The sequence below is a fragment of the Mya arenaria genome, chromosome 2 (genome assembly GCF_026914265.1).
Source record: "Mya arenaria isolate MELC-2E11 chromosome 2, ASM2691426v1".
Lineage (NCBI taxonomy): Eukaryota > Metazoa > Mollusca > Bivalvia > Myida > Myidae > Mya > Mya arenaria.
In genome coordinates, this window is record NC_069123.1 from 37,921,995 (window position 1) to 37,988,830 (window position 66,836).

At 37.0% G+C, this 66,836-nt stretch overlaps 3 protein-coding genes and 2 non-coding genes across 5 annotated transcripts in view; 3 read left to right on the forward strand and 2 right to left on the reverse strand.

The window, feature by feature from the left end:
- Positions 1–4,815: 4,815 nt before the first annotated feature.
- Positions 4,816–5,604, reverse strand: LOC128214709 (L-xylulose reductase-like). Its single transcript, XM_052921332.1, has one exon. It carries the CDS (start codon positions 5,602–5,604, stop codon positions 4,816–4,818), a length of 789 nt encoding a protein of 262 aa, XP_052777292.1.
- Positions 5,605–11,272: 5,668 nt separating this feature from the next.
- Positions 11,273–32,127, forward strand: LOC128243500 (chromosome transmission fidelity protein 18 homolog). The gene is made up of 24 exons (XM_052961301.1): positions 11,273–11,362; positions 11,991–12,197; positions 13,750–14,046; positions 14,573–14,697; positions 15,279–15,362; positions 17,450–17,502; positions 18,237–18,405; positions 18,822–18,992; positions 19,394–19,491; positions 20,145–20,268; positions 20,673–20,803; positions 21,015–21,108; positions 21,444–21,542; positions 21,941–22,068; positions 22,764–22,832; positions 23,063–23,174; positions 24,554–24,724; positions 24,983–25,132; positions 26,977–27,107; positions 27,576–27,660; positions 28,290–28,342; positions 29,520–29,670; positions 30,245–30,311; positions 30,848–32,127. Exons 1-24 carry the CDS (start codon positions 11,308–11,310, stop codon positions 30,952–30,954), a joined length of 2,931 nt encoding a protein of 976 aa, XP_052817261.1. The 5' UTR covers positions 11,273–11,307; the 3' UTR covers positions 30,955–32,127.
- A 19,353-nt stretch (positions 32,128–51,480) lies between these two features.
- LOC128242061 (homeobox protein ceh-37-like) overlaps positions 51,481–66,836 on the reverse strand; it is a 21,015-nt gene continuing 5,659 nt past the window's right edge. The window contains exons 3-7 of the mRNA XM_052959099.1: positions 59,196–59,287; positions 58,625–58,726; positions 55,611–56,287; positions 52,214–52,299; positions 51,481–51,907 (exon numbers count right to left, since the gene is read on the reverse strand). Coding sequence (XP_052815059.1) covers positions 51,762–51,907; positions 52,214–52,299; positions 55,611–56,287; positions 58,625–58,726; positions 59,196–59,287 — 1,103 coding nt within the window. The 3' untranslated portion in view covers positions 51,481–51,761. The remainder of the gene's footprint in view (positions 51,908–52,213; positions 52,300–55,610; positions 56,288–58,624; positions 58,727–59,195; positions 59,288–66,836) is intronic.
- Trnac-gca (transfer RNA cysteine (anticodon GCA)) lies at positions 54,614–54,685 on the forward strand. The gene has a single exon. It is a non-coding gene; the product is annotated as a tRNA-Cys (tRNA).
- Positions 55,122–55,193, forward strand: Trnac-gca (transfer RNA cysteine (anticodon GCA)). Its single transcript has one exon. It is a non-coding gene; the product is annotated as a tRNA-Cys (tRNA).

Below are 66,836 nucleotides of genomic sequence, written 5' to 3' on the forward strand. Positions count from 1 at the left end.
TTGAGTATATATAACCTATACCATGAGGGGTCCTAGTTGTGTGTAACCCGATCCATGCTAAGTCCGGATATTTTCGGACCGGGATATTTACCATGGGATGTTCACCAAATCCATTTCAAATTCAAATCTTGCAGCAAATTACCACATCAGTACATAAAAAACACATAGCAAAATATTAAATCTTGCATGTGACTTAACTTTATGTACCAATGATAGTAACAGAGAAATCCATAATTATGTATAGGACATTTTCATCTTCTCCCAACTCCGCCATTTTGTGTAAACATGCGTTCACAGTGCATCTATCTATACTTCATGCTTGTTTATTTTTCATTTTAAAGAGTATTCCTTGGTTACAACAACAAATCTCATTTATAGTGAAATATCAAGTTCATTACAAATTGAAATGGACTTATTCAAAATAGTTCTCCGTGTTGTTTTATCTAAATGTTTTCCACAAAACTCCTGGCATTGACACATGTGTTCAACTCTTTCATTGTGTTTACTCTACTATTAACCTAAACATGAATAAAAATGTAATCTAAAATAAACACAAGCTTTACATTGACTCAATGACCAGTATTTCCAAACCATTTTGTGATTTAAAATCCATAAACACCACCGACCTAACTTGTGAATCTAGGTCACCGGTGTCAACTTAGAAAATTAACTTTCGATTTCACCATTCCCACTTAGTGCACTGTTATTTGATATTTAACCATAAAATGTTATAAAATGTTTTTCTCACACATAATTTACAGATATTTGTGTCTAATAATTCGATGGCAGCCGCTGACACTTTTATTTTTTATCTATAAACAAAAATATTTTCATGACCTAAATTTGCGGGGAAAAACAACAATCACGTGACAGCTATTGTTTGTGTCGGCTGTTAAATTTGCCAATGTTTATTGCTATTGTTATTTTAACAGCTCCTGCATATTTTAATTAATTATTTCATACAAAGAATGACTGCTATCGTCAATTTCGCCATTGCCAACGGCGCTGCCATAACAGTTGACTGGCTCACATAATATCACTATAAATTGGCGAATACGGCTACGGAACAACAAACCAGTCAAAATCGACCTCATTCGTACTCTTACCGTTCGTTTTTCTTTCGTTTCGCACCAAAATCAATACGGTCGGGAAAATAATTTGGAAAAAAAAAGTGAAATTATTTTTTTATTTTTTTTGTACTTTTCGGAAAATTAGACCCGCCGGTTTTGTAAACCAATTTATATAAAAGTAGTGGCCTTACAGTAAAAATAAGTTTGAACTTGCCCATTTACGTTTAAAGCATTTAAAAATATGCAATTAAAACAAGAGCGCCGCAGAGTGAATTTTTGTAATCGTCTATTTTTATAGTTGGAAAGGTCGGGACAATACAAACAAACAAACAAACAAAACAAATTAAACAGTAATCATTGTTTAATGAGTGTTAAACCCAAACACCAAACGACTCTTACTAATGGGTACTGCACCAACATAGTAAAACATGACTCACTTTGTTTCACTGAAAGCGAACAGAAATATCAATATCGATTCTTTATTTACTGATAAATAGCTCGAATTAAACGGCTGTCATAGTCAAGTAATAACGTAGCAAATTCAGTGCACCACAATGTTCTTTTTAGTACAAAACCCATGTTTGTATGTGAAGGTCAAGGCCACGCTTGATGATCATTGGTCAAAATGGCATGTATCTTGGCTTGTCAAGGCAGTAACTTGGTGGAAGTTTTTAAAATAATTCGACACTCGTGTTCACGGTGAGAAGCTTGTGTTCGGTTGAAACATAATCCTTTAAGACCGATATAAGTTGATTAAAAGTCAAGGTCACATTTGAAGGGTCATTGATCTGATTTTTGCTGTTTAACATCCGTATTGTTGCTTTCACAGTAAGAGAACAATGTCAATAAAACAATTATAATATAAATTAAACATTTACAAAAAGACACTTCGTTATTTAATTGAACAACCTTTTTGCTTTTGTTTCATGAGTTATACTTAGCGACAGTCTCGTCTTTGTATGCGTTTTGCTGACAAAGCATAGGAAAGCATACATAGCTGCCTTTTTCTATTTCATCATTCTTTTAGCTTACCCTAACCCTCTGTAAGCGCACATTTAACGCCTGTTTTCGTCGCATTGCGGCGTGTCTAGTTGCAGGTTCCTCCTCAAGAAAAATAAAGTACGACACCACGATCCTTTCGAGATGTCACACGCAAAGATACATATGGGGTATTGATTTCCTGTGAACTCATATCAAATGTGCTGGCAAGGGTGTCCGTTTGATGGACTGTCATATAATAGTGTTGTATCAGTCTTAACAAAGCAAGGGAATATTTATATCACTTTTCAAATGTAATTCAAACAATCACTTTTTATGTTTTTCTTTCTTTCATGTTATTAAAGATGACTATCAACAACTATTTATATTTTTTGATATTTTTAACCTGTTTATAGATTTTATTAATAACAGTTGCATCATAAACACTTATCATTTTCTGTTAATGAAATTAAATAGTCATATTAGAATGCTTTGTATTTTATGAAAATAAATCAATTATTGCGTTAGCCATGTTTTCTACTTTTCATACAATTATTATCCTTTGTGTGTACAAAGTTACTGTAACAGTTATAGTATTGTCAAAATATATGTGTAAATTGGTACGAGTGCATGCATCGAGGTCAAATGGCATGGAGTGCTCTTTTCTTTATATATGCATGTTATTCGATGGCAAAAATCATTTATCTTATCTCTTCACTTCGTGGTTGGATATATTATTTTACATCATCATACATTACATAAATCTTAGGCTTATTCGATGGCATTGTTATGATTATAATATTATTATTTGAAATAAAGAACAACTAAAGACAAGATGTATTGTCCATTTCTATAATAAATCCTCCAAAACTGCACAGCAGTATAATCAGATCAGATATCTGAAGAGACAGCACAAGGCAATTTAACAGAAGGCTTAAACTAGGCCTTTAAGATCAGAAAGTCAAAGGTCAAGGTCAAGGTGACCTTGATGTGAAAAAAACCGTTTCCGCTCAACACCTGAAGAACCTTTAGGTCCAGGAATTTCATACTTTGTATATGGTCATGAATAGCAGATGACACCTGTTGAGACCATTAGGTCAAAGGTCAAGGTCGGGATGACCTTGAGGTGAAAAACGGTTTCCGCTCAATAACTTGAGAACGCTTGCACCAAGGAACTTCATACTTTGTATGCCAGTTGGTATTGACTGACAGCTGACCCCTATTTATTTTGCGATCAGTAGTTGAAAGGTCAATGTTGCGGTGACCATGAGCTGAAAAATGTTGTCAGACTTTCATGTCCATCATTGATTATGTCTCAGGCACGACCATACAATAGGGGAGACAAGCGCTTTATCAAGTAGAATTTATGACTTAAAATGTGTTTTCTGTAGACTGTGTCCTATTCATACCAGACGCCATTTCTATCCCTGTGTTTTTCCCCAACGGACTTTCGGATAATGATAGTATTAAAATATCATTATAATTGTATACGATTGTACACAGTTAAACCTATTTTTATGTTCTGCAGTTTGAAAACTATTTCGATAATTGACAGAATAAAATTATCATCTAAATTTTGATATATAAAACCACTTTAAATCTATTTTTATTTTTACTATCAAGTCATTGTTAGTGGCATAGCCATAACACGAGACAGAACATGCTTCTGTGCTGCGTTGCTTGCCATCGCTATGTCCTCTGCGCCATTTTATGCATCGTATTGTTACGACCTAGCCCTTTTGGTTGGGCGACGATATCAATTGGGTAGTTCGACATTATAACGTGATACCTTACGCCGGACCCATGTAAAAGATCAAACATAAAACTTTCACTGACCGTTCCAGCCATTTTATTTGTTTTACATACACTCTGATGATGGCAAAATGGCCGAAACGTTGTTTTATTAATGAATAATTTGTTTTGAAGTTGGACTTCTTTAATTATCACCATAACTGACCGTTCCAAGCATTTATCGGTAAGACTGTTTTGATGAATGTGGGATCAGTTTGTGGTGTTCATATGTTTTGTCTATAGTGCATAGTCGTTTTGGCCCTTACCAAATAACAACAACAAACAAAAAAACTATTGGTGTCTACACATGGGATCTGGCATTACGTTTGAATTTCATATAACCTCTTCCTGAATGTAGGCATTTTAATAATTGCATAATTCATTGAATTAGATGGCACTTCGGGAGCGTTTCCACTTAAAATGACAATTCTTGTTACTAATGTTCAATTGATTTAATTTGTGCATTCACTTTTATTATTTGCTACATAAACGCGGTAATCAAAGTGTATTTATAAATGTGTTTAATCTGAATAACGTGTAAATGATAACCTTGAAAAAGTATTAAAGATATATTTCTCCACAGGCCGTAGGAAAAGGGTATACAAAGCAAGCAAGAAAAAAAGAAAATAATGTTAATATATATATCCAAGAATAAGCATAAAACATACGGCAAATTCATTGATTTAAGCGAAAGATCGTATTTTATTTCACTCGATTGAAGATATACTCGGTTTTTCTATGAATACGAATGAAATATAAATCGATCTAACATTAAAATCTACAAATATCATGTATTTCTTCTCTGTTCACCACATATCCAGATAATGGAAGCAATACAAAGAATTGATACAAACTTCATATAACAGAATGGAAAAATGCATGTACATGTATATACATATCGATTGTTTTCTTATCACGGCTGGAAAACGCAAATAGTTCCATTAACAAATACGAATAATTCTTACAAACTAAATAATTATGCCGTCCACGTTATATTGTCCATCGGCTTAACATGATTTGCAAACGCGAATAACGCACCGCCATCCACTATTTGGTTTGTTCCTGTCACCATAGAGGATAGATCGCTGAGGAGGTACAGAATAGGTCCGACCACCTCCTCCACGTCAGCCGGTCGGCCCAGCGGCGTCTTCTCGCTTATCATATCTCCGAACCAAGCGTTCGTCTTGAGGAATTCTTTTATGCCATCGTGGATCATCAAAGTCGGGTTAATGGTGTTTACTCGAATCTTTTGTGGCCCTAGTTCCAAAGCAAACTGTTTTGTTATCATGTCAACGGCTGCCTTTGTGACGTTGTTCGCCATTACTCCAGGATACGCTTGCAATGAAAGGACATCCGACACATTCACTATCGAGCCGGGTCTGTTGGCTTCGATCATTTTCTTGGCCGCAATCTGAATGACATTAATCGTGCCCTTGATGTTAAGGTCGATAGTCGAATCCAACTCTTCTACGGGAAACTCCAATGCTGGATAAGTTTTGGGCGGTATCCTCGCCACATTATTAACAACACCGTCAAGGGTATCGACATCTTTCAATATTTCTCGCACTTTTTCTAGGGCGGTAAGGTCCAAACTTATTATTTCGATGTCTGGGCACTCTTGCTTTAATGAAGTCAGGGGCTCCATCGAACGGCTGACGGCCAACACATGACAGCCATGTGCATACAATGCCCTGCATAGCTGCCTCCCGAGCCCCCGTCCCGCGCCCGTCACCAAGATTCTCTTTCCTTTCAGCTTTAGATCCATTGCCGAGAAAGTCTTATATCAACTGCCTGACCGCGCGGTATTATTCAGTTTTAAGAAGGCTTAAACTAGGCCTTTTTGATAACGGATCAAGAATGAGAATACAGTACTGATGTGACGCTCTAATGCTGCTGACAGTCTGCTCTCTTTGCACTAGCGCGTGTTTGAATTCACCTTTATAAAATGTAGGGCAACTTATTATAACCGTTTACATACGGTAAAATACTAATACACAAAAACAAAACATAATCCCCCCCCCCAAAAAAAAAGCAAATGCTTTTTATCCAAAATCTGATAACATGATATCTTTTCGAGAAAATTTGCCCAACTCCTTATAATTACTACTTATAAACCTATACATGTATTGCAAAAAAATATGTTTTGCTCCTGAAAAAGAGTATTTCTCAAAAAATTTAACTTTCCCAATTCACTAATGCACTGTTGAAGGCCCTTAAAATTAGTTCCTTTATAACTCTGAATACACAATTTATACAAGACAAACATAACTATTTAGCCTTTTATAAGGAACGCAAATGTGTTCACGAAACTGGTGTCTGTAGTGTTAACTAGCTTGCTGTTATTTCTTGTCGTGAATTCTAGTTCGATTGATGGCCACATTTTCGCGCATACTAGTATCTAGTTCCATTAGCTCTGTTCCATAGAACTCGCGTTAGGAAGAGCATTCATCCCGAAGAGGGATTCGAGTTAGAAAGAGTGACCTGATCTGCTTGGCAAGTATTGCTGCCATTCCGGGTGGAGCGTTGTACATATAGTAACTATAATGTTCACTGAAATTCGGTTTATTTCGATATCATCCTGTTGCTAAGACCTGTGTCTCAAAAATGTGGCATCTAGCTCTTGTTCAACAACTGAACAGAGTGCTCCATCGATAGCAAATACAGGGGAGTATCCAGGGTTTGACGTTAGAGGTGCGTCCTTTAGGGGCGTAACCTTTTTACTTGCAACCCTCCCTCGGTTGCCAGTTTTTTTTTGGTGTACTCCCTCAAGAAATTTTTAATAATTACTAGTCCTAAATGATGCATTTTTGGCGTATTTTACCACTTTTTCTCCTATATTGTAATAAAAAATAAACTTTGATGATCTTAGGTGGGCATCCGCTTGTAAAACATCCCCATTGATCCGTGGCAAGATAGAACATGTTTGCATGTTGTTAAGTTCACACAGGTATTGTTCCGACTATCATTGACATGCCGGATCAGGATCAATGTCAAATTATATAAACCAAGCGTGGCGCTTATCGCAAACTAACTCCGAAGATGGCGACATGCACTGGTCATGTGCGTTCTCTTGGGCTGCAAAAAGGCAATGTGATTATTGGACCGTCAAGTAGGATAATGAATCAGGTGTCATATCACTTCTGTGTGAATACTTTAGTTTTGAAAGTGGGTTTAACTCAGTGGAAAGCAAACAATTCTTGACGGTGCGACATATATAGTTGATGATAGATGTTTTCTACAGTCCGCGTTATTTACATGATCACCCGATGATCTCCCCCTATTGCCCTGCGAACTATGCCTATTTTCCTGACTGTGTTTTCTAGTAGTGCAAAGTTGTCGCCTCACTTTAAATTTTCCTATCTGCGCTTTTGCAAAATGCGAGATAAAAGCACCATTCGATTCGCCTTACTTTGCTATTTAGTTTGTTTGGAGGGACGGTCATGTACATGGATGTGGCGTGAATAAATTGGCCCGATCTTGGTCCACATATTTTATCATTGATGTGTGGGTGTAGTTGCGACATGTCTACGATACAGGATTAGAAAAGTTAAAAAGACATTTGGACAGCCCAATGGACCATCTTGGATTAAACCTCCCAGAATCAATGAATATAATTTCAACGGGTAACATATAACTAAGAAACCATTTATTTCGAAATAGTTTGCTTAAAACTTCAGGTATATGTTGTTTCAAACATGTTGTTGCAAATAAAACACGATTGAACCGATTTGCAACCAGGTATAGCAACAAAATTCAGTGTTAGTACAACCCAAGAGATGCATGGCAACGCAAACTTTTGGCACTTTATTCTGTATGCCCTGTATCAAAATAGTTTGATTTTATATTATTTCCGCATGAATAGTAGGATAAACAGTGGAAGAAAAAAGCAACCATTTTCTCATTTCTCCGGCTGGTTTTCTTTGAGCATCAATTTATGTCGGGAATATCATATTAGTTGTGTTTGACCTAAAGCTGGGATATCCCAGTAGGCGTGAGACCACAGTTATTTTTACTATATGTTTCATATAGACACTAACCTGGCTTTTGACTTTATACACACCCCAATTGAAAAACAAGGACATGGCATCTCTAGAACAATTCAAGACACAAAATATAATCACAAGAAAACACCATGTTGACCATTGACCCGACTGTCAAAATTGAGTTCAAATACATAACCCTTCCGCCAGGGAGTCAATCGGCTACAAACAACTAATTTTCAGACTTCCACAAGCTATGATTTTTCCAATATTTACATTGAAAACTATCAATTTCTGCAATAGAGTGTCAAATTCAGTCAAGTTCTCTGCAAAAAGAACATTTTTTGCTTCTTTTTCATTCAATTTTAATAAAATATTGATACTTGAACACAAGCACTCTTTGTTTCTGTATTCACATCCGGATCTTGGTCAACGGGGGGCAGATAACTGTGGTCTTGAGCCTATTTAAGCAACATTTTTTCAGAAACAGACTTCAAAACTCCTATAGTTCAGCTTCAGGCTATATGCAACACATACTGAAAGTTTGGCAATGATATATCAAACTACTAAATGAATGAGACAAGTATTAGCACCTGTGGTATTTTCATAAAAAGCAGAAACAGCCATTTCCCTCAAATGTTAAGCCGCAAACCTTTGAAGAGCCATTATTTCCTTATGCATTGGAATAATTTGACCAAGTAAAGTTTTCCTTGTAGCTTTTAATGGTGTCTATAGAACAGCACCACAAAACTGGCCTGCCTACTCTTTTAAGATTTTTTCTAAGCAAAATAAGGTTTTTCCACTTCATCGGCTTAGTGTTTTATATAAAAAATGACATAGAGCCCAACTGAAATGCCTCAACTTGTCAAAATTTTGCTTTTCTGGTCCACTTATATACAAAGGTAACAGAACTGTTCAGTTTAACACAAGAAATTTAGTGATAATGTGTTAATAGACAGTCTAAACAACACTATATGCCAAATTGTTGGCTTCCGGGACAAATGGCGCAACAAAGGAAATGGCAAAAAACACACCAAAACTTAAAGATTCATGACAACTGCTAGTGTTTTCATGTATGAGGTGGCTACATGATGTAGAAAATGCAGAGATAGCATTATTATGCCCATTTTTAAAAAAAATTTACTTTAAGAATCTGTTTTGAAGGCTAGATTTGGCATTAAATTCAGAGTACAGCACTTCACTATTGTCTATAAGATGCTTATTTACACCTGATTTGCTATAAATCTCACTCATTGGAATCATTTACACACAAACAAGCACTACAGAGTTGACTAACATCTTCATTCTTCTGAAATATTGGATTCAGAGCTGCATCTCCTGGATTCAGATTGCAGGACTACCGCCTGGGGAAAAGGCCGCAGCTAACTGGAGCTTATTGGCACATCATGATCTGCAAGCAAGACACAAAAGCAATGTTTTACACAAATAAAACTATCTGCCACTACTGTTAAAGTTTGAAAAAGGCCTGTAAACACTCATTTGAGGCATACACAACCTTTAATATAGTCATAAATGTGATAAATATGCAGAAAAGTTCATGAATTCAAAGATTTTCAGGACAAATTTAATAGAATATATAGTCTTTTGGACATTTTGCAATCAGTTTTTAACAACTCAAAGGTAAACCTCATCTTATTGAGTACCCAGATGCATTTTGCAAGCATTCAAACCAGACATGCTTAGAATTTCTTCTTACTTGGAGATGGTATTCCTTTCTTGAAAATCCTTGCCGAGAGCCGGTATGGAAAACCACACGAGACCACAGTTTTACCAGCACTGGTTCTTGTCCTTGAAAATTCCTCTGTGGCTACAGCAACCAGGCTGGCTATTAAAATAAGCAATAAATTAGGGTTTTTAAAACATTTATACTGTATTAAGGTTGTGTTTTTTAATGCATTAAGGGAAAAGGCTCTATTCTTTATGAAAGCTGCTCACTTTTTATTTATTTTGCCTTGAGAAATGTCAAGTTTTTCAATGAATAAATTGAATAAATGAATGAATTAATGAATATATATGAATGATTGATAGAATGAATTAATGAATTAATGAAAGGTGGCATTATTTCTTTAAAATTGGGATCTCATTGTGTTGCTGTGATTGTTAAAGTATATGTTTTCTTGTCCATAAGCTGAAAATCATATGCACACTAAATAAAACATCATTCTGCATCCTATGTGCAGTAAGTTTTGTTTAATTGCTTATAGAATTTGCAATTATTGTAATGTTTGCTTAAAAGAGCAAACAAAATGTGTGAATAGATGCACAATACAGACCAAAGACTGATACAAGTCAGCAGTTTCATTAGAAAATAATATTATTATCAAAGCCACATCAGAAATGATTGACAACATGAAAGAAATTCATTTAGGAATGGAACAAACAGTCTCAATGGGCTTTTATGACCAAACTGTCTCACTTTGTACTTCAGTTTGGATACCATTTTCTAATATATTATCTTGAAGTACTTACAAATTACAGCATGTTGGCAAACACCAAGTACAGCTTGGCCTCTGGTGGGCAGCTTGGTGGTGGGGGGGGGGGGGGGGGTTCTTCAACAGACAGTTCCTCCTGGGTCTGCTTCCTATGTTAAAAAAATCCCTCCATTTATACTTTGGAATTGAAAGTGAGGCTTTCATTCATTAGTTACCATCATTTGGAACTATTTCCAAACATTAAATTGAAAGTGAAAGTAGTTTTTTTTTAAAAATGTCAAAAATATATAAGAAAATTATATATTATTAATTTATATTATGTAATATAAGATTTTCACATTTCATACTCAAACACCAATATTCTATGGCTAAGCACTGTCAACTGGCCAAATTTCAACCAGATAGCTGTATAAATTAAGAATTTATAACAATTTAAAATAGGCCACCCCTCCATAAGCTTCCTCTATATCAGGCGTGAGACCACAGTTATTTTTACTATATGTTTCATATAGACACTAACCTGGCTTTTGACTTTATACACACCCCAATTGAAAAACAAGGACATGGCATCTCTAGAACAATTCAAGACACAAAATATAATCACAAGAAAACACCATGTTGACCATTGACCCGACTGTCAAAATTGAGTTCAAATACATAACCCTTCCGCCAGGGAGTCAATCGGCTACAAACAACTAATTTTCAGACTTCCACAAGCTATGATTTTTCCAATATTTACATTGAAAACTATCAATTTCTGCAATAGAGTGTCAAATTCAGTCAAGTTCTCTGCAAAAAGAACATTTTTTGCTTCTTTTTCATTCAATTTTAATAAAATATTGATACTTGAACACAAGCACTCTTTGTTTCTGTATTCACATCCGGATCTTGGATCAACGGGGGGCAGATAACTGTGGTCTTGAGCCAGTACAAGGGCTTTCCCATTATTTCTATTTATAAAAAGTTATGGATTTCTAATGCGCATGCGCATATATATCGCGGGAAATCTAATCGGAAGTGCGGAAGCAAAAAATTATGGATGAATACGAAGATGATTTCGCAGATGAATGGGAAGCTTTGCAAGACATAGGTAAATATTTATTATAAGTTAATTGCAAATAAACTAGTGTATACCAAAAATTCTGCTATGATTTTGTCGTTAGTTAATTTCGTCCACAGCTCGTTTCGCGACCGGTTGGTTCGTACCAAATGTGACAGAACCTAGTACATGTAGTATAGATTTTACATTTGATTAATTTAAAACATAGCTTATGGGGCTATGTAGTATAGATTTTACATTTGATTAATTTAAAACATAGCTTATGGGGCTTTATTGAGCTACAGTAGTCCATAAACTGATACCATATAATGGAGTTTCACGTGTCATTGACATGTCATGATGATTTAATTGATTCAGACATTTTTAGCATTCAATTGATTAGGATATTTTTTGGTGTTACCCATACAAAGCCAGCCAAGAACAAAACTTGTCAACAAATCTGAAGGCCACTTATATGGACCAAATAAACTCTTAAACAGAAACAATAAATTATATTTCAACTTGTCAAGCCCAACTGTCTAACTCTTAATTCTGTCTCTGTCGGCTTTTTATAACACAGAGTTTCTTACTGTTATTTATAACCAGATTTTTCATCGAAAAAGTGGGTGGGCACTCGATTGTTGTTGACAAGCATGCATTTCACCTATTTTGTTTACAGAACCAACCTCAACCAAGCCACGGAGATCTCTGAATTTTGCAACTCCTCGCAACAAAGTTCTCCAGAACAGTATAGATGATGAGATTGGCAGTCCGGTGCAGCCAGTGACAGCTCTCTTGAACTCCGGCCAAAAGAAGAGACAGAGGGAGAAGGGCAGTCAGTCTGACAGTGATTTGGAATATGATGATGAAGACTTTAAGTCATCAGGTATTCTATCTTATTTAGTCATAAAAATGGTAATTAGGATTGTTGAGCTTGAACAAAATAATAAATTCTTATAGTTGGACTTCTATTTTGTATGTTTTAACTTTTCTAAACCGGAATTTTATATTTTGCAAAAGATTAAGTTTTAACTTATTTAAGATTTAAGCCTTATCCTGTACAAAAACAAGAAGTATTTGGCTTGACCCAAAGATATAATTAATTTAAAAGTATATCTACTAATTTACCTATTGATTTTTTTTGAGCCATTTTGGGTTGAAATAAAGCCTCATTCCCAATGCTAAAGCATACGTTATACCCACATTTTTTTCGCCTACTCAGGTAAAAGTTTTCTTAAAAAAAGGAAGGAGCATTTTATGATTTACCTCTGCCCATTGAGCAAGTGTAGTGCCAGTCAGGCCATCATTTAAAAAATGTTTGTTTGCGAAGCTCCTACCCACAATTTTTGGGGTGGGTAGGTAGGTAGTGATTTTTTTTTTTTACAGACGACAAAGGCAAATCTATATGACCCTCAGTCTGATGTAAGGGGTATGCATATTTTAGATAACAGCACTGAGAATTCAACGACAGAACCATTTTATTATTTTTCAGATACATGGATACACTTTAATATTTCTAGGAAGTCTTTTAATAATGGGTCTCCCAGAGTCCTTGCAGGGTTTGCAGATTGGCAGTACAACACCGTTGGTCTGTAGAGCATCAAAGGACCAAACACGAAATTGTCCCAAAGAAACATTTGGGACCAAAAAAAAAAAAATAATAATAGTAATTAAAAAAAAAAAACGGCAGCGGTAGCGATAAAAAAAATTGGGTCGGGTCTAATTTCGGTGAGTGGGTCGGAGCACCGCAAACTAACATTTTTTTAATGATGGCCCCATGAAATTTTTGATAGGTTTGGTAAATAAAAGGTTTGAAAACAAGTTGAACCTTTTATGAATCATGTTTGTATTTTCCCCCTTTTTGCCAAAATGACGCTACTTTTCCCTTATCCAAAGGCCCAGCCACCATTTACTTAAAGGAGGAAAAAAAACATTCCCAATTAACAAGTACAATTTATAAAAGAATTGGACCCCCAAAAAGTTTTTTGTGTATGGAAGAGTTTGTTTTCATAATAGCACTTTACTTGATCACATTGATTATGTTTTATCTATTCTGTTGTTTTTTAAATCCGTGTTCATTTCTAAAAAAAAAATGGAATTTCCAATTTTACTCAAAATGTAATTTTTTCCAATGAGAAAGGCCCTAGCCAAATTCCAAAAATGGTGGAAAAACACATACAAACTACAAATATTGTCTTCATAAAATGGTGGGAAAACACTTGAAAACTACAAATATTGTCTTTATGAAAATGGTGGGAAAACACTCATTTTTCCCCAATCATGCAATGAGAAAGGCTCTAGTCTCATTCCGAATATGGTGGAAAAACACTTACAAACTACAAATATTGTCTTCATTGTTGTTACTAAACATTATCAAGTTTACTGGCTTAATTTTTCACTAAGGTGAGTCAAACTGCACAGAAACATTATTGTTCCAGCTCCAGTTACAAAACGTAGCAAGCCAGACCCTGTGTATGAAGACGACGAACTTTGGGGTGATGACCCCCTTCAAGAAAAACTCCTTTCTCCCAAAATCAAACCTCGCAGTCTCTATGACAACAAGGGGTCAAAAAAAGGATCAACAGGGTCAAAATTTATTAGCTCAGAACCACTTGAGCAGGATTCAGATTCTCCAGACAAAAAGTTGATTGAACTTATTCTGGAACATCGCTCAAAGTCAGGAAGAGAACTGCGACTGGATACAGAGGGAAACAGAAATGAAAGCTTGATAGATAGTAAGTCACTGGTCATGTCTTGTTAATATTATTTTTTGTTTTATTAATCATAAGAACTACAAGAAAGTGTTTGTACAAAAACATTCTGTAAAATGACAATTACAAAGTAAATGACTTCTATGCGATCTTTTTGCGCTCTGAAGGCTGAATGCGAATTTAGTATTTTCAGGTGATTGTTGGCGCCAATAATATTCACTATACTGTATATTATGTTTATCCAATGAAATGTTGAATTAACCTCATGGAAACAGATCTAAATATATGGCCTCCAAATAAGAAGCGTCAAGCCTATATGTTAATCTCTCGTTTGGAAGACATTTCTGTGATAATTTTTTTGAAACTGTATTTGAAATATTTTTCAGTAATGAATAACCCTATGGGTATAAATAATTTTAATGCAGGTATACTTAAAATATTGCTAAAAACTGAATTTATTGTTCTATATTCAGTTTTCAACCTAGTTTATGTGTTAACATAACATGCTTTTTGCCCACATGATTTTTCCTTTTTGCGTATGAACTAACAGGTTATGACTATGATCGTGTGAGGGTCCTACGGAGAATTCCCGGCTCTGCCTACCTTGCTACGACCGGAACAGACGGGTCTCGTGTGTATATGACTGTCAAGGACGATCTTCAGTATGAACAGCAGGTAAACAGTTTGAGCTCATCTGTTTTTCTTCGCAATGATCTATTATGCTATGATCAAAATGAAAAAATTCAAGCAAAAAATTGAAAGTAAAGTTAAAAAGCAACAGGAATTATTAAGACTTTGATATCCATGTAAGAAATGTCAGTCATTGATCTATTTTACATTGCACATTCAAATTGTTAAATAATAATGGTGTGGACTCGCTTTTTTATCACCTTATTGAAAGTGGAACCAGGTCCCTTTGAATCGTAAAAAAATATGTGATATAACTGTAAATTGTGAAAAAAAATCAAATGAATATTTTTGAAACATGGCTTACATCTGTTCAAATACACCTCTTTGAAGGAATTTACCAAAAACTGATGGAGGGGGGAAAAGGATATAAAATGTGAAGCAGGAAAATGAAACAAAATATGATGATGTGATACAGAATTGAGAATATTTCTACACCTTATGTGAACTTGTACTCTAGTGGAGGTGTAAATGGGGCCCAATTTTGGCCCCATTTTAGGTAGAAAAAAACACTGCCATGATGTGAAATAGATAATGTAAAGTAATTATTGTATTTTCTGTTGTTTCAGTTTACAGATCTGGGGAAGTCAGTGAAGGAAAGTAATCTGCTCTCTGTGCCCATATCTGCACTGAGAGAACAGCTGGAAGAAGAGGTACATGTTGTCTCCTTTTTGTGTCGCCTGAAAAGACGACATATAGGGGTTACTTTTGTCGGCGACGGCGTCAGCAGTGTTGGCGGCAGCGTCCGCGTCCCATTTTCGCTTGTCCGGGGTATATCTCCTAAATTATTAGTGGTATCAACTTGAAATTTCATATGTAGATAGATCTAATTGAGGGTGAGGGCAAGTGCAGTGCACAAGAACTGTTACTCTTGCTTCCATATTTTTAGAGTTATTGCCCTTTGTTATTTTTCATGCTTAAAGTTTTGTCCGGGGCATATCTTGTAGAATATAAGAGTTATCAACTTGAAACTTCATATGTAGATAGATCTCATGGAGGGCAAGTGCAGTGCACAATAACAGTAACTCTTGCTTTCTTAGTTTTAAAGTTATTGCCCTTTGTTAATTTTCATGCTTAAAGTTTTGTCCGGGGCATATCTTGAAGAATATAAGAGGTATCAACTTGAAACTTCATAGCTAGATAGATCTCATTGAGGGCAAGTGCAGTGCACAAGAACCGTTACACTTGCTGCCATATTTTTAGAGTTATTGCCCTTTGTTAATTTTCTTGCTTAGGTTTTGTCCGTGGCATATCTCGAAAACTATAGGAGTTATCAACCTGAAACTTATTCTGTAGGTATATCTGACTGAGGGAAAGTGCAGTGCACAAAAACCGTAACTCTTGCGTCTATAGGTTTATAGTTATTGCCCTTTGTTAATTTTCAAGCTTAAATTTTGTCCGAGGCATTTCTCGAAAACTATAAGAGTTATCAACTTGAAACTTTATAGATAGATAGATCTTATTGAAGGGGATCGCAGTGCACAAAAACTGTATCTCTTGCTTCCATATTAGAGTTATTGCCCTTTGTTAATTTTCATGTTTAACTTTACCTTGCACACTTTTTTAGCTCACCAGAGCACGAAGTGCTCAAAGTGAGCTATTGTGATCGGTCTTTGTCCGTCGTCCGTCCTTCAACAATTGCTTATAGAACATCTCTGAAACTACTTCGCCAAATTCAATGAAACTTGACAGGAAGCTTCCTTGGGTGTCCCTCTACAAAAATACAACAAGGGGTTACGATTGATTAACAACAACAACAACAACAAAATGGCCGACTTCCTGTTTAGCTTTAAAAAACATCTTCTCTGAAACTCTCTGAATCGTAAAAGGTGTTACTACCAACAATAACACAACCATTGATTTGATATTTGTGAACTTTGACAGTTACAAATCTGTTGGTGAATTGGAGTCTTACTTCAGCCATCATAAACCGGTCTGGATAGCAGTTTAGACAGAAGCAAGACAGAGATACTCATTTCACACCTGAAAACGTATTAATCCATTATCTTCAAATTATTTCTCAATGTCATTGACTTCAGTATTTATTGTGCTCATTTTTGCTTAAATAACCAATTGCTTGCTCCCGGCTTAATGTTGTTACCGTCAGTTCAAATGCCACCTACACGTGAAAGTTAAATGGCAACATCATTGTCTATAAATGAATAAAATGCCAATCTAACAGCTATAATGTCGACAGTAAATAATTCGTCAGGCGACACATCCGACTCGCGGAGTTCTAGTGTTTTGTTTCAGAGTGAACACTAAAAATATTGTCATCTGTTTTTGAAGCTGGTCCGTGTTTGGAAAAAATTGATCAACTGATTGTCACAGCCTTGGTGTTGTGGGCTGAAGAGCATCATGCAAATTCTTTAATCTTAGCTTATTTCAAAAACTGTTTAAGATTAACATAAAGCCTGGTACATATGTTTCCAATTACAGTATGCACATATGTATCTGGTACTTTACTGGTTAGAACATTTGCGGAGTTATGTATCTTAGTTTACTGAGAAAACATGGACAGGTACTTCCATCAGCTTCCAGCAGTCTTGTGAATGCTTTGAGCTCATCAGTTTTGGTATGTAGAGAAGCATGAACAGTATATAGTGTCAATCTTAGACTAGCTTTTGCAATTTTCATAACATGATCAATCTACATGTATCAGGTTTTCATCAATGTTGGGGTTTTTATTGTTAGGACACATGGCTGCAGGTTATATTGATTGATATCTGTTTGTTTTCAGCGGCGGTCTAAGTTACTTGAAGAAACACAGTCACTCAGTGAAAATATTCACAGGTAGGTCTTTTAAAGATGTATCTCATATGAGAAAGACTTAAAGAAATGTTGATACACATTAATGTACAATTAAATCAAAGGGATGATAACAATCAGGATTGAGAGATTTCAATACAAGGGTCTTCTTAAAGTTGTAAAGTTAGTTTTACGCTTGATATTTGCATTAAAATAGTATAGTAAGGAGTAGGGCTTTGAAATGAATACAGTTTCAACAGGGTTATAATCCGCTTTTTGATTTTCAGAATAGGGACTTTCCGTCTGTTTGGAGGTATCCATAAAACATCTTTTAAAAGTCATTTCTTCACCACAATGTTCATAGTCAAATTAAAACAGAAGAATAGTTGTCCTTGAAATAGAAGTACCAATAATATAGTAGTCAATAATATCAATGGAAATGAAGTATTTCAAAGTAAGAATTATTATAAGTATTAAGTTATTACATTTGTATTATCAAATGACCAGTGAGATACTTATCTTAGGACGATGATCTAAGTTGGGGAATGACTTCAGGTGCTTATTGACTATTGGCCAAGTGATGATACTTTATATGTATCAACCAACCACCAACGGTTCTAAAAGCCCCTGAATTGAATCCATTATTTACATGAGCATATTGTTTTTGAAACTCATTTAATCATCCCAGCCACTAAGATTTGTTTGGACTGGGAATAAAAATAATGTCATGGTTCAGATCTAAGTTCCATTCTTTATAACCCCATTTTTGCATACAACAGACAGTTGAATGATCGGGACCAGGGTTTTGAGAGCAGTGAAGATGATGATGACAAGGAAAACTTCCCTAACCATCAGGGGCCGCAATCTGTTCTTAATACAGGGCCTCAGAGACACCTCTGGGTAGAAAAATACACTCCCAGGCAATACACAGACCTTCTCAGTGAAGAGGTTAGTATTCAGATTTCTCTTCTGAAACCTTAAATCCTCAGTTAATTTTAAGTATGTGAAATTTTACCACAGTGAGAGGACCACTTCCACAGTTGAAGAAATCTTATATGTACTAAACTGTCAGGAATTGCCCTGGCCAGTTTCTCAGGGCCTTCTTTTTGACTAGAAGTTTGCATCAACAGTCGTGATGGCATATCAAAAAATAGGATCCATTTGATACCTGTTTTGAGCTTTCAAAGATTATTACTGGATAATACCAAGGAATGGTAAATGGTTCTTAATAATACATATATAGCAGATCTTAAAACTGTATATTTTATGCTATATACACTCTTTAGAGCTTGCGTTACTTGACCATCAATTGGACCCATTATAAAGTCTTATTTTAAACATAACATACTTAACGTGTAATGCAGAGTATAAACCGGAGCCTGCTCCACTGGTTGAAGATGTGGGATTATGTTGTGTTTGGAAAGGAACTTCCTGTGAAATTGAAGGAGAAAAAGAAAGAGGACTTTAAGAAGAAGAAATGGGGCCAGCCTGATATTCAGGAGGAGTTGGACAAGCACCACCGACCACTGCAGAAGGTGGGTATGGCTTAGCATCATCTTGGTTAATGGAGTATTGATAAAAAAGGGGGAGTTTAAGAGAAGGTGGGTCCAGCTGAACATTTAGGACTTAGAGTTAGACCAGCATCACCAACCACTTCATGAAGGATATTGCAGGATATTTAATGGAATTCACAAGGTCGCTTTCATATTATTTAAAACAATTGACTGATCGCTAATAAATATGTTAGCAAAGTTTTTTGGTGAAACCATTGGTTGATACATCAAGGTTTAATTGTTGGTCAACTACTGATTGATTGATGAATCTTGACTTATCACTAATGAAACTATTTCTTGAATTGACAGCCTGTCATCAGTATGATTTGTATTGGCCATTATATGCACAATTGCAAGCGCTTATTTCTTATTTCCGCCTCCAGGTAGCTTTGCTGTGTGGCCCACCAGGTCTTGGGAAAACCACTCTCGCTCACATCATCGCAAAACATGCCGGATATAACGTCATCGAGATGAACGCCAGGTATGACAAAATGACATGGATATCGTGTGAACAACATTTATGTCCTTTAATGTGCTGTTAATGGATCATGGATTTTTCCTTCTGATTCAGGCACCTACACATTAAAAATAATTTATTTTTTCTGTGAAACAACTTAGTGCTTACCATTTGAGTTTATAAAGGTCTGCCTGCACCTTTTAGCTCAATTATGGCTTGAACCTGCCATGAAAAGTGAAATGGTGTTTAAATGTCGCAAGTGACATTAGATAGAACAGACTGCAATTCCAAGTCAAATCCAGATATTACATACAAGAATTTTTTTTCGCTTGGAAGTTACATAAATTACAACAAATAGTAAATAATTTTATCAAGCAATTTAATCTGAATGTGTAGTGTTTTAAAATGACAAGCGTCCAGATGTCTGTACAGTTATGACTATTGTAACCTGTCAATGTATTGTTGTAACATCAGAAGATGCACAATTTGCATACTCTGTTGAAAGTAAATTTTTAGTGGTGGTTAATTTTCTTTCATAAATACCGCTTAATTTTGACCATAGGTCGTTTACACTTGTATGTTTTCTCTGTTAACAGTGATCATGAAAGTGTTGAGGTGTATATCTCAGTTGCTCAATTTTATTCAAATTTACAAGGATAAGCTTTCCTTCTTGACAGTGATGATCGAAGTGCTGAGGTGTTTAAAAACAAGATTGAGTCAGCCACGCAGATGAAAGCTGTGTTAGGAGCTGATCCCCGACCAAACTGCCTCGTCATTGATGAAATAGATGGAGCACCTCAGGTATGAATTCTGCAGCATTTACAACAGCTATCAGGCCCAGATATCATGTTGAGATGTCTTTTGGTCATTAAAAGAGTTTCTTTATTCTTTAAAGTGTACACATTTTTTATGTCCCCACTTATTGGGGGGGGGGCGTAATATAGGTTTGCCCTTGTCTGTCCATGCGTTCGTCTGTCTGTATGTCCGTCCGTGATTCCTTCCATAGGTATTAAATGCAAACTTGTGTCATTCAAAACTCCCCAACTATTTGACCTAGTTTCTTGTTTCAAAATATTTGTTTCTGTTGTGTTGCATGAAGATAATCTGATAACTGTTGAATCACATAAATTATACATTTTGGTTTGTTACTTACAATATTAGACACCCATGAATCCAACACATACAGTATATACATATACTTTCAGGCAGCCATAAATGTGCTGTTAAATGTGATACGTAAAACTGACGTGCAAGAAGTGTCCAAGGAAGGCAAAAAGAAAAAGAAGGAAGAAGGGGGCATTCTGCGGCGACCTATGATCTGTATTTGTAATGACCAGTAAGATTGAGCTATTTGGGGTATTTTGAATTTAAATAAAGTTGGATCCCTTTTAAGTAATTTATATCATGATGCTATTGTAAAAGACCTGTACATTTTGTCTAAGTATTTTTGGTAAAATGTTTTTGATATATTAAAGATCTATGTCGACAGCCATTGTATAGAATGGTATAAAATACTATGATTAATAAAACTGCCTGTCTTGTTAAAGGTATGTTCCAGCATTAAGACAGCTTCGAATGAATGCCCTTGTGATCAACTTTCCCCAGACCGACCCCACCAAGCTGGCAGCCAGGCTTTATGAGGTACAGTCAATTTATCACAGACTTGAGTCTGATTTCTCAAGTTAAATGAATCCTGATATAATGGATTGTCTTATTAATAACGAGCCAAAATTTATCCTTGTTCTGTTCCTTTCACACCAAGGGTCTGCAGGTACAGGAAAATCAGTAATATTACCCTATAAGCCTAGTTTAATAACATTGAATTCTGTAATTTCTCCAAAAAAGACTTAATGATAAAAAAGAAATGTGTTGTTGATGTTTTTTTATCCGTTAACCATTGTATCCAGTGACTTTCTAGAAGTAGTCTTTATTTAATCATGTTTTCCTACAGCTGCGTTCTTCTTTCTTTTCCAAAGGTTATCAGCATGGAGCGAGTACGATCAGACATGAACACATTGCTAGCCCTGTGTGAGAAGACGGACAATGACATTCGTTCATGTCTCAATACGCTACAGGTAAAAAACAAACCCATATTTATAGTATGACAGCAAGAGTGAATTATTTTATAGATTTATAAATTCATAAAAAATATGGATAATATCTAGGTAATATATATGCATAAAGATCAGGGTGAATCATTCTAAAGTTAGATTTACCCTGCTTGGGGCCTGAATTTTTTGTACTGAACTATTCTATATCAGGATTTACAGGAACGAGATTTTTGTTTTGTTATTCCTGGAAGGCATATAGTTTAAATGTCATAAAGATAAAATATGCACCTGTAGTTGAATAGATACTAGCTCACCCTCCTTGACAAGGGTAAGATTTAATTTGTTTACCTACACTGCCAGTTCTTTCTAGAGTGTCTTTATGATAAACAAAATTATAAAAATTATCGAACATTACTTTTCAGTTTATCCGTGGCCAGTGTAAGGAATTGACAATGCAGAATGTTCAGTCGTTGACAGTAGGACAGAAAGATTCACACAAAAACCTCTTCTCTGTGTGGCATGATATCCTCGCACTTCCCCGGCCTAAAAGGTTTGTATTGATTCTCCTAGTAAATAACTTAATTGAATGCATATTTCTTGATTAAGATATGTCTAAAAATATGTGATTGAAGTATAGCGTTAAAGATGTCTACCTCTTAGACAACAGGCTTGTAGGTTCGAGCCTCGCCAGAGGTGTCTTCTCATGGACTTTTAAACAGGACCCATGAATTTTTTCTACCCAGGAAACAGAGTTAGAATAATTTACATCAGCTGATAGCTGCTCTTTCCAAAAATATACAAGTAACAGTCAATTTATTTCCCTTTAAGGCATATAATAAATGGAACATTGTTTGTTTTAGTGTAAAATCGCAATGTTTTGCACCTCGTCATTACCAAAATTAAATGTTTTTAGCAAAGCAACTCTTGAATTAGAACTTTTTTGCTGACTAGGTGAAATATAAATGCTATTTTTCATTAAAATGAGCAATTATCCACTGTATAAACTAAATAAACTGGATGCTGATATATATGAACAGTGTGAAAAAATAAATGAAATATTCATAATAATTGTCAATAAAATGATGTGTGGTAAAGAAAGAATACCATTTTTGTCTCTCTGTCATACACCACATGTAAAGTTTGTAATTAAAATAATTAGGTATGTTAACATAGAATACATGTAGATTTGTTTTTCATACTGTGTCCATTGAATTGCCTTTCAGTGTTTGAAATTGTTTATTTCAGACAAAAGTTTGTGAACCTGCAGGAATCTGGAATGAAAGATATGGTGCTAAATACAACATTGCCTGCAAGGTCAGAACAATACAATACACTTTAGAAGTAGGAGAACTATTCTTTATTCACTCTTAATACTTTTAGAAAATGTAAAAAAAACAAAGGTCAATTGAATAAAAAATAAAACAAAAATGCTATTTTATTTCTTCAGGTGGTGCCGTTGTAGTCTTGTTGGCTGTTGTTGTTGGCCAAATATTTATGAAATTTGCCACACATTGATCTGATCTAAGAACTGTTATATATTCCAGGTTCAGTAATATCCTTTCCTTGGTGATCGGTGCTGGTGAAACAGACAAACTCACCCAAGGCCTGTTTGAGAACTACCTCGAGTGTAAATTTAAGGACCCTTACATGGATGGTGTAAGTGTTAACTACTCGAAGTATAAGGATTGATACAAAATAGAGTTAAATTCTTTAACAAATTCATTCTTAAACCTCTGTTAATGAACATTTGTATCTCAGTGATCTCTGGTTAAAAGAATAATAACTTTTATCATGTTCAGCCATGAAAAATAGTTGATTGACCCTGTTTCACATTCATTCTTAACCTTTGTATTTCAAACAAATGTGCATTAAAATGAAAAAAAATAATACTGGTGTAAAGCTTACATAATGCAGCTGTTTGTTAAGTTGTATTGCTATTACTTGATTCAGGGCAATGCTATTAAATATTTTGGGGAGCACACCAATTTCATTGGATAAAAAGTGGCAATGTCAGACGTCTTTGTGTAACTCTATGAAATATGACTGACATTATTGGCAAGGTATCATATTAAATATTATCCAAGTTTTGTATTATGTTCTCTTCATTTAGTCTATAAAAATAACAATTAATAAAAATAACAATAATAAACTTTTTGGGACGACAGTCTTAAATTGGTATTGACATTTGTTTGCGTTTTGCATTAAAATATTAATGTGTAAATTATGTATGAGGAGTCATTACTTGCAGATAACAATGCATGTTTACTAATAACTTATACTTTGTCCATTTAATGCCCAAAAGCATCATTCAGAATAGCTTTCTGATCTCGCCATTAGCCAAGATATCTTCTTTGATGAAAATCATGTTAAACAAGTAATTGTTTGTATTGGCCATTACATCAGTTATTGTTAAACCGTTATGTGCCATGAAAATTCTGTGTTGTGATTGATGAACACAAATTTTCATGTGATAGGAATTTTGAAGATTGTGAAAGAATGAACAGTATGGAAGTGGTAATTTGCAGCAAAGGAGAAATAACCATACACCAATTGTGTTAATTCTAATGTTCCGTTAGTTCCCTTGAGTTGTAGGTGGTAGAAAATATCTGTCATGCATTATGCAATACTTCACTGTAAGTGGCATTTTGCTTAAATGTGACTTTCATTTTGTATCAGTTGTTACTATATTTTGCATTGCACTTTACAAGCAACTTGCTTAACATTGAGTAACAAAAATAAGTACTATAGTGATCAGGGCTGGGTCCAGGATTTGACGTTAGAGGGGGTGTAACTTAAGGCTTTAATCTTTTGACATGCACCCCTCCTTTAGAATCGAAATTCATTTGGTTTTAAGTGTTGGCAGGCCGGTTTGGGGGTACTCCCTCAAGAGGATCTGCTAGTGATGATTCTTGACTGTCCACGTTAAGCTGCCTCACTGAGAGTCTTTGCTAAAGTGGTATTTAATTGTGTATCTCCAAAATAGCACTCTGCCTACACAACTCTTCTATGCTCTTACCTTTCGCTTCCTGTTTCAGGTTTCCATGGCAACAGACTGGTTATGCTTCAGTGATGAGGTGAACCAATACATACAACACAAGCAGGATTACCGACTGATGCCTTACCTTAGCTATTTGGCCTTGACCTTCCACTTCCTGTTTGCATCCAACTCGCCACCGAAGATTCAGTACCCTCACAGCATGGTGGATGTAAGTAACATTTATACCTCTCTGTCTTTGAAATAATGTTTAGACCCCTGATTTGTTTCATTGCTAATATGAAATCACTTTTGTTACTATGCAGGAGTTTAATAATCAGTAATGCTCTATAGTTATGGTGTAAAATAACATGCTGGGTTTTCATTAAGGACCATAAAATGTCATCAGTCGACAGCCTAATCGGTAGTCTTCATATGTCCCAACATATGAACTTGATGCCGTGTTTTTATTGTTTGTTATCCTTTTCAGTGTAACCAGCGACGATTAAAAAGTGAGAATCTCGTTTCTAGTATGTTAGTGGACATGTTACCAAGCGTAAGGAAGTTCCTTAACCTTCATACTGTGACAGAGGACATTTTACCCCCGCTGATGGATGTTATACAACCTATGTTCAGGCCTGTAAGTTTTATTTCTTCCTTAAGTTAAAGACAGCAGATCTTAACACTGTTTTTGTGTCGCCTGTGAAGCCCGCCAGCTTCATACGGCTTACTTTGTCTGGTGGCAACATCATAATTATTTATGTCTCCCCCATTTATGGGGAGACATTGTTTTTGCCCTGTAAGTCTGTCAGTCCATACGTCACACTTTGTCTTAATAACTATAGAACGCTTGGACCCAGCAATTGCATACTTCCTATGCATGTTGATCATGACCAGATCATGACTGATTTTGATTTGTTGACCTTCAGACGAAAAATGTTGGTGATCTTGGAGGTAAATAGTAGATGACCCCTAAGTCAGTAGGTCAAGGTCACAGTGACTTTCAGGTTTTTTGGTCACCAGTCTAAACGCCACTTTTCCCTAGAGAACGCTTCCACCCAGGAACTTCATACTTGGTTTGCAGACGTTGTTGGTTCTTTCCAGTTCAAAAAGTACAGATTTAATGTCCATCATTGATTATTTCTCATCTCACCTGACGAGTGCTTTTTCAAAAAATCAATCTCTACTTTCATTTCTGAATAACTTATAAAACACTTGTTGTAAGTCTTTACCTTGGGAGGTACATTGATCAAGGTCAATAGATGACCCCTATTTATTAAAAAAATAGTTTGTCAAGGTCAAAATGAAGGGCGCTCCCGACAGTTGACACATCTGATTAGTGGAATTCTAGTGATGTTGACCAACTCCAATGCATGTAACCCAAAATGCCTTACAGAAAGTTAAAAAACATAACCCTAAATGTTTTCACATCTTTTAAGCATATCATGTATGTGTATGTACTTCTTGCAAAAATTTTGATGCTGATACAAAGAATGGGAAAGTTGAATTACATTTTTGCATACTATTACCATGGTCAGCTAAGAAAACATATTTTTTTTTGTGAACCAAATGTCAAACTTCTATTTCAACCATATTGAAAATTGGTATAAATACCAAATGTTTTATCAATTATTTTCCCCCGCCTATGAAATAGGGAAGGGGATATTGAAATGGCGTTGTCCGTCCGTCACCTGCATTTTCTCAGTAACTAGCCGATATAATTTCATGAAACTTAAAATAAATATGAAACACTATACTGGAATGATGCCCGTCCAAAAAAAAATTGATTGGTCAATTGTCCTTGGAGTTATTGCCCTTGTATTTTGAAAAATGCACATTCACAGCCATTTCTCAGTCACTAGCTTGCAGAATTTCATGAAACCTAAAATAAATATTAATTACTATACTGGGATGATGCCTGTTCATTTTTTTTGGATTGGTCAATTGTACTTGGAGTTATTGCCCTTGATTTTTTGAAAAACTCTCATTTACAGCCATTTCTCAGTAACTAGTTGGTAGAAATTCTTGAAACTTGAAATAAATATGAACCAACATACTGCGATGATGCCTGTTTATTTATATTTTGGATTGTGTAATTTCTATATGAGTTATTTGCCCTTGATTTATTAAAAGATCCATGTTTGCAGCCTTTTCTATGCAACTAGCTGGTAGAATTTCATGACACTTGGTATAAATAAGAACCAACATACTGTGATGATGCCTGTCTATTTTTCTTTTGGATTGGTCAATTTTCCTTAGAGTTATTGCCCTTGATTTATTAAAAAATCATTGTTTGCAGCCGTTTCTCAGTAAAACCAATGTGCTTATCTTATTCTTTCTGAGATTTTTCTTAACCTTCAAGCACAAACAATCCATCAAGCACAAACAAGCCATCGTTGGCGGGGGATATCTTTTCACTGAAAATGCTTGTTAATAAATGACTTGCTTGCTTGCTTACTTACATTTTATATGTTATACCTGCAGGTGAACACCCAGCTGTATAGTGCACGAGAAAAGGAGGAGTTACGGCAGCTTGTGAATGTCATGATTTCTTACAATATGACCTACATTCAGGAGAAAACTCCAGATGGACAGTATAACTACGCCCTAGAACCGTAAACGCCCATATCTATCACCTTTCTAGTACTCTGAACATTCAAAAAAGCATCCATGTACTTTGAGAAATTTTAATCCTTTGTACTTTCAAAAGAGCATTGATGATCATTTATTGAATTGTAATGCTCCGAACAGTCAAAAAGCATCGAAGCTCTTTTATGAAATACTAATTCTCTGTACACTCAAACAAACATCATTGATCTTTAGGGAAATTCAATTTCTCTGTACAGTCCAAAAGCAGTAATGGTCTTTTGTGAAATTCTAGTCCTTGATACTATCAAAAAGCATCAAATGTCTTCTGTGAAATTCTAGTTGTTTTGTTTAAAATTAAGATATTACAATTGTGCTATGAAAAGACAACTATTGATAGATGAGATTTTATGCCTATATCTTTGAAGAACAAAACCTGTTGTGTGGAATGACTGATAACTGTGATTGTTAGCCTATTAAATACATTTCTTTTTCAGACATGTTGATGAGGTCACAAGGTTTCCTAACATGAAGCAACATCGGCAGCTCTCCTACGCCTCACGGCAACTTGTTGCAAGGGAGGTAAACAATGATGATTTGTAGTTATCACAGTAAAGTAAGCAGGTGAAATTATAGCTAGGTACTCCATTTTGAATTGTTTGTGTGTATATGGAAGTTGGCAAAAAATATATCAAAACTAGAATAATTAGACAATAACAAAAAACCTATGAAACAAGGTTGTCCGGTTAGCACAGTGGTTAGCACACTCGCTTCTCACCTAGGCAACCTGGGTTCGATTTCCGGCATGGGCGCATGTGAGTTTGGTTTGTGGTCACCAAGCAGAGCAATTGGGTTTTCTCTGGGTATTCCGGTTTCCCCCACAACACAAGACCACACTCGCCAATGAGATTGATTAGTATATTGTTGTATTAAATAACTTGGTTCACAATCCTTGTAAAACAAATTTGTTTTAACCTATGAAAAAATTTACTGTCATGAAACAATGGGCTGTTTCATCAGGAATCCTAGGGTTGATTTTCATACAGAATTTCAGTGGGGATTTTTTTGTTATCCTAGGTTCAAAAAGTGCTCTGGGTTCTTTAAAAAATGGCCCCATAATGTTTAATAGTAATATAACTAACAGTTGATACTCCTGAAATACAAGCCTAGCTTTGTGAAATATAATAATGATCCCATGTGTTATATTCCAGATTGAGTTAGAAAAGATGAGAAGAGCAGAACAGGCTCGAGCACCGAAATATGAGTACGTTAAATCGGGATGTAGTAATGATACATATCATCATCATCATCATCATCGTCATCATCATCATCATCATTGTCATCATCATCATTGTCATCAGCATCGTCATCATCATCATCCATTATCCATCATCATCATCCATTATCCATCATCATCATTATCATCATCATCCATTATCCATCATCATTATCATCATCATAATCCATTATCCATCATCATCATTATCATAAACATCATTGTCATCATTATAATCATCATTGTCATCATTATCATCATCATCATTGCCATCATCATCATTGTCATCATCATCTGCTTGGAGGCAAATCATCCATTCATAGATAGCTCCTTGCAGTTTGACCATTTTACAATATGTTTTCACTGCCATGCCAATGAGATTTAGCTGCTAATTAGATTTCATTACCAATTTAAAATCTGTACCGGTACTTTTATCAGTCCTAAATGTCTAAGGAAGATAACAGATATGAAATCTTAAAATCTTTCGTTTATTATCATATTTTGCTTATTAGAGGAAAATATGTATGTATTAAAACATTATTAGATTCTTCTTATATTCAGGGGCTGTTCAAAAATGACATAGGCACTGTTAAAGAAACACTTTCACCACTTTCACCGAATAGAACATTTGATATGAGCCCTTTTGTGCCATTTTGGGCCTTTCGTATATAAATATTACAAATGAAATCATCATTTATTAAAAAAAATGCCAAATATAATAGTATTATTACTTATTTCGACAGCATTCATAATCTGTGTTTAAAACAACCCAATGGATTTAAAATATAAAAATTCTTTTTTTAAATGGATCCTCAAATCGTTCTTTTTGAATGTTCCATAAAGATTCCATGTTAGGAAAACAACTAAAATTATAAGCTAGTTATAATTTTGATACGTTATGAAAGCACATCATTTCAATCATGAACTTTCTAAAGGACGTCATGTGCATGACGTCAGATTAAATATTCAATATGCCCAATACATGATCTCACTTGTGAACATGTATCTGGAGCAATATAAGTGATATAATCATGAAATTTTCAGTATCCAATAAAATAATGAAAGCAATTGTATGTCTGAAGGTCCAATTGGCGCGATGTGGCTCATATATTGCTTACATGCTCTTGTGTAAAGCCTGTTTGATGGTGAATGTTTTCTCTTTTAGCACTGTGACTGTCCCTGTAGAGACACCTGGGCAAAAGGATGCAAGGGGAAATCCAGTTTCTACAGGAAAAGTGGGCGGGGAGAAAGCTCCCTCTGTCCCAAGCCATCTACAGAGGCTTACAGCAAAACCCCTTGGCAAGCAGGAAGAAATGGTAAACTTATATAAAATTATGTATAAAAAATAGTGGCAGAGTTACAAGTGAAAACATCACTGTGTGCTAATGAGTGTCTGTGTAAAAAAAACTCTAAAATTTTTTTTTATTGCTTGGTTCAAGGTCAAAGTCACACTATGAAGTCAAGGGTCATATGACTACATTTTGTGTCCGCTCCATGTCTATAAATAAATCTATATATCTATATTATACCACTTGAAGGATCTTTAAATAACTAACCACAATTATGTCATATCCTATATCCACCATATTGAGACAATGTGCAGAGAGCATGTTACAACCAGCTTGTTTCAAGGTCAAGGTCACACTTAGAGGCCAAAGTTCATAGACTACCTATGTGTCTGCTCCATATCTCTTGAATCACTTGAAGGATTTTAAAATAACTGGCCACAAATCACGAATGTTCACCATATTGAGATGATGTGCAGAGGGGGAGACATCACTTTTTATTACAACAACAACCGTCTAGTCATAATTTGTTGTTGTTTTTTGTAGCTGTAAATCTTGGTTTTAAATAAGATTATATTAACAATCTTTTTTACTTACTTTTCAGCAAGTTAAGGATTTTTTTGGCCGTGTGGTCAAACGATCGTCTCCAGAGACAAAATCTTCAATATCAGGTGATTGCTGAGGGTTTTATAATAGGAAGCAGTTTAAAGCATTTTAAAAGTGTTTTCATGGCTTCTTAACAATAACATTTTAGTTCCACTGTGTTATGATAGCTTAACAAAATATATATTGTATAATTGTATTGGAAGCTTCTTTCCTTTTGTACAAGAGGCTGTGGGTTCCAATACCACTAGGAGCACTTTTTCATGGTGTCTCAACAGTCAACATCATGCCTCAGTTTCATGAAGAAACTTTAATACTTTTAAAGCATTTTGAGACTTGAAGGAAATTATTTTAAAGAAAATGATGATATTTTTCCTTTATTGTGAAGAATCAAGTTTAAGGATGATATTGATAAATGAAACTAAATACTGAAACTGGTGATGCATAAGGTGTTTTTAGAAAAATGGTGACCGATACTGGTTTCTGCCAAAGAAACACGCTTCAGTATTACTCAAATAAGATGAAGCTTATGTTTTCACATTTGAGCTTATATACATAGTATTATCTTCAAAAATTACAGTTTTGTATCCATCTTTTATTTCAGAACGTAAAGAGAAAGGAAATGTCCTAGCCACAGACATCTGGTTCCATTTCCAAAGTGGGTACTCAAACGCTGTACGCCGAACTGTTCGAGTAAAGGAATTCTTATAATTGCTGACTGAATGGTAGAGCAAAAAAACACTCATTTATGATAGCTGTTAAACACAATGTGGCTGTCCATTTGTGGAAAGGAGTTCTAGTCGCAGTACTGAATTGTGTAACTAGTTGTGAAGAACAGTCAAGAGGAGAAACCTGGTGCTAAGAACTGTCATTGCAAAGAAGTCTGCAATGCTGGTACCACAATATCATGCTTTAATTACTACATACATGTTAACAAACTTGAGATATTAAAATGTCCTGCCGCAAGTGCTGTCAGCAGTAACAGGGCTCCTAAGTTATACTAGACAGGGATTCTCATGTTCAGGGTTTATCCTGAAACCAGGATGGAGAGCATTTAACTTCTGACTATTGAACAGATGTAAATGTTGGTTTTCGCTTGGATATTTGCATCAAAAACAGTAGGAAGAAACTCAAAATGAATATAATATAAAATATATGACTTTTGAAACAATTTTAAAAGGGCATGAATCCTTCATATACAAACAGACCCCCGGCCATGATTGACAATTATCAGCTATTAGGACCCCTGAATAGAGGAATGGGATGAAAAGCTTGTAAGAGGGTCATAAATAATTATATGATGATATGTTGTAAGGCTGAGCCATTACAATACATACAGTAGCTGACCTGCCACAGTGAGATAATATGTATAAGCCAATTTGACTGAGTTCTTGCATTAGTTGATGTGGGTTTAAGGGTACACGTATTTGAACTTTAGAATTAAACATAATTATATATTAATTCAATAATTACTGTATACGTTTGTATTAAAATGATTATTTGTGTTAATCATTGGCAAAGGAAGTCAAAAATTGACCGATAATGGAAATCGGTTAAATGAATGATGACTCTTATAAAAAAATATTTAAATGGTATTTATTTCAGCAGTTGTGATTTTCAGTTGTTAATGTACATGTATTTTTATTGAAATTCAAATATATGAAAGGTAAAGGTTAAAAAGGTCATTTATAATGTTTGTAATTGTTGTTGGTAGAAGTTGGTTAATGATATTGTTATAAATATGTACATATTATGTCACAGATACATTATTCTTGTTACCTGAACACCTACACTTACTGAGCAAATAATTCATTGTGAATGATTAACTGACTGAATAAATTATTTAGATTTGATTTTTTTACATTCAATAAATTATAAAATGGGTGTTTGTTAGCATGCTTTAGTGCTTTGTAAATTATTTTATAACTATTGTGTTGCCTCCGAAGCATGTCACCGTCAGACACAAGGATAACTACGTCCGGCGTCATCGACTTGATCATCCGCGGTGTTGCTCTTAAGATTCGGACATTGATTCTGAACATTTGAATGACTTGTATATTTGTTGAATGTATATTTCCGTGATGACCTTTAGAGTGGGGTCAGTAGGTCAATGTCATTTTAATCTTTGGGCCTGCGACATTCGTGACCTGTTTAGTTTTAATAAATGTTTGTTACTACTTTTAACATTGATATTCACAAAAAGTGAGAATCGCATCTGTATGAAAATGAACTTGTTTTAATATGAGTTGATATTATTTGAAAATGACTTGCCAACATATGATATGATACCTTGGGTTAATGTGAAAAAAGTACCTAGCAACACATTTAAACTTGGATTGTATTGGCATCTTCCGGCATTAGGCTCTTTAGTATATTTTTGACAAGTTTATAAGACGAACAATTTTGACGAGAAATACACTGTGAAGTAAATTTTGTCTATAAAACCTGCTTTAATGGCTTTAATCTATGCTGATAAAATAATCGGTACTTGCACACGTTCTAAAAGTTATCAACACGAGCTGTCGTGTGACAGCGCGCCCGACTAAACGCCGCTTTGTCTTAGAAATGAATGCATTTGTGATTTTATACGCGCCTATCAAAAACAAGAAAAAGGTCGATCCATGGCCGTTATTTGTATTTAGGTTAATATGAATTCACGTATGGAGTTACGTAACCCCATTGTGTGATGCCCGTGAACATCAATTACTATTTGAAGTATGAAGTCCATTGAGTGAACATTATTTGAGATCTGAGTTAAAACTCCAAGATGCTCTAAAACTCACCGGACATTTTTAACTGTAACTACAAACTCGTTCAAGAAATTCACATGCAACTACGTACACTTGCTTCTAGTGACAACAATACGTGCTTGTGTGGCACGGCCCATAACTCGGGCTGTAAGAAGGGTCGATAATGTCCCACACTTTATAAAGTCGGGGTGTTTCCATCTGCCCACTGGAATCCAAAACCGTTGGTCTTCTGCATGATTAGAGAAACGTATGCCAGAATAGATAGGTCAAACATTAAGACAAATGTGGATCAACAGTGGAGTTAAAGTCGGCTTTTGAGTTTGTTTCATGGTATTCAATCACTTGGTGTCAGACATCATTTTTAATTCTCTTGTAAACGGGTCCTTTTCCATCTGAAAAGTGAAGACCATGCCTTGTTCTTGTTGACTTTTTGTGTTTCAGATTACTTATGGCGAGGTATATTAGGATGTCAAGTTTCCTCTTTTAAGCTTAATTCCTCTTTTTCGGTCACAGAACTTTAAATTTAAATTATTGCCATATATGTGATTTTGATTTTTGTCGTATTTATATGATGTGGTAGGGTGTTTTTGTTCAGCCCCCGATTTCTAAAAAAAAAACTTTCTTAAATATGATTTTATAAAACAAAAAGTAGTTTATCGTATGTCAAATATTATTTCCTTTAAAGATGCACTCTCACAGATACAACGATTTTACAACTTTTTTTTGTCTTGGAAAGTGCATTGTTTTGCGTAAATGTCTGCAAACCAATGATAAAAGATTGCTGACAAAAGATCAGATCGCAGATTTTCATATTATAATGTTTTATGGCTTAACCCGTTACTAACGGTTTAAGAGAAATGCATTAAACATCAATTTTTGAACTAAAATATAAAAAATCTGCAATCCAATTTTTTGTCAGCAGTCTTATATAACTGGTTTCCATGGATTTTCGCAAAAATTGGCTCGTTCCAAGACAAAAAATAAAAAAAAAGTTGTCAAAACGTTCAATCTGTGAGAGTGCAGCTTAAAAAGCTTCAACACTTTTTGAAAAGAGAATACTACACAGTTTATACCAACAAAAAAATAGTGCGCTGATCTTGATCCTGTTATAAGAGACTTAAGATGGTTCGAGAAATCGCTTTTTACAAATTTGCCTTGGCATCCGGTATGATCCCTGTCTATGGTTGTGTGAATGTTCTGGGAAGTTCGTATTTACGAAGTAAGACAGTTCGGAAATATATCGAATATGTGATATAACATCGAATAAATATCATTTGTATTCGTTTCAAATGGTTTGGTACTAAAGGTGTTCGAGTTGACAGCTTTATGGAATCGTTTAAAAATATGATAACCAGTTCCTTAATGAACGGTAAGTTAAGTTTATTTCCAAAAAATCTTTATCTAAACATGTACAATCTTTTCCTAATATCTTCTTTTTCAAAAGAGAGGTAGTCAGTTTTATTCAAAGGGAAAATAACTACATTTAATTTCAAAAGTAGTTTGTTCACGGCAAAAATGTTTCACTGTAAGGCGACTATAAATGAATTGCTAGATTTTCATCCCCGCCCGCCGCCTTTTGTCGCCGCCTATCAACTTAGATTGACTCAAATAAACATGTTTGACTAGGGTCTGTATTTCCGTCGGTCAGGGTCTGTCCGTGAACGGCGTGTATTCATACCTACGGTGTCGTTGCATAACATTCACAAGAAAAAGAGAATTGTTCATCTAGAAACACATGTATATGGTCCCTTATGCAAAAAGAATGAGTATGAACTCATATTCAACGATAATACAGTCATCTAAGAAAAAAAAATATTAAAAAACGATGTCATCTCGCCCCCATTTAAAAATGGATGCAATGTAGCAATTAATTTATATTGTCCTTATTTTTTCCACCGATAAAACTCTCAAACTTTTTATCTCGAACATTTGATTAAATAACTCTAGTGTGAGCGTATTTCGGTATGTTTTTGATTATCGTTTTTTGCTGTATAAATGTTTTATTCTTAATCAGTCAACTTGCAAATCCAATATAGCTATTACCGGTGCTTAAACTCGACCAGAGCTGTTGGAATCGGTGTTTTTAGGTATCAAACACTTTACATAACAGCATTTTGGAAGTTTGTATTGACATTTGCAGCTGTGTATGTTGCATTATTTAGGGACCAGTCTCACTTTAAATGGAGTCGTATTGTAATATGAACATTAGCGAGCGTTAAGGTGATAAACAGAGCAAATTGTCCATAATGGGGACAGACATTATTTTAACAAAAGACACAAAACCCCTGAATTTTCGTTAAAACCGCCATCCTGGTACCGTGAACATTCACACGTGTGTTATAACGCACTATTGGCTTTTGACGCTTCAGCGTAACTGAATTTTGCCGGAATATTCGTAAAAATAAAGACACATATCCACTTTCATTGCATGAAATATGAAGAAGTTTTGGAATTGTATCGAGTTACTGGTATGACGTGTTGTGTTCCTGTCGCCGAGTCGCGCGTCGGGCCGTACATTCGAGTGTTTGACGCCGATATTATCGCCGGAAGACCAGTTTAACACCCAATCGTGGTCTACCGACCAATCGAGCACGGAATATCCGGCCCGAAATTCAGTTATGGTAGTCGATGTAATTCGTATTGCACCCGAGGGATCGCAATTTGTGAAGTGCTTCGTTCAATTGTCCGACCTAATGGGTTTTGTGTCGTTAATTTCATATTAATGTCCAGTAATCAAAATAGATGAAATAATGGGGATTTATGATAATAATAGCTGAAGGGACGATGGAGGATTCTTGACATAACGAAGTTTTAGCCACTCGAATTTGTATTCGGTTCACCAATAGTTGTACACTACGGCCGAATATCTGAGCGGAATATAAATGTTGCTTGCCTGAAAAATCCATGCATTTTCGTCATAACGTTTGCTCTTAATTTGTTTAGAAATATTACGTTCAAATCAGGCCATCGCTTGTAATAATTTTTCAATTTTCCATGTAATCTGACATGAATGCATGCTATTGTCTGTTAAATTGCCTCTATGATAAAGTAAAAAAGAAATTTCCTTATTTTAAATCAATTAAAGTCTCTACGGATTTAATGTGTATGCTTCGCAGAGCGTATTAATAACGGTGCTTTTATAAATTTTCCATACTTTAGATGAACTATTAGATTATATGAAATAGCAATGTATCAAATAATTATCTGAGACACGGAATTTAATTATTACTCGATAATATCAAAATTACAAATGTAAACAGTATCAGTATCTTTCTATTCTTTTCTAATCTCTAAAACCATTAAATCTTTCCTGCGTCTAATTGATTCGGATGGAATCGGTCCCTTAAGGTATCCGGACCCTGTTGTTTTTTAATCTCATTTCCTTCGTATGCTTTTTGTAAAACACTTCAATTAATTTAGCCCTCGCACAGGTATTGTCAGGTGCGACTCTTGCAGAAAATGTAATGTCACTCCTACTTTACTTGTAACCATTGTTTACAATGCACGTTCAATCACATGGACCTGGCGGGGAAGGATTCAAGACAGATTCCCCAATGATGCATCCGAGTGTGTCACTCTTGGTTACCACACATGGAAATTCCATCGTGAGCTGACGGGGTTTAGTTTAATAGCATCTTGGGCGGATCTGTATTTTGATTTGTAAAATCGCTCGGTCGTTCAAATTCGTAGCCTCGTATTGAAATCCCCGTACACTGATAACGTGTGTAGACCTGGAGGAGGCATTCTAATGACGTCAGGCGACTTCCGATTAACGCGACACGGTGTTAAAAACGCTGCTGTTCAAAGTAATCGGTGTACTTAAAAAATTGTTGTTTAACGTAACGTCAATGTGAACGGTTTGCTTGCGCGATTTCCATGCGATTCTGTATGATGCCGGAGCTCTTTTGCCTTCATTGGTATCCTCATATATCGAATATACGTGCTAGTTCCTCCTGTCATACAGGCTTGCATACACCTAAACTCCCGGGTAGTTCCTCGTGTCACAAAGGCATGCATATACCGGGACTCCCGGGTAGTTCCTCGTGTCACTAAGGCTTGCATATACCGCAACAACCCGGCACTCGTGTCACAAAGGCTTGCATATACCCCAACTCCCGGGCACTCGTGTCACAAAGGCTTGCATATACCCCAACTCCCGGGCACTCGTGTCACAAAGGCTTGCATATACCGAAACTCCCGGGCACTCGTGTCACAAAGGCTTGCATATACCCCAACTCCCGGGCACTCGTGTCACAAAGGCTTGCATATACCGAAACTCCTGGGTACTCGTGTCACAAAGGCTTGCATATACCCCACCTCCCGGGCACTCGTGTCACAAAGGCTTGCATATACCGAAACTCCCGGGCACTCGTGTCACAAAGGCTTGCATATACCGCAACTCCCGGGCACTCGTGTCACAAAGGCTTGCATATACCGAAACTCCCGGGCACTCGTGTCACAAAGGCTTGCATATACCGAAACTCCCGGGTACTCGTGTCACAAGGGCTTGCATATACCAAAACTCCTGGAAAGTGCCTCGTGTCACAAAGGCTTGCATATACCGAAACTTCCGGGCACTCGTGTTACAAAGGCTTGCATATACCGCAACTCCCGGACACTCGTGTCACAAAGGCTTGCATAAACCCCAACTCCCGGGCACTCGTGTCACAAAGGCTTGCATATTCCGAAACTTCCGGGCACTCGTGTCACAAAGGCTTGCATATACCGAAACTCCCGGGCACTCGTGTCACAAAGGCTTGCATATACCGAAACTCCCGGGTCGTTCCTCATGTCACAAAGGCTTGCATATACCGAAACTCCCGGGTCGTTCCTCGTGTCACAAAGGCTTGCATATACCGAAACTCCCGGGCACTCGTGTCACAAAGGCTTGCATATACCGAAACTCCCGGGCACTCGTGTCACAAAGGCTTGCATATACCGCAACTCCCGGGCACTCGTGTCAGAAAGGCTTGCATATACCGCAACTCCCGGGTACTCGTGTCACAAAGGCTTGCATATACCGCAACTACCGGGTACTCGTGTCAGAAAGGCTTCCATATACCGCAACTCCCGGGTACTCGTGTCACAAAGGCTTGCATATACCGCAACTCCTGGGTAGTTCCTCGTGTCACAAAGGCTTGCATATACCGCAACTCCCGGGTAGTTCCTCGTGTCACAAGGGCTTGCATATACCGATACTCCCTGGCACTCGTGTAACAAAGGCTTGCATATACCAAAACTTCCGGGAATTCGTGTCACAATTGCTTGCATATACCGAAACTCCCGGACACTCGTGTCACAAAGGCTTGCATATACAGAAACTCCCGGGCACTCGTGTCACAAAGGCTTGCATATACCGAAACTCCCGGGCACTCGTGTCACAAAGGCTTGCATATACCGAAACTCCTGGAAAGTGCCTCGTGTCACAAAGGCTTGCATATACCGAAACTCCCGGGCACTCGTGTCACAAAGGCTTGCATATACCGCAACTCCCGGGCACTCGTGTCACAAAGGCTTGCATATACCGAAACTCCTGGAAAGTGCCTCGTGTCACAAAGGCTTGCATATACCGAAACTCCTGGAAAGTGCCTCGTGTATCAAGGCTTGCATATACCGAAACTCCTGGAAAGTGCCTCGTGTATCAAGGCTTGCATATACCGAAACTCCCGGGCACTCGTGTCACAAAGGCTTGCATATACCGAAACTCCTGGAAAGTGCCTCGTGTCACAAAGGCTTGCATATACCGCAACTCCCGGGCACTCGTGTCACAAAGGCTTGCATATTCCGAAACTCCTGGAAAGTGCCTCGTGTATCAAAGGCTTGTATATACCGCAACTTCCGGGTCGTTCCTCGTATCATTTAGGCTTGCATATACCGAAACTTCTGGGTCGTGTCCCGTCTCATTTAGGCTTGCATATACCAAAACTTCTGGGTCGTTCCTCGTGTCACATAGACTTGCATAAAATTATATACTAAAATTCCCGGGTCATTCCTCGTGTCATTTAGGCTTGCATACACCGTAACTTCCGAGGCTTGCATAATCCGAATGTCACGGGAAGTTCTTGGTGTCACATATACATAAACTCACGGGTACACGTGACACATATGCTTACATTCAGTTTAACAAAGCACGATAGCAATGCCAATAACCATCCAAGAAACGGTACATGTGTACCTCCCCAACAGCGGCTTCGTATAATCAGCGACGACACTGCAAACAATCGACTATAGATGTTGTTAAAGTAGAGTTATCCAATGTTGTTCAAACACTTGAAATACTTTTAAATTAAATTCAAACAGTATAATAGCACTTGCTTTGCAACAAGTTTTGTAGTTATATAAACATGTGTGCTACCACGCAAAAGTGCAATCAAGGTTTTGCTACGGCTACGCCCCGTCATCTCAAAACAGTCATCTTTCATTACGACAAGATATTATCTTGCAACATCACGCGGCCAACCGCAATACGAAATTAGATCAGTTTTGATAGTACCTGTATCTAATAATCCAAACAAAATTATATTAAGTGCTTTAATTCATAACATGATTGTTTCCTGTAGAAACCGGTGCGATATCCGCTCGGAACGAATTACGGGAATTGAAAACGGCTCTTTGAACTGAATAGGAACTGCATTAGATGATTTTTGCGATTTGCCGGTTGTCTGTTAAACATTTGTGGTTTTGATTGACGCGAATATCCGAGAAAAAATGAATTGTACGGATCGATTTGTAATGTATCATCTCTTGCATTGGTTTGGTTTTCTTGTGCGCATTTCCTCATCCATCTAATCCACCGACTTGATTGAATATTTCAACGTTTTCCAAAAAAATGACCACGTGATAAAATACGTTTAAAAATGACATTCATTGACATGGCGTATGCTTTGTTTTTCTTGCCAAATTATTTGCATCGTTTTCTGCAAGTCACCTTGTTTCTTTGGTAAAATCAGCGGTAATATATCACAGTGCGCTAGCCAAGATGTGAAAAAGGCAAGGTTCTTGGTCGGAAAGGGCACTTTTGATTTGCATTGAATGAGCCTTAATGGGGCACTTGCAAGGGCCAATGTTCATTCTTATTATACATGTGTTGGAACTACTTACAATACTAATCGTTTGTTATGAAAACCTTAGCTGTTATCTTCATAAGTATGTACATTAATTATTTGCATTCTTATTTTTGAAATTTGACTCTGTCAAACAAAAAGCACAGCAGGGTTTAGTTAAAAGGCAGCAGGGTGCCGGAAAAAGGGAACGGTTGCCCCACCCTGCTTTTTAGGCCTAGCTGCAGCACCTCATCACATTATTTACTGCAAACCACAACATGACATACAGTAGAACTCCGTTGCCGAGAACTCCAAGGACCCGGCGAAATTACCTCGAGCCTTGGAGTGTTCGAGCCAAGCGAGAATGCTTACATTCAGTATAAAGAAATCGGTCCTTTATATCAAGTTCGAGCCAACGAAGAAATCGAGCCAAACGAGTTAGACTGTATTACTACGCGCCTTTATCGAATTCTGAGAATCTTTTTATGCGGCCTGAAGTAACACTTTAATAATCAAGAATGGGCGAAATGAGCGAAGCGAATAGTCATTCTTAATCATTAAAATATTTCTTTAGTTCATTTAAATGTCTTAGAATACAACATGATTGTCGGACTCGATGCCAAAGCAAAAACTGACGCAGGAAGTGTGTATCGGTAAATTGGCAGTAAGCGGACCTTTAAACACCCGCGAAAGTTGAAATTCTTAGTAATTAAGCTTATTACTTAATAGTTGCCTATCTGAAATTTCATTGGCTGCAAATGTAGGTTATATTCTAATATTGAATAAAGCCATCAATTCAAACCACACGGAATGCCCATTTGTCTTCTTCTATGACAAAAGTGTGCGTTAGTCGTTTTTGTCATGTTGAATGCCGGAGATTTGACAGATCATTTCGAATGTGATATTCCTGGACACGCAACGGATCCCATATTTTCTCTGAGCGGCACATAACTTTCGGGGATCTGTATCGTGTTAGCGAGCAAATCAGATTACAAGCTGACGTTTTTAAAGACAAATTTGTTGTAATTTGATTTAGATAATATCTGGATAACAATATAATCTAATAGTGGGAATTATTGGGAAGATGCTTGAGCTCCGAATATCCATTAATCTACATGCTAGCTGGCATTGGGACGGGCTTGGTAACCACTCTGAATTGCAGAGCGGGTCATTATGTATTTTTAAGCCAGTTAGGGTCCCCTCAATTCGGTTATAAGCTATTGTACTTCGTGTTCTGGCTTCATAATCATTTATCATTGAACCCAGTTATTCTACAATTACAAAATGTTTCCTCGGAAAACAGCACAATAAATGCGGAAATGAACTTTTATATAAAAGAAAGCAATCCCTTCGAATACAAAAATTAAAGGAGGAATTGGCACTAAAATACCCCAAATAAAGATCTTAGATTAAATGCTGAAGTACAACGGAATTCTAGTCTGGAGGTTACTGAACCTCTTTGGACTTTGAATAGTTCATAACAGAAAAAAAACGGCGTAGAGTTAGTTAATCACCCTATCGGTTGTGAAAAGCAAGTTAAACTTGGGCATTGAGGCTATTAAATTTTGATGCCCGTGTGTAAATTTTTGACGTATGCCACCATATATCTAATTTCAACTACTGTCCTGTTGTATTGCATTTTTGTACAAGACCAACACAAGTTCATGGCACAATGGAGGGTTTCTTTTCTTTAACACGAATACAAAGAGAGGAATAGATATGCACCACGCGTATACCCTATCTGAGGGGGTTAGTTTATTAGACGACGACGAACTATCTATAAACGGTAAAACCTAATCTTAATGATGTAATAAAAAAATACGGACTTCTTCAACTGATGTACCGGCATACATCCGAGGTTGTTTTCAATAAAAATGGCCGAGGAGTTCCGAATGCTATATAAGCGTCGACGCCAGTGAAAGCAGTCCATACGTTCAAGGCTGTACTGTAGTACAATATCTTAGTAACGTGCGTATCGAAATGTTCAATAATAAGACATCAGCGAGACGCCCACAGTTGAAGTCTCCAACATTGCCTCGTTAACATTTGTTTTAAAATTATTTAATGAGCTTTATTTATATTTTAAAGTAAATAAAACACACATTTGAAACACTTGGAAAGAGTTCTAATAAGTTGTTTATCTTCTTCCAGCTAAATCCTTATATTGATTATTTTGTATACTATTGCATATGTTTGTTCTTTTAAAATAAAATGTGTTTTACCAACACACACATTTTGGTGTCTTCAATCATTCTACTCCACAGCTTTGTGATAACTGACCTCCCTTCCTTTTAAAATGTACTACTAGTACCTTATTCTCCAAGCTTAAGCTAGAACTTTTCTCTAGAAACCTTACAAAATGTCAGCACTTGCCGTCCGTAATATTAAATAACGACCATCTGACCAGATTTTCGCGTATAAAATCACATTGGCTAACTACTCTAACGGCCGGCAATCTCTGTCTAAATTGTGTCTTAAGTGAGGCCTGTAAGATAATTTCCTCAAGGAAAAACAATTTGTTTCTTTAACGAATAGAAGAGATCTTAGCAAATATACTTAGTTAGCGGCATCAAGCCGGAGTTTCTCGTTGTCTGATGTGATTTGTGCTTCAGGGAATGCTACTACTCAGACGCGTGCAATTTATTTCAGGAATGTTACTATGACGTACCAGAACGCGAAGCTCTTACGAAATGTTGGTACATGTAGTGTGTGAAAGGGCGAGGGTTTTCGTTTAATTGGAAGGTGATCTTGAGCTCTCATTTCAGATACACCGTGTCTGAAACCCTTGGTCTAGGATCGGTAGTGTGCAATTTCATACGCAGTGGTCTCCCTTGACCAGTATAGATCTTCGCCACTACGTACGCAAACATACCTGGAGTTCAGCTTTTCATTTTCTTCGTATTATTTTGTTTAAATTTTCAAAACTTATCAATGTTTTATATCTAAATGTGAAATTATTTTTAAAATGAAGGCATTATTTCAATGTTTTGACGTCACTTAATTGAGTTTAAACCTTTTCACGTCATCTGCGCGACGGTAGTGATACCTTACTCATCGTTGAGCTTGGATTTCGTAGCCCTTCTAAACGGAGAAAAGGGACCGTATTCATGACGTGTCTTAGTGATTTTTTTTTTCAAATAAGGGAATGTTTACAAATTTTTAACAAAGACTATTTTAAATACCCTCTAATATTTATCAAATGCAGTAATATGCCTTTATTATTTTTTTTTCTGGTTTATTCTGCTGTTTTATGTAAAAACCAAAAGCAACACCATTATTAGTTTTCTTTACATTTAACTTTGAAAAAAGGCAGTTTTAACTAAGTTGAAAACTTCGACTAAGATGCTTTATGAAAACGACCCCAGTACTGCTTTCTATTCATATTCTCAACAGTGTGTTTTATATCATTATTTGTAATAGCTACTAAAACACATTACTATAAACAAGACCATTCAATTAGACTAAAATTGTCCACTTATTAACACACACATTAAAGTTATTTGTCTTTCATTGAATATTGAGCAACCTTTCCCACCGCCGAGAGAAATGCGGAACTACATAGAGTTAATAAAGATATTTAACATTGAATTCTGTAATTTACATGTGGAGCATCTTGTTGCCTTATTCGGACCGATTGTTCAGAATTTTGTTAACGTTAACAACGTTGTTAACGTCATCGTTGTTAACTTTTAAATCTTTACTGCTTTTGAAAACTAATAGATTAACATGTGATCTGAAGTATTTTCAACAATATATGAGAGGACACATTCAGATGATTAAATAGATGAGTACATCGTGAACTATGTCACGTTGAGAAGTTAACAGCGATTTCGTCAACCACGTTGTTAACTGTAATAAAGTTCTGAAAAATCGGCCCAATATTGTTAATTGTTTAAAAAAAACTATCATGCTGTAAACAGTTAGTAAACATTGCTGCAGTTATCAACAACTGGTTTCTGCAAAGGTGAAATGGCAATGCTTCATTAATACTTGTAATTTGGACAACAAACACACTAGAACTTGACGCCGAGTAGCCTTATTTTTGTTCAACAAACTTGGCTTAGGAACTTTAGTGCGAGTGAGCGAAATAAAAAATACTTTGTGTTTCAATTTCGTTTAAAATAGGAAGGGCAAAACATTATTTCCTATAAATTGATAAATAAAATGATAATCCTGAACAATTACAATAGCATTCACCCTTTAAAGTGTAAGTGAAATAACATATTCCGCGAAATCTTCATTTCATATTCATGCTAGGGTTTTCCGGGGAAGTCCTCAGACATACTATAACATGGTTATGCGTTTCTAATGCAACATGGCTTTATACAAAGAGCATTATTTGGCATTTCGTTTTCGTGTTTGGGAGTGAAAATGGAGGCGATCGCGATCGCTCAAAGATATTAAAACAGTTTTTTTGCATTTTCTGAAAAACAGTCGCAGTAAAACCTCAAATTGGTGTGGCGTTAGGTTGGTGGAAAATGGGATTTTAACGAATATTTGAATCCATTTTAAAAAGAAATGTAAAATTACTTAAATTAGTAATAAATTTACACCAGACTTCACATGAAATATTATTCTACGCGATGGCCCCTTTTAAAAATCACATTTCCAACAATATAGTCAATGGATTTCCAATTCATATTACATTTCCCTCTATTATTTAGCGAAAATTTCGACAAGCACGTCTTTTACACCGTGATAAACGTGCCAGGCTTTTTATCAGCGCGATTGGCAGTTATGTGTAAAAAATCTAATCACCGTTTCCCATGATTGATACCATAACACTTCATTTCTGTGGTTTATTTAATCATTCCCCATCTCCCCGACCACTGGCTGACTGCATTCCCCGCGTGTCCCCAAGTTAGGACCACCTTACACAATTACCGCGCCAAATTGTACGTTATAGCCATTCTGGGATGCTTTGGACAATTTCTTCACATTAAATTATGGCGGCAAATTGAATTTCTGGTCTTGTAATTGTAGTTTGCTACTTTATCAATAGAGTATAATGAATTCAAGAGCACTAATGATTAATAACAATTTTGAGTTGACTTGGCTTTGCAGCTAATATTTTCCGACGGATCCAAACAGTATAATAATGCACATTCATAAAACTGCCCCGAAGTTAAGAAGCGGTACACAAATGAGACTTTTATGAAAAAATAAGGGGACACCCGAGTTCGATTTGGTACATCTCGAACAGCAATCGCATCTTCTACATTTGTCAGAGTGATTTCCTAAATTAGATAACAACCCGTTGAACAACATCACTCTAACTATAAGGGCGGGGCGATCTGCTTGTTTTAGACATAAGTGCATTTTACAAGTTCAAGTGGGAGTAAACTTGCACGGTGAATCCCCTATCAAATGAATAATTCACCCACTCTTTTATTTAAAATAAAACAATACGTAAAGTGGGAACGAACAATGGCGACAACCCAACAATTTTTTCTTCCGTTTGATGAAATGACGCCAATAATGTGAACCACTGGAACGCACTACAGTGTTAAAACCGTTATCACCAAAAAGCGAAATCCAAAACCAAAATTGGGTTGACTCAATAGTGTGCTCCCAAAGCGCTGTAAATGCTTGACAGTGCAACAATTTAAACGTTTAATGGCGACGAGATGCCGTTTAAAATGGGTCGACCCAATTTGCCGTTTTGCTGAACTAAATGAAATATATTTCAAAGACCAACTAATTTTCGAAATAATGAAATGCATTGTAGTAGACATACATCTTAAAACAAACGAAATATAACAGTATATAGTGGATGACGCAAAAACGAGTACATATCAATATATGGCTATTATATGCATTTCGTATTTAATTTACATAATGCTAACACTGTTTAAAGAAGATATATTTAGCAAAACGACAAAAATAAGAAGTAGTCGTATCATAATTATTATAAGAAGTAGTAGTAGAGAAAGTGGTGGAGGTGGTTGTGGGGGTGGTGGTGGTGGTGGTGGTGGTAGCGATGGTGGTGGTAGTGGTGGTGGTAAAAGTGGTGATGGTGATGGTGGTGGTGGTGGTGGTGGTGGTGGTAGTGGTGGTGGTAATAGTGGTGGTGGTGGTGGTGATGGTGGTGGTGGTTGTTGTTGTGGTGGTGGTAGTGGTGGCGGTAGTAGTGTTAGTGGTAGTGGTTGTGGTAGAAGTGGTGGTTGTAATGGTGGTGGTGGTTGTGGTGGTGGTGGTTGTTGTAGTAGTGGTGGTTGTGGTAGTAGTAGTGGTGGTGGTGGTGGAAGTGGTGGTGGTGGCAGCAGTGGTGGTTGTGGTGGTGGTAGGGGGAATTGGAAGTGATGGTGTAGGCAGTAGTATTGGTTGGTGGTTATGGTGATGGAGATGGTTGTGGTGATGGTGGTGGTGGTGGTTGGAAGTGATGGTAGTGGTGGTGGAAGTTATGGTAATGGTTGTGGTGATGGTGATGGTTGTGGTGGTGGTGATGGTGGTTGTGGTGGTGGTGGCGGTGGAAGTGGTGGTGGTGGCAGTAGTGGTGATGGTTGTGGTGATGGTTGTGGTGGTGGTGGTGGTGGTGGTGGTAGTGGTGTTGGTGGTGGTGGTGGTGGTGGAAGTGGTGGTGGTGGCAGTAGATGTGATGGTTGTGGTGATGGTGGTGGTTGTGGTGGTGGTGGTGGTAGTGGTGGAAGTAGTGGTAGTGGTGATGGTGGTTTTGGTTGTGGTAGTAGTGGTGGAAGTGGTAGTTGCGGAAGTAGTGGTGGAAGTGGTACTTGCGGTAGTAGTGGTAGTAGTGGTGGTTGTGGTGGTGGTGGAAGTGGTGGTGGTGGCAGTAGTGGTGATGGTTGTGGTAATGGTGGTGGTTTTGGTGGTGGTGGTGGTGGTGGTGGTGGTGGTAGTGGTGGAAGTAGTGGTAGTGGTGATGGTGGTGTTGGTTGTGGTAGAAATGGTGGAAGTGGTAGTGGTGGTGGTGGTGGTGGTGGAAGTGGTGGTGGTGGCAGTAGTGGTGGTGGTTGTGGTGGTGGGTGGGGGTTGGAAGAAGTGTTGTAGGCAGTAGTGGTGGTGGTAGTGGTGATGGAGATGGTTGTAATGATGGTGGTGGTGGTGGTTGGAAGTGATGGTAGTGGTGGTGGCAGTAGTGGTGATGGTTGTGGTGGTGATGGTGGTGATGGTGGTGGTGGTGGTGGTAGAAATGGTGGTGGTGGAAGTAGTGGTGATGGTTGTGGTGATGGTGGTGGTTGTGGTGGGGGTTGTGGTGTTGGTGGTAGTGGTGGAAGTAGCGGTAGTGGTGATGGTGGTGTTGGTTGTGGTAGTAGTGGTGGACGTGGTAGTTGCGGAAGTAGTGGTGGAAGTGGTAGTTGCGGTAGTAGTGGTAGTAGTGGTGGTAGTGTTGCTGGTGGTGGTAGTGTAGGAGGTAGTGGTAGTGGTGATGGTGGTGTTGGTTGTGGTAGTAGTGGTGGAAGTGGCAGTTGCGGAAGTAGTGGTGGAAGTGGTAGTTGCGGTAGTAGTGGTAGTAGTGGTGGTAGTTGTGGTTGTGGTAGTAGTGGTGGTAGTGGTGGTAGTTGTAATTGTGACAGTGGTGGTTGTGGTAGTAGTGTTGGTAGTGGTCTTGTTGGTAATTGTGGTAGTGGTAGTGGTGGTGGTGGTGGTGGCTGTGGTAGTGGTGGTGGTAGTTGTGGTGGTGGTGGTGGTGGTTGTGGTAGAAGTGGCGGTAGTAGTAGTGGTGGTGTTGGTTGTGGTAGTTGTGGTGGTAGTGGTGGTTGTGGTAGTAGTGGTAGTAGAGGTGGAAGTGGTTGTGGTTGTGGCATTGATGGTGGTGGTAGTAGTGGTGGTAGTGGTCTTGTTTGTAATTGTGGTAGTGGTAGTGGTGGTGGCTGTGGTAGTGGTGGTGGTAGTTGTGGTGGTGGTGTTGGTGGTTGTGGTAGAAGTGGCGGTAGTAGTAGTGGTGGTGTTGGTTGTGGTAGTTGTGGTGGTAGTGGTGGTTGTGGTAGTAGTGGTAGTAGTGGTGGTAGTGGTGGTGGTGGTAGTTGTGGTGGTGGTGGTAGTGGTAGTGGTGGTTGTAGTAGTAGTGGTGGTGGTGGTAGTGGTAGTGGTAGTTGTAGTAGTAGTGGTGGTAGTGGTAGTGGATGAGTGGTAGCAATAGTAGTGGCAATAGCAGTAGCAACAGTATTTAAATGAAGTGGGAGTAATGGTGGTGTTGGTGGTGTTGTTGCTGTTCTTGTTGTTAGTGGTGGTAGTAGTGATGTTGGTGGTAGTAGTAGTAACAGTAGCAGTAGCAGTTACAGTTGTTGTAGCAGTAGAAGTAGAAGTAGCAGTTGCAGTAGCAGTAGCAGTAGAAGTAGCAGTTGCAGTAGCAGTAGCAGTAGTAGCAGCAGTTGAAGTATCAGTAAAGTTGCAGTAGCAGTAGCAGTAGTAGCAGCTGTAGTAGCAACAGTAGAAGTAGCAGTTGCAGTAGCAGTAACAGTAGTAGTAGCAGCATTAGAAGTAGCAGTAGCACTTTCAGTAGCAGAAGATGTAACAGCAGTAGTAACAAAATGTGGTAGCAGCATCAATATCAGTAGCAAAAGTAAGTGTTGCGTGTATGTAGTAATATAAGTAGATAATGCCTTTATTATGGTCATATCAAGATTTAGCAAATAAGTTTACAACGAGGAATTTCGTATTAGCAATACAATACGGCAATTGCAACTAATGTCATATTGTTATGGCAGGACTAGGGGATAGATATTGTTTACAGACAGTCTTGATTCAGAACCATATTTTCGATTCACTAAACCTGACTTTAATCCTTAACCTAAAACGTTATAAGAATAATATTAGAATTTATTGCATTTCATGTTGTGATCCAAAGAAGCATTTAGGTGCACTTATACTTTATCGATAAAAAACATGCTCTGTCTTGCACTCATTTTCAAGAACACTGGCTCACTGCAAGCGGGCCTGCGCTTTGTCAAAAATGCTTCCATGACAACTGACATTTCCCAGGGGGGCTTTTTCCTTGACAACAACGCATGCGCAATAATTTAACACAATTAAGACACTTGCTGGACCAATATTAATCAAATTCAAAAACACTATATCTCCCTAGTTTCCCCGTGATAACTCAATAAATGACTTAAATTAGCGAGGCTGTAACCAAATTTGACAAAATTTCCACGTATGATTAGATCATTTTCTTTTCAACAGACCAGTCTTATGCCAATAACTTATTAAACAAGTGTGAAAGTAATTGCAATAGTCGCTCGTCTTAGAATTATTTATGGCTATAGAAACTGTAACCAAATTAGGAAGCTTAATTTGTCCTGAAATAACCCATTGCAAAATTTGTCTTAATTATTAATGAAATTGTTTGGAAGATGTGGATTAATGCCCATTGTTTATATGAAATCAACTGAGTTGCCGAGACATAATTACCTTGTATTATCTCTGAAACTAACGAGAAAAGATTTACGTTCGAATAAACAGTCATTTCCCGCCTTTTTGCCCGATCCGTCTGGAAAATCCCTGACACTTGTGAAGGCTTTATGACCAAACCGAGGCTGGAAGTCTCGCATCACGTGACTAGAACACGAGAAATCATGGGATTTGGAATTAAAGCTCTTAATGTGCGGAATATGAAGCGTAACGAGATAATTTAAGATCTTCTAAGTTGCCTTAATTCTTCTTTAATGCATTTTAGCAGATTTGCCTCGCTGCTTAATGTAGTTGATGGTATTCACTGTGCATAAAATGTTGTTAACGAGGTCCCTCTTTGGCAATAATTTACAAAATTTGATTTTTACGACGGAAATCGTATTAAAAACTTGATCTTTTCAACCATTAAGATTTTAACTATGTCAGTGCTAGATTTTTAGTGCTTAAATGCAACTATATGCTCAGGGTTAAGAAAATCTACGCTAATTTGGACCTTCCCTTGAAGCACAAACTTGTAACGTTTCGAAGCAAATGCTTATGAAATGAACTCGTTTCTTACGATGGCTAAGCAGAAACATCTCATCGTCCGTCTGCATAAATCACTGTTCATGTGGAACTTATTACTACTAAATATGATGGTAAAGACTTTGTTCACTTAAACACCAGGTTAAATATTGATATTCTCCTATTTATATTATGCTATTGTTTCATGGTCCTGTTCGTTAACAACACCATTTAAATCCTCTCTACGATCTAAATCAATGAAAATGTGTATTAAAATTTAAAGCAATACGAATGAAAAACTTATGCAGAAAAAGCAATTGTAACTGAAAATAGAAAATGAATGACTTTATTTAAGAAGTTGTAGACACCGTATGTTATTAAGGTACAAACATTTCTTACGCTGGCAATTAAGAAGCTATATGAACACTCTGTATACAGTAGATTATCACTAGATATAACCACTAAATGATCACTGTGTGGTACTTTAGTTGCTACTATTTCATCATATGGGTCAGAGATCTGGGGAACTTATGACATAGTGATCTAGATAAACTCAACTTCAATGTTCAGACTTGGTATAACAACTTAACCTGCAACCAGTCCTGTGTGGAAGCAACCTTCTGCCCCCGTGGAGACCAGCATGGACACCATTCTGCCTTCATAGACTGAAATGCTTATCACTGTCATTGTTTTTTTCTTTTGTTTTGATTGAAACTTATGATATGAGTATACATACATACAGACTTGACATAGTTGGCAGTTTGAACCTAATATTACTTCAATTGCTATCATGTTCTGTTCAACTCATAATGTTCAAGCTTTTCGATGTCAGTTGCAATGTGCCCTTTCTCCCTTGTCACCCTGTGTGTGTTACGATACAATTCCATGTGAGTATATGCGAGCTTACAAGTACATGTTACAAGCGAAATATCGCAAACGACTTTTAAACTGCAGGAATAAATGGTTGTGTAGCTACACGCAAGTACACCACATAAGCGTAACGTTTCTCCAACTCTCCTTTGAAATATTTTAAAAGTAGGAAACTGATGGCCCTGTTTAAAAAGTCACAGGTTTTCGCCTTGGGTGTCGTCAGGATTCGTAAATCAGCATGGCCGCTAGGGGCGGGACATGCTCTCCCTGCATGGCTTTAGTTGAAAAACCTTCTTTTCTTACACGGATGGATATATTTTGAATAATTTTCACGGGAATGGTCATTCTATGACCATCTCACTGATGAAGTTGTTTAAACTGTTGCGATTTGTCGAAAACGTGGCTGCCTGTGGCACTAAACCGGACAGCCAGCATACTTTTAAGTAAAGACTTTAGTTTCTTTTGATTTTATTAAATAAGCAGCTTGTCAACTGAACGATAGTTTTAACAAACGACAATACGAAACAATTTAATTAATCATTCGCATATATAAATATCATCAAAAAGCGTTGTATATTTCAACGGATTGTCAAGCAAAGTTATAATTTATAGACTATAAACTAGTAATTATAGAAACATGGCACATATTCCTTTAATACAAATAAACAGTAAAACACAACTTTTCGTCACACACGAATATCTTGAGATATATGAATGAAAATCCGATTCATGGTCGGGCCGCAGCTGGCTGCTCACTGCCTACCCCCAAACCCCTCACAAATGTGCGTTTGTCCGTTTTTCGAGCCGTACGTTTGAGTAGAGTTGTGTTGGGGCTCCCAGCGGGCTGCTTGTAACACTGGGGACGATGACGCTGAACCAGCCGAGAATGATAAACAGTGGAAAAGCATTCCATATTTAAAAAAGAAATGACACGCACTACAAGGCATGAAGACAAGCCGTCCCCCAATATAATAAGCCCTTATGAGCGGTGGACAGGCGAGCCGGGAGCAGAGGTTGACAGCGCCTCGCTGTGTTCCCGCGCGCGTCGCCTAAGTTCTGCCACGCTGCTGTTGCGGGTCTCGTGGCCTCCCATCACGGAGTTACAGCCACACAGGGGCATGTAGCCTGAAATACAAGACTGGTTTTAATATTTCTTTCGCTTTTTTGCTTGTTTGTTTTTAAAATGTTGTTACAAAGTTTACACCTGAAAGGGGAGTAACCTTTACCAGTTTGATTGGTATCTTTTTTTTTTTTAAATTGATGCCATTTCATTGTTAATAGATTTACAGGTCTTGTTTAGCTGCAGCATTTTCGTCTGTATATAAATGTATTCAGACGTTTCTAAAATTATCACTGTTAATTTAGAGTATGAGGCCATTGTCCCGAAATTCACAAGTCCTTAAGTTTGGCACAATAATAAAAGTGTGTTACCTTTAAACGCCGGGTGTGTAGGGAAGTGGGAGGCTGGGAACATTGGTCTAGGGGAAAAATAACTGTCCAGGTACTGCTTGTAGCTACTAGAAAACAGAAAATACATTCAATTAGTGATTGAACATACCGATATAATTAAGGCATCTGGAAGAAGGAGGGGAAAAGGGCCTCGTTCAAGTACTGCCTGTAGCTACTGGGAAGCAGTATTAAACTCCCTGGAAAAGGGGGTATTAAAAAGTAGGAGGGTAAAATTTGGTCACGCCAATATTGCTTGTAGCTACTAAAAAAACATACATAGGTAAATGTATTGAAATGGTGGGAAATGACGGTGATGGAGAGTGGGAGGGAAACATTGGTCTTGCCAAGTATTGCATATATGTATTGAAATTGTGGGAAATGACGGTGTTGGAAAGTGGGAGGGAAGCATTGGTCTTGCCAAATATTGTATGTATGTATTGAAATTGTGGGAAATGACGGTGTTGGAGAGTGGGAGGGAAACATTGGTCTTGCCAAGTATTGCATGTATGTATTGAAATTGTGGGAAATGACGGTGTTGGAGAGTGGGAGGGAAACATTGGTCTTGCCAAGTATTGCATGTATGTATTGAAATTGTGGGAAATGACGGTGTTGGAAAGTGGGAGGGAAGCATTGGTCTTGCCAAGTATTGTATGTATGTATTGAAATTGTGGGAAATGACGGGGTTGGAGAGTGGGAGGGAAACATTGGTCTTGCCAAGTATTGCATGTATGTATTGAAATTGTGGGAAATGACGGTGTTGGAGAGTGGGAGGGAAACATTGGTCTTGCCAAGTATTGCATGTATGTATTGAAATTGTGGGAAATGACGGTGTTGGAAAGTGTGAGGGTAACGTTGGTCTTGCCAAAAATTGCATGTATGTATTGAAATGGTGGGAAATGACGGTGTTGGAAAGTGGGAGGGAAACGTTGGTCTTGTATTGCATGTATGTATTGAAATGGTGGGAAATGACGGTGTTGGAAAGTGGGAGGGTAACGTTGGTCTTGCCAAAAATTGCATGTATGTATTGAAATGGTGGGAAATGACGGTGTTGGAAAGTGGGAGGGTAACGTTGGTCTTGCCAAGTATTGCATGTATGTATTGAAATGATTGGAAATGACGGTGTTGGAAAGTGGGAGGGTAACGTTGGTCTTGCCAAGTATTGCATGTATGTATTGAAATGATTGGAAATGACGGTGTTGGAAAGTGGGAGGGAAACATTGGTCTTGCCAAGTATTGCATGTATGTATTGAAATGGTGGGAAATGACGGTGTTGGAAAGTGGGAGGGAAACGTTGGTCTTGTATTGCATGTATGTATTGAAATGGTTGGAAATGACGGTGTTGGAAAGTGGGAGGGAAACGTTGGTCTTGCCAAAAATTGCATGTATGTATTGAAATGGTGGGAAATGACGGTGTTGGAAAGTGGGAGGGAAACGTTGGTCTTGCCAAGTATTGTATGTATGTATTGAAATGGTGGGAAATGACGGTGTTGGAAAGTGTGAGGGTAACGTTGGTCTTGCCAAGTATTGCATGTATGTATTGAAATTGTGGGAAATGACGGTGTTGGAAAGTGTGAGGGTAACATTGGTCTTGCCAAGTATTGCATGTATGTATTGAAATGATTGGAAATGACGGTGTTGGAAAGTGGGAGGGTAACGTTGGTCTTGCCAAGTATTGCATGTATGTATTGAAATGATTGGAAATGACGGTGTTGGAAAGTGGGAGGGGAACATTGGTCTTGCCAAGTATTGCATGTATGTATTGAAATGATTGGAAATGACGGTGTTGGAAAGTGGGAGGGAAACATTGGTCTTGCCAAGTATTGGTTGTAACTTATGGAAACAAAACAATATAGCTATGTCGGTATTGAAGTGGCGCAAAATGACGATACAGAACCATTGGCGTTGAAAATGGTGGAAGATGTGTCGGAAAGTGGGAGGGGAGCATGGGTCTCAGAGGGAGCATGGGTCTCAGAGAGAAATGAATGTCCAGGTATTGCTTTTGTAGTATCCAGATACCAGAAAGTACCAATGGCAATGAAAATGGGGGGAAAAGACGGTGTCAGAAAGTGAATGGCTGTGAACATTAGTGTTTTGGAGAAATAACAATCGTGGTACTGTTAGCTACCTTAACCATTTGAATGGTGGAACCTTTTTATGGGATAGTGGGAGGCTGGGCATCAGTATTGAACCAATGCAATTTGAAACCAGTTTAAACAGTGATGTAAACATTACGGAGAGCCATACAGTACACCTTTAATGGGCAGTTGACCTTTGGTATCTGACTGGCATGAAATGAAATATGATAAGATTCAAGTGGTTTAAAATCGGGAAAGTTGTTATCTCAATCCTCGCAGAGACAAACGGTGAATACTTCGTCAGCTAGGGGATATAGCTCAGTGGTAGAGCATTCGACTGCAGATCGAGAGGTCCCCGGTTCGAACCCGGGTGTCCCCTTATATTTTCAATTTTGCCCTTAAAAGCAATACAAGTTACCACTATCTAACGAAACAAATCCATTTCGATGACGGAAAGAAATTCTTGCCTTTTTTTAAATAAACCTCTCCCAGTTCCACATGGTTTGCTAAATCATACCTTCGATCCGAATGATCTTTTTCTTTATAATTAATGTTCATATTTTTCACGAAATGAATCATTTATATTATGATGAAAACATATGAGTGTCGATTTAGGAAAAAACGTTTTTTTTTGTTTTTTTTTACTGAATGCACTAGTACGCTGTTTAACACATTTGTTTTACTGTGAATTGAGTACGATAAGACTCAAATGGATCCGTGCTTATCAGTTTCTGTCATTGTTATTTTGTTTTTATCATTGTTTTTAGAGCCATTGCACACATTTTATAGCCACGCAGTATGAGGTAGTCCTAAAAGGGGATATAGCTCAGTGGTAGAGCATTCGACTGCAGATCGAGAGGTCCCCGGTTCGAACCCGGGTGTCCCCTAGCTTTTTTCCTGATGTGCGTACAACTTTTAAACCTCTTATAGCACTGATTTCCAGATATGTATGCAAAGATTGGTTTATTCAAAGACAATATACATTGTTGAAACGGTCAATCTGTGAGATTGCAGATTGTTTCGCGGTTAAAACCTGCCTTAGTTTACTACTAATTGTCAAAACGTCTTTAGCCAATATAGGGTTTCACTAGCCTACAGCCTTTCAACGCTTTCAGCGCTTTCTTTTAAATTGTCTCCTTCCTTTCATATGTTTATTCTACTTGAAAAAAATCGTCCTCCGAGGCTTTCTCCAGAGCTTTTCGGCGCTTTACTCTGATGGATTATATCTGTTACGCAAAAACTTGGATATCCGGAGACCGAAAGTATTGAAAATTATTGAAATAAGTCAGAACTGAGCCGCTTACCTATCAACCATGGGGAAGAACGACGGTCGATGCATGGCGGCGTTGTTACTGAGAGCCATAAGCGTCTGGGTGAACGAGTGCTGAAGCATCGGTTTTCCCATCATCATGCTCGCCCGGGCGCTGTTTATGAGAGCCATGGACGCCAGAGGCGGAGAGGAAGATGACGTCATTCCCACTGATGACGTCATCTCGATGGGAGCCTCGCTTTTGGTACCAGTGATACCCGGAGTATCTCGTCCATTGTTATTGTCAGTGGCAACAATGTTTTGAATTAGATGTCTGTTTTTGTCAATATCATTTTGATTTTGATTTTCACCAATGTTTTGACTACTTTTATCACCACTCTCACTGGCGGATGTTATGGTTTCACTTTTATTTGGTTCGGTTTGTAATTTAGTTGGAATTTGATTATCATCAATGATGCCTTCACCTTCGCGTTTATCTGTATTTGTGTCCTTCACATCGTTTTCTGTAGCAAACTGGTTAACATTTTGTAATTTTGCCTCGATTTCATCTTCTTCACCGCAAGATACGTCACCGCACACGTCAGGATCATCGGCCTCGTTCTCAGATCTGCCGTCATCGGGGTGATCTGGGTCCCCGTCATTGGAGTTCGGTTGACGCTGAGTGAATCGTTCACTTTTACGCCACTTTGCTCGCCTATTCTGGAACCAAACCTGGAAATACAGCGAAATAGACCAGGATAAATGATTAAATCTAGCATTTACATCGTTCTCCTAGAAAAAGACGCTCTTATGGATCAATTGGTGCTAACAATTGTGAATAATGACTCTTCTCTTTTCCCCAAATCTCATATGTCACAAAGAAGCCACTGGGAAATGATCTTATCTCATTTCCGCGCATTTATATTTCATTTACTGCAATTCATAATCTAATAGAGAAAATGTTTATTATGTTATGCAAACCGAATTAAGTTTCTCGCTCAACGGCACCTGAGACGCTTGCTTAACGGTCCCCTCGGACGCTTGCACGGGCTTTCTCATTTTCCGCCCGCCTTTGTCCAAGAAAGCGCTTCCGGTCTAGTCGCTCCCCAGGCGGCAATGAGAACTCAATGATAATGGCCGCTACTTAGCCAACATAATCTCCCCGTGTTATATGGCTTCTCAAAGCGTTTTACTACGTCAAGGAAAAAAGTCGATCAAATAAAACACTTGTATCGCTTTGTCAAATGGTTTTACTCGTATCGGTTGTCTTGGAAACGAAATTCCCCCATTAATTATTGCTTAAAGAATACCTAAATTCATTAATTAGCTTTTAAGGTATAATTTAATAACATTAAGTAAAGATCGGTAAATAATGGAATAACGCTGTCCCACGGGGCCGGTAATTATGCACCGCGCTCCGGGTAAATTAAGGCAGCTAAACAGTGTCGGATTCCATACTCTGTGTCATATGGAGGCTTGCACGCGGCATGGAACCGCCGTCAGTATCAGCTTTCTTTGCTGATTTAATAAATGGTGAATTATAATTTATTACTTCAGATGCAGCACGTTATACTATTTCAAATGTTGTCATCATAATTATATTGACCTGTTTTCCATATAACCACTAGCGGATCCAGGGAGGGGCGCTCCCTCAATACTTGTCCAAGTATTCATTTCATGCCAGTTTCGTGAAAAACTATGCATTTATTACACAGAAATGCACCATTTTAAACTGTAATTAGCCACATTTGTCTTGGAGGTGGACCAACACCCCCCTTGCCATTTTAAGAGCATATTTGGGGGATTTCTGGGGAAGGATGGGGTGGGGCACCCCAATGTGTCCCGCTAAAGTGCGCTTTCTCTAACGTCAAATCATTGAACCGCCTCTGATAGCGTTCACATTTAGTTGTAAATATACTATGTAGTATATCTACATTTGTAATAAGTTCAACATTTGTATTAATGCATGGCATGTATGATTTATGATAAAAAGGGCCATACCAAATTGTTCATCAGCTAGATAAAGCTAAAATACAATTAATTTGGAATTACCAAAACGAACTAAATTGGTAACCACAGCCATATGTTGCTTGGCCGCGAAGAATTGTCAAAGCAGAAGAGACGGACCACATATTAAGGTCGCTGTCAGATTTGATTCTGGACTTCGTTGATTAGTGATGTCACCGTTTTTGCAGCAGCGCGCATACAGTTCAGAGCCAATAATTTGATTTATATTAAGAAAATTGGATAAACTTGATTAGATGTCCTTAGCCTGTCACAGATGTCTGAAGTTAACTAAACTGGGTTGGGGGCTGCACGAAACATCGACCTTTGTCTGTGTTGAGCAAATGTTTGTAGATAAGACGCTGGTATTGTATGTGTTTTCGCGTTACATGGTATCAAGTCTAGTGCAAAATAATCATAAAATAACGTTGTTAATTTGATAAATAATTATGAAATTTTCTTAACTTCAGATGGTTTTAGGATTTGAACGTTGGTAAGGAGATACGCATTGAGTTTGATACGGGAACCAGAGTCGGATATATGGTAATAGTTACCCATTTAAAGTTATACATCACTGAACTTGCTTATTGATGCCCTGACTTTTTGTAAAAATGTGTCCTTTAAGAGACTGATTAATGTAAAAAAATATCTAGATTAAACGTTAGCATTTATTTAATTTCGGGTCACATGTATCCGTATCTTACAATGGATATTCAGGACATTATACCCGGATCCTCAAGTCTGCGAGGCCCCGTTCGAACAGAGTTACATACCCAAAATCATTCAGATAAAGTTCTAGAACGATACATGTATGCACAGGGATAAAACTGAGTACACCCACTATGATGTAACTGGGCCTCTCATAGCATGGCCCTTTCAGCTAAACACATCCGGATTATGAACTATGTGACCCAACATTAGAAACTATTATATTAAGTTTCCGCTCAAATATAGCCGGTCTCAGTAAGTATCATACTCATAGCGAGGCCCTGTCGGATAAAGACACCCGAATACTGAAATATGAGGCCCCGTCAAAAGAATATATACATAATATTTTCCACTCACCTGTACCCGGGCCTCAGTAAGATTTATCCTCATAGCGAGGTCCTCCCGAGTGAAGACATCCGGGTAATGCGTCTGTGCGAACGCCTTCTCGAGTTCTTCCAACTGAAAGAAAGCAAGAATCATGACATCAATTTCTTAAATGCCTTATAAAATCTGTCGCTCACTCAAAGGGTCCCGGGCTCTGTTTTTGTTCGTAGGAAGGGGCTTCAAGCTTAATTAAAGCTATATAGAGTGAATTTATTTCCAGCATATTTTAAATGGCGTATACTACGTCAGTCAGTTCAACTGACTGTTTAGACATTGAACGTTTAACGCGACATACAATTATCCCGTCAAAATACCATGACGTTTTAGGAAAAAAGATCTACAAGTAGATGTAGGGATCAAAAACTTGACTGAGGAGGGCCTGGCAAGCAAGTAGTTGTTTAAAACTGGTTAATTCTTTTGTTTGGTTCAAGATGTTTATTCTTTGGTCAATATTTATTTAACTGATAATGTTAACCAATCAAATCATTTAGATGTTCAGAGTATCCTAAGTATACAATTGACTGCTTATCTTATAAACACATGCCTGTTGGAGGGTGAAGGTTGTCCGGTTGCGGCGTTGTTTCCGCCTGGCGAAGGCGTCCTCGTGCAGTTCCCCGTGCAGCCCGTAACCCGCGACTGAAACATACACAGTGCACGGGTCATTAGACATATACTCACACTTATATAAACACAGCTGAACAATTAACGTGTCTTGCAATGAAATAAGAAAGGGAAAAAAGTTATATTGAAACATTAACAAATAATAATAATAATAATAATAATTAACTACTACTACTACTACTACTACTACCACTACCACTACCACTACTACCACTACCACTACCACTACCACTACTACTACTACTACTACTACTACTACTACTACTACTACTACTACTACTACTACTACTACCACTACCACTACCACTACTACTACTACTACTAATAATAATAATAATAATAAAATAATAATAAAATAATAATAATAAAATAATAATATACTAATACGAATAATAAAAATAATAATAACATTAACGATAAATAATAAACGCAAACCTAAATTGTGCTCTTGAATATAAATTTTACTTTTATACAGTTGAGGTTTACTATAAAGCCATGTGACATTCACGTGTGTTTTATGTGGGGGAATAGGCGAAGGCTGTCCCATAGACTGAAAAGGTAACATTCCATTGAAATTTAATTAAAATGCAGATGACAGCTATACTTGTGCAGACCCTTTAATTTTGTAATATTGATTTTGTCCATAGATGTCGGTTCGTCCACCCGCTTCAGAACATTCGAATCGAACGTAGGATTATTTTTTTATCAATGTAATAATTGTGTTCGTGTGTGTGTGGGGGGGGGGGGGGGCGTACGTTTTTGTCTTATTAATGGACGCATTCGTATAAAACTCGCCCCATTTTTAGAAGTGTACGTTTAACTTGAAATGTGTTTGGATTGTTGATAACAGTATTTTTGTATTTCCATCTTTATACCATTGGTAATATGAAATTATCGGGCCTAAAGTATCATGATGTAAAAACTTCGCTCAGTAAAATACTAAACTATAATGAACGGGCATATGATATGTTATACATGATACACATACAAAAACACCCCTCTTTATCAGGGTTTAATTGTCAACCTAAATCAGCAGGCTTACAGTATGTTACAGTATGTTATACATGATAAACGTAAAAAAACGCTCTCCATTTTAATAGCATAAATTTAAATTCGCTAGCCGCGGTAAAGAAAATACCCCTCATCACTACACAGACCGGAGTGACCTTGTACAAGTGATCAATGTGTCGGTTTCACATGTCAACTATGACCTCCGTCTCCAAATAGTTGCACAAAACGCTCCAAGGGGAGTACAGTTAAGCCCTCTTGTTTGGCCTAATTATCCGGTACATTAAAGTGACGTGCAGCTATCCAAGTTCCAATGTCAAAGTCATACTGAGGAGTCGCCAATCAAACAGACTGTATTCTTACTTCCATTGCCTCTCACCATAGTAATTATTATATGTTTTTACCAAGGTCAGTCAATGCATACTTAAACTCGTATATTATGAAAACAATTAAATCGTGATCCCTGCAGAACTTCAATAATCATTCGACCATGACTCTTAATAGAATATCTTGGCGGTCTGGCTACTTATCGGACAGGTTCGAATCCTGTCGAATTCGTATTATGTTTTTAAGAAGATATATTCTAACAATATATATAAGTACAGTATTTTTTCGACATTTTTTAATTATTCAATATATTCGGTATTTCATTATAGAGAAACAGTAGCCTAAATTCATTTTAAAAATCCCGTGGCGTGGTTTATTGCATATAGCCATCCTTCAGTACTTAATATTCTTATAAATTCTAAGATAGTTTGTTACTGCCAAACTCGTTTCTTCAAATTGCTTTAATCACGGTACATAGTTTCATGGATGTGACCAAAAACATTATTTTGAATCTGGTTTAATCTGTTCGGTTCAGTTTGGTGCGAGCGACCAACTTTTGGGGCAATATGTTATCCCACGCATGCGTATGGCGGACCCATACGCCGGTATTTTTTATAATTTCGAAAAATATCTCCATATAATGTTTTAACACTTAATGGCAAGTGTTTGGGTTTTATTTTGTCGTCATTACGTTTGTACTTCGTTTTAAACCTTATATACCTTATATTTAAGTTTAAAAATGACAAGTATTTCGGTTTCCCAGGTTCAGGTCAATATGCCATCCCTAAATGAGAAAGAAAACAAACATTATGTCGCGCGCAATTTAAAAATAATTAGTTCAATGCTTTCTTAGACTAAACACAAAACTTCTTAAAGAATGGACGTGACAGGTGAATTGGAATGGATGGACGGCGGCAGCCACATTAGCCCGGTGGTAACCCAAGACGACACTCTGTCAATTAGACCCTGTCGGGCCTAATGCGGACAAAATAAGACTATAAAGACACTAATTTATCCCTTAATTCCATTAAGTATCGCATTATTTCCAACCGCTTAGTCGAATTGTCCGCGCCATTAGCTGAAGAAATGAAATTCATTTTTGATGGCGATATATCGTGTATGTCCAGTGATTGTAAAATCGCACAAATGAATAAAGATGGGCTCCTTTCCGCTGGTCGGCTGAAGCAGCTATAAATTTTCAATTAACGTTCGTGATTGAAACACAAAGGAAGGAAATAAACTTATTACGCAGGGATACGTAAACATTATCATCAAGTTAATGTGTCCTCGTGCCTATAGCCGATGTACAATTTCCGGAATTAATGTTTTAAAACAACCAATCAGATCCAATCAAGGTATTCACATCGGAACCACTTCCTCTCATTACGATGGAACGAGACTTTGTAGTCTAAGGAAGTCTTTTTTAGATATAAATATAGTGAAACTTCTACTTTTTCAATTACTCTTTGCAATAAATTCATTTTCTACACCTTTGCTTTGTTTCATTTTATATATACAAATACATTATACGAGCACTTGGAAAATACAACAAAATGACAAATGAGGCTGGCATTCAATAAAAGACTTTTTAGTTCTACGATTTGAATATTTTGGAGGTCTTTTTCTCTTTTCCTGTTTATTCCAATTTGACTTTCATTATTTCGGACAATTTGTCATTTTATTCCACAACGAATACACGTGTTTGAAGAACAAGTGTGTTTAATCGATTCCTAACAAATCCTACTGAACAACCACCAAATTAGTTGAAACGTACGAATTTACATTATTCGGTATACAGACAAGCTCATATTTATTGTTATTCCATTTAACGATGATAATAATGTTACATTTCAATCGTGACCCGATCACTCCATAATTATATATTTATTATTTGAAAACGGTACTGCTTCCAGACTTTTAATATGTAAAATATATGAATGAAAAGGCATTATAGATAAAGTTATTATGCACCAGTAAATTGTAACCACGCCCCCCACCCCCCAGGTCCGGGGAAATACCAGTGACTTTGACTTTCGGTCCAGCAAAGCCCGGGTAAAATCCCCGACCTGCGGGAATGAACTGTTGGTAAAATTCCCGCCAAATGCCCCGCACCCCAGGGACCCTAGGTTAGGCCCCCCCCCCTCGCTATTTTTGGCGCGAATATTAAACCACTGCATTCACCCGGCACTGCGGGGCCACCTGAAAGGTAAGAACACGGACCATTCCCAAGGCTATCCCCGGTATACCCCCGAACCTGGGGGGGGGGGGGGAGGGGGTTACAATTGACTAGTGCATTACAGTTTGTGTTTTTGTCTTAATTTCGACTGAAATCGGACGTGAAATTACCCCAAAAATGTGTCTCCAGGCATCCAAAATCACATTATAATACATCGGATACCTTAATGTTTAGTCAAATTAATAGTGTTTTATGTGTATTAGTCTTAAAGCTGCACTCTCACATATTGACAATTTTGACCATTTTTCAGTTTGTGTGTGTGTGTCAGAATCAGCTGGTTTTGGCACCAGTGCCTTCAATTCAGTCATATAAGATAACTCAAAATAGAAAAGATATCATTTATTTGGTATACTGCTGAAAATATCGTTTTTCTTAAAGCGTTAGTAACAATTTTAGCCATTTTTCAAACCTTAATATGAAAACTACGATCTGCTCATTTGTCAGCATGATTCTTACTTCACTGGTTTTCAGACATTTACGCAAAAATTGACTCATTCCAAAATAAAAACAAAAATGTTGTCAAAACAACCAATCTGTGAGAGTGCAGCTTTAAGGGGAAAAATGATAAAAGCAGTCAGTATCAAGCATGCTTCAGTGACAAATTTATAGTAAAAGGCATCAGACAATTTTCTGTGAAATTGTAAATATTCCCCCGTCTGTTTGTGTGATATTGACACTGTCTTGGTTGAAAGAGTAAACTATCCGTCAATAATCAATGACACTGTCATATAATTTCTAATTATTCGTAATTATTTCCTATTCATCCAAACGAATTAGGCACAAGTGACCGTATGGCGTACTGTTCTAGCTAATACCCAGTAATTGTGTAACGGCAAATTTTATTGAATAATTGTATTTGTATGTGAGTTTGATCGAATTACATGGAATAGAATGCTGACAAGACCTTTTAAAGAAATGGCATTTTAAAAGCATGAATTCTCAAAAGCGCGTAAAATTCAATAAAATTTTAGATTTAATGTGTGATTCAATTCCCCCCTTCTGTCTTAATCAAATTTCCATTCAAAAGGAACACTTATAAAAACCAAGGACTCAGACTTTGCATATTCTAGGACTATATTTAGGTCTAGCTGTCTTCGCGTACTGATACATATCTAAAACCGTTTGAGATAAAGTGCAAAAGACGGTTTATCTTTAGGTGCAGCATATTTAAACAAATGAAGGGTAATTGTACTTTAATAAGTAAGTTTTGGCTGGCACTCCACCCGCAATCAGAAGACATTATGTCTTGAAGATCCAGAATATTTTGGTATCACTTGAGGAAAAAGAACATGTATGTGTAATAAAACATAGCTTTTTAGTCATTTAAAAAAAATGATTTTTTCCTTTAATTTCTAAGAAGAAATATTGAACATTATAATGTACCTAAAACAAGTTTTCGGAAATGTATCTTTAGGTATTAATGTGACACATATTAAATATCAAACACAATCTTCTCATATAATTCAATCAATATATTGGGCCACAACCACCTGGTCTCATTTTCTCGAAACATCCCCTATAAAAGGGTTTACCTTAGCTCCTTATTTTTGTTTTGGTATACTTTCTTTTGTTTTCTCAATTTTTTTGGAGAATTTTGAGACTATTAAAGCAAGTAATTGTTATGCAAAATCAAATATGAACAAGTCACAAGTTTCGAGAAATTTCGGCCAGACATCAAAATTTAACATTATAATCAATGGAATCATTACATAATTTAGTTAGTTGTTCACCTATAACTTCATTTTGGTCCATAGACGTTCTTAGATATTTAGCTGACTCGCTCAAAGATATTACGTTGGCATTTATTTATGTTTCAAACTTTGTTCGAAAACTTCAGTCATTCAATTTGCAGTAGCTTTCTTACCCATTTTGGCATTTTCTGTCACAAATTTTAATGGGACTTTAAAGGGACAAAATACCCGATGATTCAATTGCAAGAAAAACAAAATGTCAAAAACTTAAATGAAATTGACAACGCATTGAGTCTTAGTTACTGATGTATCACATCGCTTATGAAACATGCATCTTACGCAGTGGTAGCGCATTTTTATAATTTAAAATTGGAAAAATGCGCAAAAAACTGTGAAAGATGCATGTGTTGTCTACCACGTCAATCCCAGTCAGTTAAAAATAGATTCGGTATATTTATCTGTACTCATGAACAGATATGGTTTAAACTGGGAAACCATTATGAGCTATGTTTAAACGGGGAAACTCAGATGGGACAGCAACATGATTTTTTACGTTTATTCTTCAAATCATTTACATTTATGTATTTTCGGCCTCCTTCTAGCTCACATTGACAAGTCTAAGCTTGTTTTGAGTAAATACTGTATTTGCCGATTTTTGGACCATCTGGTGTCTAGTCCCTTCAAAAAGTTCGTTAACACTAGAGCACGTTTTTGAACGTTTGAAGATGTTTCAACAATATTACAAGCATTTTGTTCCAATTCCACTCGGAATTAGCATGTCCGATGTCTGAAACCATGAAACGTAAAAAATCGCTGTAAAAAACCTTATTAACGGATTTATTGGTTAAATAAGTTAAATGTAACTTTCAAAAACACACACAAAAACCGGGATGATTTTAGATGTGCATACATCAACAAGAAGATTCACTGATAAATCTTATTTTGCACGACCATGTATGTTTAATTTTATAGAATTATTAAACTCCTTAAATACTGTGTGACTAAGAAAATAAGCTTTATATTGCAAACTTGCTTTAAAATTACGATATATCGCTTTGATTACTAACGCTTACCATTATCTATTTTAACATGTGATCAAGTTGTTGATTTGCAATTACTTTAATACACTCTTGCATTGTTAATGTCATGCCATGTGTTGCTGTAAAGCAACGACGGAATGTATACGTCCAAGTTAACACTTAATGTTATGTTCCGTTCTGTATATCAATGTTTTACCCCACCGCAAACTTTAGACTGCGATATGAGGGCAGACCCGGTCAGACCACCACCCATGACATATACTTGGACTTATTTTTAAGGATTTTGATACATAGAACACATCCGGCCCAAGGGTTTTAAGAAGCTACCATGCTTCAGGGGTGGGATTTAAACAAAACAATTGCTCTGTCTTAAACCCCTGGGTGTGCACACTGATCTCCCCAACCCCTTCCTTCGGTGGGGCAGAACATTGAACTCCTTAAATATGACATTTAAGTCTGAACAATATCATTATGTTGTATTATCATTGTTCGTTCTTTCTGCTTTGAGCTTCTGGCTAAATTCTGTAATCGCCACTTCATATTAATAATAGCAATTTTCATTGGATATTTTCCCTCTAAGAACATCACAATAAGCTGATAATAGATTTAGAAAAATAATTTCATTATTTGTTATCAATCGGGTTAACTCAAGTGTTATTCCGTAAAGATCGTCAGATGCTATTTCTTTCACAAGAGGCCGCTATTTGACAGTTTTTATCCGGACCAGAGCCGGAAAATACCCTTAACCCGTCATTACTGGTCATTTTAGCATGAAAAGGATTTATCTGGAAAGAATTAGTGAAAATTGATGGAGATGGTTTTGACAATGTTCTTAAGAGAATACTTCAAAAATAATATTCCATCTTTTCATGCAAAGTTACAGTACCGCCAAAAAATACAAAAATGTTTTATGTAAAATGTATGCATTAGAGCCAGAATTTAAAGAACCCTTGTAAATGCCATGCATGTCAGAAATTCATATTAAAACTATTGCCAACTTTGGACTAAACATTATTATAAATACATTATCACGATCACAAAATGTGTTTAATTTAACCTTTTCACTGAGTTTCTAAAACCATACGTTCCATTTTCAACTTAATCGAGTTAAAAGACGGCGTAACAATTTTTCGCTAGAATGTACAGGAAATCTAATTATCACAACCTACGCCTGTTAACTTAGTTAATCCTGAACACAATCAGATACCAACTCTGATTTTTGTTATTTGATTGGTGCTTGAAATAACTACGTTAAAACTTCG

Excerpts from the sequence above, each read along its gene's own strand:
- LOC128214709 (XM_052921332.1), bottom strand. The coding sequence starts at position 5,604 with ATGGATCTAAAGCTGAAAGGAAAGAGAATCTTGGTGACGGGCGCGGGA.
- LOC128243500 (XM_052961301.1), top strand. The coding sequence starts at position 11,308 with ATGGATGAATACGAAGATGATTTCGCAGATGAATGGGAAGCTTTGCAA. Across the intron at positions 11,363-11,990 it reads GGAAGCTTTGCAAGACATAG|AACCAACCTCAACCAAGCCA; the intron begins GTAAATATTTAT and ends TTTTGTTTACAG. Across the intron at positions 18,406-18,821 it reads CAGACCTTCTCAGTGAAGAG|AGTATAAACCGGAGCCTGCT; the intron begins GTTAGTATTCAG and ends CGTGTAATGCAG.